The sequence below is a fragment of the Macaca nemestrina genome, chromosome 17 (genome assembly GCF_043159975.1).
Source record: "Macaca nemestrina isolate mMacNem1 chromosome 17, mMacNem.hap1, whole genome shotgun sequence".
Classification (NCBI taxonomy): Eukaryota; Metazoa; Chordata; class Mammalia; order Primates; family Cercopithecidae; genus Macaca; species Macaca nemestrina.
Genome location: NC_092141.1, coordinates 4,861,267 through 4,930,408, shown reverse-complemented (window position 1 = coordinate 4,930,408; position 69,142 = coordinate 4,861,267). Strand labels below are relative to the sequence as shown.

Below are 69,142 nucleotides of genomic sequence, written 5' to 3'. Positions count from 1 at the left end.
GCACTCCAGCCTGGGTGACAAAACGAGACACCATCTCAAAAAAAAAGGCCGGGCGCGGTGGCTCACGCCTGTAATTCCAGCACTTTGGAAGGCCGAGGTGGGTGAATCACGAGGTCAGGAGTTCAAGACCAGCCTGGCCAACATGGTGAAACCCCATCTCTACTAAAAATACAAAAATTAGCTGGGTGTGGTGGCGGGCGCCTGTAATCCTAGGTCCTGGGGAGACTGAGGCAGGAGAATTGCTTGAACCCAGGAGGCAGAGGTTGTAGTGAGCCAAGATCATGCCATTGCACTCCAGCCTGGGTGACAGAGCAAGACTTTGTCTCAAAAAAAAAAAAAAAAAAGGCCGGGCGCGGTGGCTCAAGCCTGTAATCCCAGCACTTTGGGAGGCCGAGGCGGGCGGATCACAAGGTCAGGAGATCGAGACCACAGTGAAACCCCGTCTCTACTAAAAAATACAAAAAATTAGCCGGGCGCGGTGGCGGGCGCCTGTAGTCCCAGCTACTCAGGAGGCTGAGGCAGGAGAATGGTGTGAACCTGGGAGGCGGGGCTTGCAGTGAGCCGAGATCGCGCCACTGCACTCCAGCCTGGGCAACAGCGTGAGACTCCATCTCAAAAAAAAAAAAAAAAAAAAAAAAAAAAAAAAGCCAGGCGCGGTGGCTCAAGCCTGTAATCCCAGCACTTTGGGAGGCCGAGGCGGGCGGATCACGAGGTCAGGAGATCAAGACCATCCTGGCTAACACGGTGAAAACCCGTCTCTACTAAAAAATACAAAAAAACTAGCCGGGTGAGGTGGCAGGCGCCTGTAGTCCCAGCTACTCGGGAGGCTGAGGCAGGAGAATGGCGTAAACCTGGGAGGCAGAGCTTGCAGTGAGCTGAGATCCGGCCACTGCACTCCAGCCTGGGCGACAGAGCGAGACTCCGTCTCAAAAAAAAAAAAAAAAAAAAAAAAAAATGGAGGTCCCTGGGCTTAGAGGTCAAGGAGCAGTTGCATGGGAACGGGAGGGATGCTGGAGATGGTTTTAGAGGGGATGGTTCTTCTGCATGAGAAAGTCCAGGGTCTGCAGGGGAGGCTGCTGCTGTGGCGGGGTAAGCAAGGTCACGGGCCTTTGGGCAGCACTTAAAGCTTGTGGGTAAATGGCGATTTAACTAGACGTCATAAGCCATAACATAGACTAAAGGCCTGTGCGAGCCGCCCCCATCTGGCTCAGCAGCCAGAAGGAACGACTTTGCCTCTGGCTGTCTCTGTCCCAGTCTCTCTGGCCTCTTCAGGTTCCAGATGTTCTGTTTCCTCCTGCCTTCACACGACACTGCCATTGCCCAGAACGCTCATCCCTGCACCGTCCCCGAACTCCCCTCATCTTTCACTTCTCTGCTTAAAGGTCACTTTCTCAGGGAAATCTTCCCCAAACCCAGCCTAGCTCAGAACTCCCTGTCACGCATTCTCCTAGCTCCGGTACTTCTCCTCTGAAGCATAGATATTGTAGTTACGTAACCAGGGAGGCCGGGCACGGTATCTCACACCTGTAATCCCAGCACTTTGGGAGGCCGAGGCGGGTGGATCACTTGAGGTGAGGAGTTTGAGAACAGCCTGACCAACATGGCGAAACACCGTATCTACTAAAAATACAAAAATTAGGCCGGGCGCGGTGGCTCAAGCCTGTAATCCTAGCACTTTGGGAGGCCGAGACGGGCGGATCACGAGGTCAGGAGATCGAGACCATCCTGGCTAACACGGTGAAACCCCGTCTCTACTAAAAATACAAGAAAAATTAGCCGGGCGAGGTGGCAGGCGCCTGTAGTCCCAGCTACTCGGGAGGCTGAGGCAGGAGAATGGCGTGAACCCGGGGGGGCGGAGCTTGCAGTGAGCCGAGATCGCGCCACTGCACTCCAGCCTGGGGCACAGAGCAAGACTCCGTCTCAAAAAAAAAAAAAAAAAAAAAAAAAAAAAAAAAAAAAAAAATACAAAAATTAGCTGGGAGTCGTGGCAGGCACCTGTAATCCCAGCTACTCGGGAGGAGAATCGCTTGAACCCGGGAGGTGGAGGTTACAGTGAGCCAAGATGGCATCATCGCACTCCAGCCTGGGCGACAGACCGAGACTCGGTCTCAAAAAAAAAAAAAAAAAAAAAGGGAATGAATTAAGGTTTTTTTTCCTTCTACTGCTATACTACGCCTCGTACCTTGTAGGGACTCAAATCAAGATTGTTTGTGGAATGAATGAAGGAGCTTTAGGAGGAAGGTTGGGCTACATGAGTGGAAGCAGATGATGGAGGTGAGAAATGTTCGTGGAGTGATGCTAACTCCCTCCAGGCGAGCCTGGGGCTTCGGTAAAGCCTCAGGGAGTCCCTGATGAATGTCCCAGGAGCAGCACTAGGATGTGATCCCTAGGACAGGGCCTCATGGCAGCACGACGTTCTTGCTGCCCAAGCCTCAGCTTCTGTGTTAGAATGTAGGTACTGGCCGGGCGCGGTGGCTCAAGCCTGCAATCCCAGCACTTTGGGAGGCCGAGACGGGCGGATCACGAGGTCAGGAGATCGAGACCATCCTGGCTAACACGGTGAAACCCCGTCTCTACTAAAAAATACAAAAAACTAGCCGGGCGCGGTGGCGGGCGCCTGTAGTCCCAACTACTCGGGAGGCTGAGGCAGGAGAATGGCGTGAACCCGGGAGGCGGAGCTTGCAGTGAGCTGAGATCCGGCCACTGCACTCCAGCCTGGGCGGCAGAGCAAGACTCCGTCTCAAAAAAAAAAAAAAAAAAAAAGAATGTAGGTACCAGACTCCAGAGACGTCCTGTGGCTTTTCTGGCGAGGCCCGCGGTTGTGGCCCCACCGAGCCACAGGAGCACACTGCTTGAGCAACCATAAGGAACAGTGGAAATGAACACGACTCGGTCACAACAGGTCACAGGTGGTCATGCATGTCAGCCGCAACAGGGAACAGCCTACCTGGCTAGCTCCTGTGAGCGTCTGTCTGCGGGCGGGTTAACTATTACGACCCCTATAAATGACTAAGTTTAGTTTGCGGTCTTATCAAGCCTCACCCCTGAGTTTGGACTAAGTCAAGTTTTGATGTTTACCTTGGAACACAGCCACAGCACAGTCATCCCATAAGCATTTACTGAGAGCCTCTGTGTCAGGTGCCTTTTGGGTGCAGAAGAGAGACTGGGTCCTCCCCCACAAGCTAACAGAATCATGGACAAGCACAGTATACACTCTCTAAACACTACAGAGAAAACACACTCATGCTTAGTAAAAGATTTATTTTTTTCTTTATGCTCAGAAACAAAGAAACAGCCTTGTCCACAAAGGGTCTCCTCGTGAAGGAATGGGGGCAGACGGAGTGATCATGGGAGGTGTTGGTGTGAGGTTGAGTGGGAGTTTTGTCTCCCTCTTTCCCTCCTGTCACTCCTCTTTTTACTGTCCCCTTCCAGAAAATTTAGGTATGAACACAGCTTGCCACCCACTGCGGGGCTGGAGAAGCAGAGCTGCAGTCAAAAAATTAATGCCCACATTCAGCAAGAGAGGGTCCAGTGCGTATCATGGTGGGGGGTGCGGGGGAGAGTGAAGGGGTTGGTTGAAGAAGCTTCCAGGTGGAGGGGAAGGGAAGAGAGGCTGGGACAATCCCCCAGTGACAGTGGGGATCTTGGTCCTGTCTTCACCTCTTCCAACCCCATCCCCTCCCTTCTTCCCGCCCTGCTTCCTAGCAGAGTTGGTCATCATAGTCGTCATCCTTCATCCCCTTCAGCCGAAGCCGGGCAAAGTCCTCAAACACAATGTCATCATCTGTGGCATAGCTTGGTGGTGGGAAAGAGGGGTGTGAGGTGAGGGCTTCTGACACTTTTCCTAGCCTCCCACTCCCTGCCCTCCCCCAGGCTGGGCCTCTGGGACAGAGGCGTTCGAACAGCAGTGGGACCAGAGGTATTCACAGGAAGGGACAAAGAAAAGGCAGCAAGAGGCAGCCTCACAAGGCTAAGCATCTTGATTTGACGCTGCAATCCCCTTCTCCCCCCAAAAAGCAAGGAAGAGGTGTGAGGGCAGATTTGAATGTGACAGGAATCTTTGTCCCAAGAGGGTGAAGTAGGGGAATGAGTTTCTTACTTGGTATCAAATTCAATGAGGTTGGTGTCCACAGGGACGTCTGTCTCCGGAGCGGCTGGGGGGACGGGAAGAGGGGGTGTGGGGGTGGGTGCTGGAAGGGCCAGTTTTCCTCCACTGGCCCTGCTTCAGGCCCTCCCTCTGAGGGCTTGGGGTGGGTGGTGTGCTCACCTGACTGGGGTCTGGGGAGGGGGGTGTGGTCGTGGGGCTTGGGGTGCATAAGAACAAAAGGCAGCTCCACAGATACATCCCTGGGGAAGGGGAGAGGGATCGTGAAGAGGATGACGACATAGGACTATCGAGAGCCAGTGTGACCCCCACCCAGGACCCCCCATGACACTCACCCGCCTCGAGACACCACCAGCTTCACCTTGACCCTGTAGGACACCAGGATTCCCAGCACCTCCTTGTTGGCACCCTCCTTCACGCTGCAATTGCGGTGGTGGAGTCAGACCAGGGCCCATCACCCTGTCACCTGGCCCACCGTGGGGTTCCCATGGGGCCTCTGGGCAGGACCACAAACTCGCACAGGCCCGCGGGGCCCCAGCAGCCCGGGCGTGCGGTTACGGTACAGTGCGCGCTGCACTCCCCGTGCAGAGCCTCCTGTGGTTTCTCTCCCGTAAAAGCTGACGTCCTTCTCCGCTAACAGCACTGCACCGTCTGGCTCTCCATTAGCCCCTGACCTCACCTCCTCCTCCTCTCCTGCTACTTAGTTCTTGATAAGTTGCCTTCCGGGCCTGTTGTATGTGGCTGTGCAGTGAGAACCCTGAACAGAGGCACCGGGGAAGGTGAAATCCAGCCATTTGTGAAGCTGAGGACCTCCAGGGCTGCTCCCGCCCGAGGGCACGATGGCGCCTCCCCATTCCTCCAACACTCCAGGCTGCCCCATCTCTGAGCCTTTGTTTTTTCTCTGCCCAGAACTCTCCTTTCCTGCTCACCCATGTTGCTTACTTCCGCTGGGTCCTTACTCCCAATTCACCTTTGCATCTCACTGCGCCCCATCCCTCCCTTCTCTGCCTGGCTTTTTCTCCTTCATACTTGTCACTAAACCTGCCGTACAGTGACACTGATCGGATTTGTCTAGCCTCCCTCTCCTAGAATGTAAGAGTTCTTTTTGTCTCTTCTGTTCACTGTACCTCCCTGGCACCTAGGATAGGGCCTGGCACATAGTTAGCACTCAACTGACGTCTGGCCCCTGGCCTGCGGGGGACCCGCCCCAGCCCCACCCTCACATGGTGCTGGAAGCCAGGTTGGTGTCCTCGTGTTTGAGTTTCCCATCCAGGGCGAGACCCCGCTTCTCCCGGTTGTCACTGAGCAGCGGGGTGATGGTGTACACCTTACAGAACGTGGAGCTGGGAGATACCTGGTCACTGGGGGTGGGAACAAGAGAACAAGACGCTTCAGGGGGCTGGACTGGGCGAGGGGCGGCCTATCACCCCCAAGCAGCATCTCCCCTTCACCAGTCCCTTCTCTCTTTGGGCACAGGTCACAAGGGAGTAGGTTGTGGCTCAACGTGCTCAAGAAAATTAGCAACCCAGAGGTGCCTGGTTGTAGAGGGAATACCCTTTTAAGTGAAGATGGTGGTTGGTCACAGTGGCTCACGCCTGTAATCCCAGCACTTTGAGAGGCCATGGCGGGTGGGTCACTTGAGGTCAGGGGTTCAAGACTAGCCTGGCTAACACGGTGAAACCCGTCTCTACTAAAAATACAAAAAAATTAGCCTGGCGTGGTGGCGGGCGCCTGTAGTCCCAGCTACTCGGGAGGCTGAGGCAGGAGAATGGCTTGAACCCGGGAGGCGGAGCTTGCAGTGAGCTGAGATCACACCACTGCACTCCAGCCTGGGTGACAGAGCGAGACTCCGTCTCAAAAATAAATAAATAAATAAAAAAAAATAAGCCAGGTATGGTGTTGCATGCCTGTAGTCCCAGCTACTTGGGAGGCTGAGGCAGGATAATCGCCTGAACCTGGGAGGTGGAGGTTGCAGTGAGCAGAGGTCGCCCCATCACACTTCAGGCTGGGCAACAAGAGCAATAATTCCATCTCAAAAAAAAAAAAAAAAAAAAAATAGTGGCGACGGCTCAGGAAGAATTCTTCCCCCACCTCACACTCTCCCGATCCTGCTCTTCTCCCCCAGACTGGGAACTGGGTCTCTCCCGATACTCACTCTTGTTCGAGTTGAGCCACAGGACACTTGTACTGGGCGGTGCTGAAGAGGCAGATGTCGGCGTACTGTCTCACTGTGGGGGGGGGACAGGGTCAGGCAGCTCTGGATGGAGCACAAGCCACCCCCACAACACAACTCCAGACCCCGTGGCGTGGCCCCGCCATGCTCCCCCCTGGAAGCAGTAAACACCGAGGCTCCCTGTATCATTCTGGAACAACCTAAATTCTTTGAGCCCTGGTGGGTCTCCCGCCCTGGGAAATGGCCTGGGCTGAGATCACACCAGGAGCCACCTGTGCAGTAACACCCTCCCCAAAGACCCCCTTCCAAACCCCACCTCCTACCAGAGACTTTGATCTTCTTGACGGTCTTGGTGGAGTTGTTGGTGACGTGGACATTTACATTGAGGGGCTCCCCATGGTAGTACAGCTTTTGGGGGGAGGGGTTCATATGAATTGGATCTGGTTTTTACTGGTCCCATCATCAGTGTGTCCCCAAACACAACACATTGTTCTGGCCCCCTCCCATCAAACCCAAGCATACGGCAACTCTCCACATCCAGCCAAGGCAACCTCCTTTACAAATGTCATCTTGACGTGTGGCTTCGCCCCCCCTCCCCTGGGTCTAAACTGCACCGTGGCATCCGCGTCACCCTCTCACACCCCACCTCCTTGTCCAGGGAAGCCTCGAGGTGCAGGGACCGGTCAGACATGAGGAAGTGGCGTGTGGTTTCTGCTGAAGGCTGGGGGCCGGGTTTCTCTGGGGCAAACTGCACCTTTCGGATCACCAGTCGCACAGAGTTCCTGGGATGGGGGTGGGGGCAGAAGGGGGTCAATCCTCAGACACCTAGACCCCTACTCCTCCCCCGCACGGGGCCTGGGCTCCTGGAAAGCCTCCTCTTACATCATAGAGGAGGTTGCGTCCCTCACCTTTTGTGGCTTTTCTCCTCTAGTGATTTAGCACAGAAGGCTCGAATCTCAAAGTCTACGCCGCAGGCCTCGGGAGGGGGAGAAAAGGCCACATCTTACCCAAGGCTCCCGCCACCATCACTCCCCTTCCTTCCTCCCCCTTCCCTCCTCTTGGGCAGGGATGCTTGCCCCATTGTGGTCTCACGACCCTGGCGACCAAGTCTTCCTCTCCAAAGCCCCGAACCTGGCAGAGGCTTGGTCATGGTAGTGCAAGGGGCAAGGGGAGCCCCCATCCCCAGATCCATGCAGGTCCAGAGAGCAGGAGGCAGGGTCACGCATGCATCACCATACACACCCCACTTCCACGGAGACACTGGCCTACCCTCGGCCCCACCCTGGCATCTCGACAGTTCACCCTCTGGCTCAGCTATGCCTCCAGGCTCCTGCTGGCCCCTGTCCTGCCCTGGGAGCCCTCAGAGCTGTTCCTCCCATACCTTCCCTGTGTCCTCTGGTCCTGGCTGCAGTGTGACAGAGCATGGAAGATTCTGGGGTATCTGTGGCAGAGGAAAGAGAAGACTTGAGTCCTTCCAGAAAGCCCCCAGATCTTCCTCCAAATCTCAACTTGCGAGGCTGGAGAGGTTGGGCGCGGTGGCTCACGCCTGTAATCCCAGCACTTGGGAAGGCCGAGGTGGGCGGATCACCTGAGGTCAGGGGTTCTAGACCAGCCTGACCAACATGGCGAAACCCTATCTCTACCAAAAATACAAAATGAGTCGTGTGTGGTGGCGCACGCCTGTAATTCCAGCTACTCAGGAGGCTGAGGCATAAGAATCGCTTGAACCCAGGAGGCAGAGCTTGCAATGAGCCAAGATTGTGCCACTGCACTCCAGCCTGGGCGACAGAGTGAGACTTTGTCTCAAAAAAAAAAAAGAAAAAGAGGCTGGAGAAAGGACTCCTGGGGATGAGAAAGGAGGAAGGAAGGGACCCAGAGAGAAGGCAGATAATCAAGGGCTTCCTGAATGCATGGGGACCCTGAAGGGAGGTGGATCTAGGGTCCCTGCCTCACTGTTTCTTCCAGATCTGTCCATAGCGGTGCCTTGCCCCCACCCCAGACACAGTCCCAGCCCAGCCCCCTGGCCCTCAGAGGGCAGGGGCATCCTCACGGTGAAGAAGAAGGGGTGTGCATGCTGGCCAAGCTTCCTCAGCAGCCGGTCCTGCAGGCGGGTGGCAGGCCGGGGCGGGTTGGGCACCGGGGGGAAGGCCTGGTAGGTGGCGATGAACAGGTCTTTACGGAAGGACAAGCCCAGCACATCCAGGTCTTCACGGCCATAGCGGAAGGCGCAGGTGAGGGTCACAAACACTGGCATGGGAGGGTAAGATGTGTGGTCAGGAGTCCCGCTTCCCCAGTCCCCCAGCACCTAGCAGCCGCTGCTCCTCCCTCAGCAGCATAAGACTTGCCTGAACCCTACTCCTGGCTTCCACCTCCAGCCTCCATCTCTCTGGGGTGCCCTTCCAAGCCAGCCCATTTCACTTCCCTAGCCCCCACTTCCCCTGAGCCCCCGGACTTGGGGCCAGTACCTTTGCGGTCCTTCAGGTAGTCAGGGTCCACAAGCACCACGCCATCTAGGAGGGGGACACACCAGCTCACTTCCGGAAAGAGCCGCCGCCCCCTTTCCTGGGCCCGGGAACTTCTTCCCCTCTTGGGGAACGAGCTGCTCCTTTCTGAGAACACTTACCTACAGGGTCCACCTTGTCCAGGTGATCTACGAAGTCCCGCTTGCCCAAGTACACGGTGAGCTGAGGATGTCAAGGGGTCACAGGGGAGATTGGGGAGGATGGTGACAGGGCATCGGAGCCCTCAAAACTGGCTGCCCTGCCCGGGGATCTCCAGGCTGGGCTATCAGGAAGGAGTTTCTCCAGCTTTCCTCCCAACAGTGTTGGAAAGTGAGGGTGGCGGCGTTTCTCAGACTAGTGGACCTTAACGCTTTTTAGCTGCTCCCTAATCTCTGCACACCTCTGCCCACCAGCCCCGTGTGTGTGTGTGTGTGTGTGTGTGTGTGTGTGTGTGTGTGTGTTTGTATGTGTGTGTGGCCTCAGCCCACCCAGTCAGGTGTGCATGTGAACATGTATGTGCATGTGTGTCTGTGTGTGTGTGTTTGCATCCTCAGGGAGGACTCAGCCCAACCAGCGAGGTGTGTTTGTGTGTGTCTGTGTGTGTGTGTGTGTTTGCATCCTCAACCAGCCAGAGGGGTGTGTGTGTGTGTGTATTTGTGTCTGTGTGTGTCCGTGTGTCTATGTGTGTGTGTCTTTGGATCCTCAGGGAGAACTCAGTCCTACTAGCCAGCTAGAGAGCAGCTGCCACCCTCACGAGGTCCCCTCAAGGGGCTCTAGGATCAATAAGCCATAGCCTGGGTGGGGGCTGTTAACTTTTCCCAGCCCCACGCACCTTGGGTTGGGCCCTAGGAGGGCTACAGGCACATGGCTTGCTTCTGGCCGCCTCCTCTGTGATCTGCTTGGGGACCCAGGCCTGCCCCACCCAGCCTGTGGCTGGCTCAGGCTGAGCAGCCTCTGCGGCAAGGGGCTTCAGGAGGAAAGGAAGTCGGCTCTTAGCTGTCACAGGAAGTGGGGAGCTAGGGGTTGGGGATCATCTTTGGGCAGGCTGGGGATCGTCTAGGGGAAGGCCGGGCTTTGTTGGGGCCCAGGGAGGGTCGAAAGGGTAAGTGCTGTGGAGACTCACCTTGCAGTTAGGGCTCGACTTCTTGAAGACCCTAACAAAACAGAAAGGGAAACCCCACTGCCTCCCTCAGACTCAGCAGGGACCCCACACCAGGACCCTCTCCCTCCCAGGCCTCCTGCCTGAGGCTGCAGGGCTTTGCCCAGCTCTGCCCCTTTCCCCTTCTTCCCGGAAGGTCCTTCCTATTTCTAACATGGCGGCAAGGGGAAATGCCCCTCTCTTGTCCACCCTCCTTCGTCCCCGTCCCTCCCTAGTAATGGCCACTGGTTGCCCTAGGAACCACCCAGGCTCTTCCCAGAGGACCAGAATGGGCAGGTTGCCACAGTGTCTGGGTAAGACCTAACCGTCTTTCCATCTGGTCTACAGCGCTGACCGCTGGAGCATAGAGGAGAGCAATGACCCTGGCCTTTGGCCCTAGATGGTTTCTACCATAGGCCCTACCCAAGTTTGATTCTACTCTACTCACCTCCAACTGTCCCCAACTCCGACCTCAACAGCTTAAAAGCCTATTTGAACGCCCAGCCTTTAGGAAGCTGACCCAGCCCAGACTCTGGTCACTCCTTGTTTTGGGTTCCTGTCACACCTTGTTGATGTTTTACTTGTGGTGTGGTAGCACACACGGACAGTTAGCTGCCTCCCTCCTCAGACTGTGAGCCTCGGAGGCCTTATTCATTTACGCATCTCCAGCACAGTGCCACCCAGATCATGAAGATGCTAATGCTGCTAACATTCAGAGTGACTTCTCCATGCCCAGCACCGTTCCACGTGTTTCAAATGTGTCATCTCTTGTAATACTCTGTTGTTTGAGACGGAGTCTCGCTCTGTTGCCCAGGCTGGAGTGCAGTGGCGCGATCTCAGCTCACTGCAACCTCCGCCTCCCAGATTTAAGTGATTCTCCTGCTTCAGTCTCCCAAGAAGCTGGGATTACAGGCGTGAGCCACCACGCCCAGGTATGTTTTGTATATATATATTTTTTGAGACGGAGTCTCGCTCTATCACCAAGGCTGGAGTGCAGTGGCACGCTGTCAGCTCACTGCAACCTCCACCTCCTGGGTTCAAGCGATTCTCATGCCTCAGCCTCCTGAGTAGGTGGGATTAGAGGTGCCTGCCATCATGTCTGGATAATTTTTTATTTTTTTGAGATGGAGTCTTGCTCTGTCGCCCAGGCTGGAGTGCAGTGGCGCAATTTTGGCTCACTGCAACCTCTGCCTCCCAGGTTCATGCCATTCTCCTGCCTCAGCCTCCCGAGTAGCTGGGACTACAGGTGCCCACCACCACGCCCGGCTAATTTTTTGTATTTTTAGTAGAGACGGGGTTTCACCGTGTTAGCCAGGATGGTCTTGATCTCCTGACCTCGTGATCCGCCAGTCTCGGCCTCCCAAAGTGCTGGGATTACAGGTGTGAGCCACTGCGCCTGGCTGCTAATTTTTATATTTTTAGTATAGATGGGGTTTCCCTATGTTGGCCAGGCTGATCTCGAACTCCTGACCTCAAGTGATCCGCCCGCCTCAGCCTCCCAAAGGGCTGGGATTACGGGCTTGAGCCACTGCGTCTGGCCTGTATTTTGTAGTTTTTTAGTAGAGACAAGGTTTCCCCAAGTTGGCCAGGCTGATCTCCAACTCCTGACCTCAGGTGATGCACCCGCCTCAGCCTCCCAAAGTGCTGGGATTACAGGTGTGAGCCACCACGCCCGGCCTTAGGTTGCAGTGAGCCAAGATTGCGTCACTGCACTCCAGCCTGGGTGACAGAGCAAGACTCCATTTCAAATAAATAAATAAATAAATAAAAAATAAAATAAAACAAAACTACCCAGTGATGGAGGTCCTAATGTCTCTATTTTCCAGGTGAGGAAACTGAGGCAGAGAGAGGTTAAGTGTTTTAAGGTCACAGAGAGAGTAAATGGTGGGAATTAATAGAAACCAAGGCGGTCTGGCTCCGAGTCCATCCTCTCAATCAATATTACACTATCCGTCTCTGTAGCTGGCATCAATAGTTTGTTCAATTGAAGGGTATTCGCTTTCCAGTTGCTGAAACAATTTAAGCCTGGACTCCACCCACTGCTGGGAGGGTAAGGAAGTGTTTGGCAATCCCAGTGATCTGGCCAATTGTGAGCCTATTCTTTGAAGCATCACCTTACTCCTTCCAATCCACTCTGCCTCAGCAGTGATCCCTGGAAAGGATCCTCAGATAGACAGCAGAACGTGAAATCCTGCCAACTAGCCCATCCCTCCTCCAACTCTACCACCCCATTCCCAGAGGACCCCAATGGGCAGGTTGCCGCAGTATCTGGGTAAGACTTAACCATCTTTCCATCTGGTCTACAGCTCTTACAGCTGGAGCATATAGGAGAGCAATGACTCTGGCCTTTGGCCCTAAATGGTTTCTACCATAGGCCCAGTTTCTGCTACAACTTCACTTGTCCCTTCTTCCCAGAAAGCCAAGCTGTCCAAAGATTATAAGGTAAAGGGTATGGAGGCCCCCAGGTATTCCTAACCAATAAAAGAGAATAAACATCGATACGGTGGCAGCTAGAATAAACATCCTATCTTTTGTCCCAACTTGGGGGCTGAGTGCTGTGGCATCATCCAGGCTCTCCCTCCCCTTTGCTTCTGGTTTTCCTCTTTGTCCCAGGGTGTCCTCCCATTAGGAGCCCTGGCACAGGGCTGTGACAGCCACAGTCAGTGGGCCAACTGCAGTGTGGCTCTGGGGCAACTGCCCTGGAGCAGCTGCAAGGCACCTGCCCTTTGGATCCTAACCCAGCCACCTCCTGCCAGGCTGAGGAGGAGCAGCGTGCAGATACTAGGCTGGCCAAGGAGGCAGAGTGTGGGGATGACCAGGGAGGTGCCCAATGGGGGCAGGGGTAGCTGAAGCAGATGTCCTTTCACACTTCCTGCTATTCTCTCCATTTCCTGTGGCCCAGAATTTGATGGAGGTGAGGGAAATTGGGTCAAGTCAGCAGTCCCCTTTGGTCCATCTGTCCCACTCCTTGAACCACATAACGGAAATCAGGGGCCTCCCACAAGGCAGCAACTTCCCCTTTCTCTGGGATGTTTAAACCCTAATCCAGGACACCGATCATCTCTCTGATGATCTCTTTCTGATACTCATCTACTTGACGCTCAGAAACCTGGGTTCTCCTACTCTATAGGTTGGAAGTGGGGTCGATATGATGCTTTGCAGAGCAAGCCAGAGCTCAGGACCAATTCCCTATTCCCGATCCCCTCTGGGTTGAGGCCTACAGCCCCAACCTTTCTGTCTTTTGCTCCTGCTCCCCTGGGACTCAGGCATTCACCCCTTACCCCTTGGGGGTGTTGAGTCACAACAGGAAGTGGATTTTGCTAGAGACCAAAAAAGAGAACTCGGGGTATCAGTGGAAGGAAAGAGCCTCGATTGCACAGAAAACATCCGGGGAGTGGACGCGCGCCCAGCGTGAATACTGCCTCCCCCACCCCCAGGGAGAGGGATCCGATCTAGTTTCAGGAAGGGTCAGGCTCTCCCAAGATGAAGCTGTTGCTCCTGGCAACCCAGGGGAAGGTAGAAGTTTGGATGAGGAGCCACCCGGCCCTCGGGACAGGTGTGGGCAGCGCGACTACCTGGGGGATATTGGACAGGAGGCTTTGCATTGGCTTGGCACGAGTCTGGAGGGGATCCCCCTCCCAGCATCCAGCCTCCCCGTACACGACCCCTCGGGGCCAGCCACCTGCTCCTCCCTCCGTCCCTGCATCGCAGCCTGCCCAGACTCCTGGGCACGGGAGAGCCCAGTAGTCTGGCCCCACATCCCTGAGAGAACCCCGACACCGGTTTTTCTGATCCCCCTCCGGCCTCGCTTTCTGCAGGGGCCCGGGCATTTCCCCCCAACCTCATTATCCTCGAGGACCTGCGCGTGCGGCCCCGGATGGCTGTCCCTAGGGACCCAGGCGTCCGGCCCCCAGATCCTCTCCGCGGCGTCCTCGTCTGGGACCGTCCCAGCCCCCGCCCCGAGCCGCCGCCCATGCCCCGCCGCGTGGCCCCACCTCCCTTACCTGGTCCCGGGTTTCTCCCCCATGGTGCGCGCGCCCGCCGCCCGCTCGGTTCGCGGCTCGCTCGCAGCCTCCTCGCCCGCTGCCAAGATCCCTGCTCCTCCCCGCGCCAATGCGCACGCGCGCCCTCCGCGCTCTCGCCTCTTCCCCCTCCCTCCCGGCCCGGCTCTGGTCTGGGGGAACCGGGGCCAGATGCGTCAGCCGGATCGCGCGCGCCGCGGCGCTGCCCGCCCTCTCCTAGCAGACACACGGGGCCATTGGCTCCGCCCCCAACCCTTCGCGTTCCGTCCCAGCCGGGGAGCCCTCCCCCGCGCGCGGGGCCCGCTCCCGCTCTTCCCGCCCATCTCCCCGCCCCGCCGCAACCCCTTGAAACCGATTGGGCCCCCCTAAACCAAGGCTCCCGCCTTCCAGGGGATCTAAGTCTTTCGATTGGCCCTCGGCATCCAGAACCTTTAGGGGTCTCCTCCCCTTTGTTTGCTTTCTCAGTGGCGGTGGGGGCGACCGGGCTGTTGGGGGCGGTGGAATGAGCTGAAGCGCCGTCTGGGAAGGAGGATGGTGGGGGGGAACACGTGGGTGAGCAGTTCAATTGCGTGATACTTGCTTCAGTGCGCGCAGCTCACCTGCTCCACGCGGAGCGTACCGCCTTCTGTGGCCAGCCCTCCCGCTTCTTCACCGCAGCGTGTCAGCTCCTCCTGGTGTCTACATTTGATCTTCGCAGGGTTCCCTTTTCCAATGTCTCTGACTCTCCATCTCCTTCACCCACCCATCCCAGCTAACATCCACTCACTCACTCGCTCGCACCCATCGGTCCATCTATCGACCCACCCATCCGTGCCTATTTTATGCTATTTACTATGCCAATCGATGGGGACACATATGAATTACCATGGCCCCTGACTTCCTAGAATAGTTGAGGAGACACATACACAGGTATTACCCAGGAATGCTATTACAGAGGTCTGAGTCAGAAGACACAGCCACTAACAGCGCTCGGCCCGGGCGGGGGTGGAGCGGAGAACATATGAGGACAGTCTTTCTGAAGGATGTGCAGAAGTTTTTTTTCGTTTTCTTTTTTTTGAGATAGAGTCTCGCTCTGTTGCCCCGGCTGGAGTGCAGTGGCGCGATCTCGGCTCACTGCAACCTCCGCCTCCCAGGTTCAAGCACTTCTCTGCTCAGCCTCCCGAGTAGCTGGGATTACAGGCGCCTGCCACAATGCCTAGCTACTTTTCATATTTTTAATAGAGACAAGGTTTCATCATGTTGGCCTTGCTGGTCTCAAATGCCTGACCTCGTGTTCCACCCGCCTCAGCCTCCCAAAGTGTTGGGATTACAGGCGTGAGCCACCGTGCCGGGCCGGGCAGAAGTTAAGACAGGGCATTCCAAAGAGAAAGACAAGGCACATCCTGTTGTGTGGTGTTGGTGGGGAAGCCTGGAACAGGTTGTGGAGGATTTTGTATAGCAGATGAAGGAGCGAGACTGAGGGCCCCGCAGAAGGACACGAGGAACCAGTAGTGGTTTTTAAAGCAGAGGGGGCCGCGTGCAGTGGCTCACACCTGTAGTCCCAGTACTTTGGGAGGCCGAGGTGGGCTGATCACCTGAGGTCAGGAGTTCGAGACCACTCTGGCCAACATGTTGAAATTTAGGCTATAATCCCAGCTACTCATGAGGCTGAGGCAGGAGAATCACTTGAACCTGGGAGGCAGAGGTTGCAGTGAGCTGAGATCGTGCCATTGCACTCCAGCCTGAGTGACAATAGCGAAACTTCATCTCAAAAACAAACAAAACAAACAAAAAACCTCCAAAAACCCAAAAATGAGCCAAGTATAGTGACTAGTGCCTAGAGTCCCAGGTACTAGGGAGGCTGAGGTGGGAGGATCGCTTGAGCTGGGAGGTCAAGGCTGCAGTGAGCTGTGATCGTGCCACTGCACTCCCGCCTGGGGAAATATCTTTTCAGCACCTTTTATGTACCAGGCACTCTTCTAGGTGATGGGAAGAGCATAGTGTAGGAGCCAACAGCCCTTTCATGGAGTTTGTATTTTAGACAAAAGAGATAGTTAATACATAAGAAAGCAAATAAAGTTCTGGTAATGACATGAATTATAAGCAGGGAAATGTGATGGAGGCTGATGGGGGTTGGAGTGGGAGCTACCTGAAAAGAAGCCCTCTCAGGATGGCAAGATAATGTCAGTTACATAGGATCAAAGGACAGTTTCTCCAGCAGAATCAGCAACATGTGCAAAGGTTCTGATGTGGGAATGGGTTTTGCTGGAGAATAGAAAGAAGCCTAGTTTGGCTCAAGAATAGAAAGAGAGAAGGAAAGTTGTACTTGTGGTATGTGTTGAGGTCAGGGAGGTGGGTATGAGTCAGATTGGGTGGATTCTTGTAGGCATCAGTGAGAAGATGGGATTTCATTCTCATCACATTTGGAAGCCACAGAGGGGTTTAAGCAAGGAGTGACAAGAACTGGTTTACATTTGAAAAGACCACTTTGGTTGCTGTGTGAAGGGACTACAAGGGTGCTAAGAGGGAAGCAGAGAGTAATGAAGGCTTTGTAAGAGGCTATTGTAAGAGACTAGGTGAGAGTGAATGGTGATTTGGACCCGAGTGGCAGTGGAGATGGAGAAAAATGAACGCTGTTGGGTTAATGTATTTTGGAGGCAGAATGCCAGGACTTGAAGGATTGGATAGAAGGCAATAAGAGGAAAAATGGGCGAGGTGGGGTGGCTCACACCTGTAATCCCAGGACTTTGGGAAGCTGAGGCTGGCGGATCACTTGAGGTCAGGAGTTTGAGACTAGACTGGCCAACATGGTGAAGCCCCGTCTCTACTAAAAATACAAAAATTAGCTGGGCATGGAGGCGGGTGCCTGTAATCTCAGCTACTTGGCAGGCTGAGGCAGGAGAATCACTTGAACTCAGGAGGCGGAGGTTGCAGTGAGCTGAGATCACACCATTGCACTCTAGCCTGGGTGACAGAGCAAGACTTCTCAAAAAAAAAAAAAAAAAAGAGGAAAAATGATGACTCTTAGATTTGAAGCTAATAATCACAAAAATACACAAAGATAGAGGTACTAGCATGTTCACTAGTGTTCACATTAGCAAAAAGTTGGAGCAGCCTCGAAATATTAGTTCAGCAATAGAATTATTAAATCATGGTGCACCCATTTCATTCATACCACGCAGTTTAAAAAACAGCATAAAGAAGGTCATGAGTGAAAAAAAGCCACACGCAGACCCCAATCTTGTAAAATATTCATTTATGTGCTTGTGCATAGACTAATATTAGGAAAGTATAGACGCTACTGGGGCAGGGCCTTGCGGCGAGGGGCAGTTTTTCTTTTTACTTTATGCCCTTCCATACTGTTTGAATTGGCTTTTGCAAGGCGCACATCTCGTATCATTTCTGAAGTTGCAAATGTAGTTAAAAAAGTCTGTGATTTCAAGTTACCTAGAGAGTTATTGATTCCTGCGCCGGGCGCGGTGGCTCACGCCTGTAATCCCAGCACTTTGGGAGGCCGAGGCGGGCGGAACACCCGAGGTCAGGAGTTTAAGACCAGCCTGACCAACATGGTGAAACCCCATCTCTACAAAAATACAAAAAAATTTGGCAGGCGAGGTGACGCGCGAATGTAACTGCAGCTACTCGGGAGGCTGAGGTAGGGGAATCGTTTGAACCCGGGAGGTTGAAGTTGTGGTGAGCCGAGAACGTGCCACTGCACTCCAGCCTGGGCCACAGAGCGAGACTCCATCTCAAAAAAAAAAAAAAAAGGCCGGGCGCGGTGGCTCACGCCTGTAATCCCAGCACTTTGGGAGGCCGAGACGGGCGGATCACGAGGTCAGGAGATCGAGACCATCCTGGGTAACACGGTGAAACCCCGTCTCTACTAAAAATACAAAAAATTAGCCGGGCGCGGTTGTGGGCGCCTGTAGTCCCAGCTACTCGGGAGGCTGAGGCAGGAGAATGGCGTGAACCCGGGAGGCGGAGCTTGCAGTGAGCCGAGATCGCGCCACTGCACTCCAGCCTGGGCGACAGAGCGAGACTCCGTCTCAAAAAAAAAAAAAAAAAAAAAAAAAAAAAGAGAGAGAGTTATTGATTCCTACAGCGAAGATGTCCCGAGACTCCGTTCGCTAAATGGAAATCGTTCGGACTTTGGCGCCTTTTGTCCGGACCACGTGTACCTTAAACATCACAGGACCGCCTCAGACACGCTCACCCGCCATCACTCCAGGAACCCAGCACCCCGGTGCCTCGGCGCCCAGACTGCTCTCGCCGCGCATGCTCCTTCCCAGCCTGAGCCCGCGAGTCCAGCCTGCCTTCATCCAGTGCGCAGGACCGCAGCCCCCTCCCCACGCCCACTCCCCAGTAGGCGGCCGTCGCGGTGTGTTTACGTCATCGCGCCACGCCACCACTGGAGCCCGGGGGAAGATGGCGGCAGCCGTTCTGAGTGGGTCCTCTGCGGGCTCCGCGGCTGGGGTTCCTGGCGGGACCGGGGGTCTCTCGGCAGTGAACTCGGGCCCGCGGCTCCGCCTGCTGCTGCTGGAGAGTGTTTCTGGTTTGCTGCAACCTCGAACGGGGTCTGCCGTTGCTCCGGTGCATCCCCCAAACCGCTCGGCTCCACATTTGCCCGGGCTCATGTGCCTATTGCGGCTGCATGGGTCGGTGGGCGGGGCCCAGGTGAGTCCGTGGCCCGTGTGCCCGCGGCCCTGTGGGGAGGCTGGCGCGGCACCTGTGCACCGGGATTGCGGTGCAGTGCAAGTGCGATAGGAAGGTTGAGGGAAGGAGAGCTGCGGGCAGAAAGGGGATCCAGGTATCATTCCGGACGGGACGCACGTATTTCTCCTTCATCGGCCCTGAGTTTCTCCAGGGGAAAAATGGGCCTTATTTTTCTGTTGTTAGTCTATTGGTCGGCACACAGGAATCGATTAGGTTCCAGGCCCAGTCACTCACTAGTTGTATAATCTAAAAACCTCTTTTTCCTCTGGCAATATCTGTTTCGGGGATTGTTTTGACGGACTTAATGACGCATTCAACAATAAACATTTTCCGAGCTCTTACTGAGGGTCAGATACTGTACTAGGCGCTCCGGTTACAGACGTGGTGGCGATATACAAAATGCTGCGAAACAAGATGAGAATTGAATATCAGGGATCTCTAACCTTATCTGAAGACTGACAGAGATTTTCCAAAGGAACCGGCGTTTAAGCTGAGACCCTAAGGATGAATAGGGGTTGGGTAGGGAAAAAAAGATGGGAGGGGCTGTTCAGTCAGAGGAGAGCTCATGTGGGAAGGCCCTGTGGTAGGAAGGAACTGGAAAGAAGGACATCGTTCCTGGGGCTCAGATGTGGAGGGGAAGAGAGTCGGTACAGATGAGACTGGTGAGGTCGGTAGGCAGTGGTCGGGTCATGCAGAGCGTTTTAGGCCGGATTAGGAGCCTTTGGACTTATATAAGAATGGAATCTAATATCCGTTCAGTTCTGCAAGCTAGACACTCAAGAAATTCTAAACTCTTCTTCATACACCTCCATATGCAATCTATCAAGTCCTGTTGATTTTATCCTTTGAGTAGTTTTCAGATCTGTCCACTCTTTTCCATCTCTTTCTCATTGCCCCCAGTCTAGCTCGAACCCGCCATCTTGTCCAGGTGAAAGCACTGATTCTAAGAAGGCATATTTCTAGCCCATAATAGCTGCTGCTTTAACAATCTCCTGTCCTCCTCCCTCTCCCACTAAACCTCCCCCAAATTCTACCTATCTTTCAAGACCCATGTACAGGAGATCTTCTGTGTCCACCCTTCTTTCCTGGGACCTTCCCAGCTCTGTGCTAGCTTCCAGGAAGACGGTTGTCACAGCCTGCTGGGTGGTTCAATAACCTTAGCCCCGGATTTATCACAGCTAACCCTATCTGTTTGTCTTTAACATTACTCTGCATAGTTGAGGGTGACAAGACTATATCTCTGCTATCTCAGCCCAGTATCAGAGGCTGGAGCTGATTATGTATTTTCTCTTCTCTCTAAATTCCCCTCTTCTAATTTATGTGGTTTTCATCAGTCAGTTATATTACAGCGGGTTTTTTTTTTTTTTTTTTTTCTGTTTTCTTTATCTCACTATAGTCCCAGAATTTTTTTCTTTTTTCTTTTTTTTTTTTTTGAGACAAGGTCTTACTCTGTCACCCAGGTTGGATTGCAGTGGCATGATCTTGGCTCACTGCAACCTCCATTTCCCAGGCTCAAGGGATCCTTCCACCTCAGCCTCCAGAGTAGCTGGGACCACAGGCACGCGCCACAGTGCCCGGCTAATTTTTGTATTTTTGGTAGAGACGGGGTTTTGCCATGTTGCCCAGGCTGGTCTCAAACTCCTGAGCTCAAGCGATTCACTTGCCTTTGCTTCTCAAAGTGCTGGGATTAGAGGCATGGGCCACCATGCCTAGCCCCCCAGAAATTTTTTAAATAAATATTTGTGAAATATTACCTATCCTGCCTATAAATGTGTGATTTCTGTCATCTCTTTCAGGACTTCCTCTCCTCCCTCAAAGTCAACTACATGAACTTAATGTCTTGCTTATTTTTCTTAAATGTCTGAAGTCTAGTAGAATTTTGAGTAAAGAAGCTAAGTGATGTGGGAAACTAGGGCCCCACTTTAATATTTCCTGTGCTACATTTTTAGATACATCCTGCCTTGAATTTTTTTTCTACTTGTGTTCTTTGAATTGGATCCTCAATACATGGGATGATGTGGAGGGTTTCCTTTCCTTCCCCAAAGGTTTCATTCAGCAAACATTTATTGAGTATCTGTTAGGTTTTAGGTACTGTTTCTCGTGTCTAGGTAGACAAATAAGACATGGTCCTTTCTCTCAGAGAATTCCTAGTCTAGCTAAGATGAGAAATGAAAGTCAGCAAATAGGCCGGGCGCGGTGGCTCACGCCTGTGATCCCAGCACTTTGGGAGGCCGAGGCGGGCGGATCACAAGGTCAGGAGATCGAGACCACGGTGAAACCCTGTCTCTACTAAAAATACAAAAAATTAGCCGGGCGCGGTTGTGGGCGCCTGTAGTCCCAGCTACTCGGGAGGCTGAGGCAGGAGAATGGCGTGAACCCGGGAGGCGGAGCTTGCAGTGAGCCGAGATCGTGCCACTGCACTCCAGCCTGGGCGACAGAGCGAGACTCCGCCTCAAAAAAAAAAAAAAGAAAGTCAGCAAATAGACCTGGAGCTTGCAAGCAAGGGGGATCCACTGTTTGATCATCTACCTGCCAACTTGTCTTTGCCACAGGTGCTGCAAGTTCAGTAGTTCCAAAATGGAACCATCCTAGCACAGTGCTCCGTATCTAGCTTGGAGTATATTATAGCAACAATCTTCTAACGGGTCTCCTTGACTTCAGTCTTACCCTCTTTAATCCTAGCTGGAGTGAGCTTTCTAAAGTAAAATTCTGATCCTGTTTGCAGCTTTTAAAAATCCTTCAGCCTGTGGGCGTTCTTTCCGCAGAGCCTTTGTACTTACTGTTCTCCTCTTGGAATCCCTCTCTGTGCAGCGCTCTCCCCCCAACACCCGTCCTCGTTCCCAGTCTTCTCAATTTGCTTATTTGTCACTGCCTTTGGGATAGATTTCTTGGCCACCTATGATTGACTGCTCTTTATCCTACTGTTTGTTTACTTATTTCACATATGCTTACAACCTGTCTCCCCTACACTCGACAAGTCTTTGATTTGTTTTTGTATGTAATTAATAAAACTTATGTAAAATTTCAGACATAAACAAGTAATATTTTCACCACCCCACCCTGTGCTGCCCCCATCACCCAAATTTAACAGTGAACACTTGCCAGTGTTGTTTCATTCCTCCCATACCTTGGCTTTTTTTTTTTTTTGGTGGAACTTTTCTTTTTCTTTTTTTTGAGATAGGGTCTTACTCTAACACAGGCTGGAGTGTAGTGGCCAGAATATGGCTCACTGCAGCCTTGGCCTCGACCTCCCAGGTTCAAGTGATCCTTCCACCTCAGCCTCCTGAGTAGCTGGAGGTGTGCTACCACCCCAGCTAATCAAAAAAAAAATTTTTGTAGAGATAGGGGCTCTCTATGTTGTCCAGGCTGGTCTTGAACTCCTGGACTCAAGTGATCCTCCTGCCTTGGCCCCCCAAAATCCTGGGATTACAGAGGTGAACCACTGTGCTCAGCCTGGTGGGCCATTTTAAAGCAAATTCCCGAATGTCATTTATCCTGTATATTCTTTTGAAGGACAGAGACAGTGTCTTGTTCTGTCTTCTACGCCTCAGCCTCCTGAGGGAGGAAGGGATTACAGGCCCCCGCCACCATACCCAGCCATTTTTGTATTTTTAGTAGAGACAGAGTTTCACCATGTTGGTCAGGCTGGTCTCGAACTCCTGACCTCAAGTGATCCTCCCCCCGCTCGACCTCCCAAAGTGCTGGGAATACAGGCATGAGCCACCACACCCGGCCACTTTTTGTCATATTTTAGAGTGTACTCCTACTTAAATAAAAAAATCTTCTGCCTCAGCTTCCCAAAATGTTGGGATTACAAGGATGAGCCACTGCACCTGGCCTCGCTTTCTGTTGGATCATTTTCATCAGCACACAGCTCAAAACTTCACCCTTGGCCAGGCGTGGTGGCTCACGCCTGTAATCCCAGCACTTTGGGAGGCCAAGGTGGGTAGATCACAAGGTCAGGAGTTCAAGACCAGCCTGGCCAAGGTGGTGAAACCCTGTCTCTACTAAAAATACAAAAATTAGCGGGGTGCAGTGGCAGGCATCTATAATCCTGTATTCCCAGTACTCAGGAGGCTGAGTCAGGAGAATGGCTTGAACTCAGGGGGCGGAGGTCGCAGTGAGCCGAGATGGTGCCTCTGCACTCCAGCCTGGGCAACAGAGTAAAACTCCGTCTCAAAAAGAAAAAAAAAAAAATCACCCTCTAGGGCCGGGTGCAGTGACTCATATCTGTAATCCCAGCACTTTGGGAGGCTGAGATGGGTAGATCATTTGAGGCCAGGAGTTCGAAACCAGCCTGACCAACATGGCGAAATCTCATCTCTACTAAAAATACAAAAATTAGCTGGGTGTGGTGGCACAAACCTGTAATCTCAGCTACTCAGGAGGCTGAGGCAGGATAATTGCTTGAGTCTGGGAGGCAGACATTGCAGTGAGCCGAGATTGCGCCTGTGAACTCTGGCCTGGGCAACAGAGGGAGACTTTGTCTCAAAAAACAAATCACCCTCTAGCTACTGCCCCATTTGCCATTTGTGTACTTCCTTTTATGGCAAAAACTCCTTAAAAGTGCTATCTGTACTTTTTGTCTCTCATTCTTTTAGCATTACTTTTTTTTTTTTTTTTTTTTGAGATGGAGTCTCTCTGTGTCGCCCAGGCTGGAGTGCAGTGGCCGGATCTCAGCTCACTGCAAGCTCTGCCTCCCGGGTTTTTACGCCATTCTCCTGCCTCAGCCTCCCGAGTAGCCGGGACTACAGGCGCCCGCCACCTCGCCCGGCTAGTTTTTTGTATTTTTTAGTATAGACGGGGTTTCACCGTGTTAGCCAGGATGGTCACGAACTCCTGACCTCGTGATCCGCCCGTCTCGGCCTCCCAAAGTGCTGGGATTACAGGCTTGAGCCACCGCGCCCGGCCCATTACTTTGAAATAACTGAAAATTTACAGAAAAGTTGGAACAATATTTGAAAGAATTTAAATATATACTCTTCTCTTAGATTCTCCATTTTTTTTTTTTTTTTGAGGAGTCTCAGCTCACTGCAACCTCCGCCTCCCGGGTTCAAACGATTCTCCTGCCTTAGCCTCCCAAGTAGTTGGGATTACAGGCCTGTGCCACACACCCTAGTAATTTTTGTATTTTTAGTAGAGACTGGATTTTGCTCTGTTGGCCAGGCTGGTCTTGAACTCTTGACCTCAAGTGATCCACCTGCGTTGGCCTCTCAAAGTGCTGGGATTACAGGCCTGAGCCACCATGCCTGGCCGGATTTCCTGGTTTTTAAATGCATATTTATGTTATCATTCTGATAATGACAGATCTCCTAAACTATCATTCTGAGAATAACATAAATGCACATTTAAAAATTGGAGAATTCTAGGTGAAGAGGATACAGGAATTCTGTCAAATATTTTTTCTGGGTCAATTTAGGAGTAAGTTGCAGATATGATGTCCTTTTACTTTGACATATTTTAGTGTGTATTTCCTTTAAAACAAGGACATTCTCTTACATAACCACACTCCATCATCATGATCGGAGAATTAATATTGGTACAATAAGTTATTTAACCTGCAGATCTTTTTTAAGTTTTGCCATCAGTTCTCCTAAAGGCACCCATTATAACAACAACAACAACAAAATTTCTAGTCCAGGATTTAATGCAGGGTCACACATTGCATTTAGTTTGTTGTTGTTGTTTTGCTTTTGTTTCTTTTGAGACAGTCTCACTCTGTCACATAGGTTGAGTGCAGTGGCATGATATTGGCTCACTGGAACCTCCGCCGCTTGGGTTTAAGCGATTCTCCTGCCTTAGCCTCCCAAGTAGCTGGGATTACAAGCGCCTGCTACCATGCCCGGCTAATTTTTTATTTTTATTTTTATTATTTTTTAGTAGAGATGGGGTTTCACCATGTTGGCCAGGCTGGTCTTGGAACTCCTGACCTCAGATGATGCACCCACGTTGTCCTCCCGAAGTGCTGGCATGAGCCACTGCGCCCAGCTTGCATCTAGTTATAATGTCTCTTTAGTCTTCTTTAATCTGAAATAGTTCTTCCGCCTTTGTCTTATGATCTTGGTATTTTTAAAGAGTACAGGATAGTTATTTTGTAGGATGCCCCTCAGGTTGGAATCTAATCATGAGGAAACAACAGACAAATTCAACCGGAGCTTTGTGTGTTTTCAGCAAGAAGACCACAGAAGTCGTCCAGGTGCAGTGGCTCATGCCTGTTATCCCAGCATGAGATTCAGAGGCTGAGTGGGGAGGCCGAAGTGGGAGGATCAGCGAGCGCAGGAGTTCAAGACTAGCTTGGGCAACATGGCAAGACCCCGTCTCTACAAAAAAGAAAAAAAACCCTGCAGAAATGATATGTCATTCTTGGTGCATCTTATCAGGAGCATGTGCTGTAGGTTAAGCGGGTCTCTGCCAGGTGTTTTCCCTGTTAGAACGGTATGATGTTTTTCATTTGTAATTAAGTGTCTTGGGGGAGATAATGTGAATATCTTAGATCTTGTCAACCTTTCACCCACTCATTTTAACATCTATTAAAGGTTCTTCCCTGCATGAATTATTACTATGATGGTTGTTCCGTTGAACTCATTACATTCAGGCTTTTAGCCTCAATGCTGCCGAAACAACCCTTTGCTGGGTAAAATGGTAACTCTTGAAGATCACTGGTGTCCATCGAGACATTAAGTTCAAAGGTCAATTTGGATCATCATATTTGACTTATCTGTACCATTTGATACAATTAATTATACTTTCCTGTTTAAAAAACTGTCTTCACTTGACTTCTGGGATGTCTCTCCCCTGTCTTTTTGTTTTTGTTTTTGTTTGTTTCATTGAGACGGTCTCGCTGTGTTGCCCAGGGTGGAGTGCAGTGGTGCGATCATAGCTCACTGCAACCTTGATCTCCCAGGCTGAGGCAGTCCTCCCTCCTCAGCCTTCTGGGTAGCTGGGACCACAGGTGTGTGCGCCCACACCCAACTAATTTGTTTGATTTTTAGTAGAGAAGAGGTCTCGCTATGTTGCTGAGGCTGGCCTTGAACTCTTGAGCTCAAGCAGTCTTCCCACTTTGGCCTCCTAAAGTACTGGGATGATAGGCATGAGTCACCTCTCCCAGCTCCTCTCCTCTCTTGATTCTCCTGTTACCACACTGGTTACTCCTTTCCAGTAAAGACTGATCCCTCCTTACCTCTGTGACCTCTGAAGGTTTGAGTGCCTACAACAGTGCTTGCACTGTTTCTCTTCTCTCTTTGTTCTCATTCCCTTGGTGAACTGATCCAGCCTCAAGGCCAACAACTCCTGAGTTTGCATCTCCAGCCAGGAGTTCTCTTCAGACTTGTCTACCCAGTGGCTATTTGGCATCTCCATTTTCGTGCTAAATACACATCACAGATTGAACAGCTCTGAAACTGAACTCCTGATTGTCATCCCCAAACCTGCTCCTCCTGCATTAGTTCCCTTCTTCGTGAATGGCAGCTTCATCTTTCTAGTTGCTCAGCAAAAAACCTTGGCGTTATCTTGGACCCTTCTTTTTATTTTCCACCCAAATCCAATTTGATGGCAAATCCTGTTGGCTCTGCCTTCAGAATACATCCTGATTTTGACTGCTCTGTATCTCCACAGTTACCACATTCTTCAAGCTGCATCATCATTTGTCTGGCATATTACAGTAACCTCCTACCTCATCTGTGTGCTTCTTCTCAACAAGACAACACAAATGCTGTTGGTTAAAAAAAAAAAAAAAGCAAACCAGAAGTCAGATATTATCACTCCTCTGCTCAATTTCTCTCTCCCCTTCACGGCTTTTATCTTATTCAGAGCGAAAGTCTGTAATCACCTATATGGCTCTGCACAGTCTGGCCCTACTACCTTCATCGTTGGTTACTCCTCTCCACCTTGCTCACTTTTCTCCAGCAACAATTTGTCTCCTTGCTGTTCTTCAGAAATACCAAGTATGCTGTCATCTCATAGTCTTCGCTCTTTTTATTTTTCTTTTTTGAGACAGAATCGGAGGCTGGGTGCAGTGGCTCACACCTGTAATCCCAGCACTTTGGGAGGCTGAGGCAGGTGGATCACCTAAAGTCGAGTTCAAGACCAGCTTGACCAACATGGAGAAACCCCATCTCTGCTAAATTTCAAAATTAGCTGGGCATGGTGGTGAATGCCTATAATCCCAGCTACCTGAGAGGCTGAGGCAGGAGAATTGCTTGAACCCGGGAGGCGGAGGTTGCGGTGAGCCGAGATTGTGCCATTGCACTCCAGCTTGGGCAAAAAGAGCGAAACTCTGTCTCAAAAAAAAAAAAAAAAAGGAGACAGGATCTTGCTTTGCCATTCAGGCTGGAGTGCAGTGGTGGCGATCGTGGCTCACTGCAGTCTTGGCTTCCTGGGGTCAAGCAAACCTCCCACCTTAGCTTCCCAAGTAGCTGTGGCCACAGGTGCCCTCCACCGCATCTGCCTAATTTTAAAAAATTATTTGTGCAGATGGGGTCTCCCTCAGTTGCACAGGCTGATCTTGACCTCCTGGGCTCAAGCGATCCTCCTGCCTTGGCCTCCCAGTGTTGGGATTACAGTCATAAGCCCCTTGCCCAGCCTCTGTTTTTTTCTTTTCCTGGAACACTCTTTTTTTTTATGGTTATCAGTATGCCTTTTTATAAAAACAGCTTCATTAGGCTGGTCACGGTGGCTCACTTCTGTAATCCCAGCACTTTCGGAGGCCAAGGCAGGCGGATCACTTGAGGTCCGGAGTTGAAGACCAGTCTGACCAATATGGCGAAACCACACCACCACGTCTGGGTAACTTCTGTGTTTTTAGTAGAATTTTAGATTAGTTTTGCCATGTTGACCAGGCTGGTCTCAAACTCCTAACCTCAAGTGATCCACCCGCCTTGGCCTTCCCAAATGCTGGGATTACAGGCGTGAGTCACTGCTCCCGGCCAGATTTTATTTTATTTTTTTTAAAGAGAGAGTCTCACTCTTTTGCCCAGGCTAGAGTGTAGTAATGTGTTCATAGCTCACTGCAGCCTTGAACGCCTGGATTCAAGCGATCCTTCTGCCTCAGTCTCCCTAGAGTAGCTGGGACTGCAGGTACATGCCACTGCACCTGCCTTATTTTTAAAAATTTCTGTAGAGATGGGGTCTTGCTGTGTTGCCCGGGCTAGAACTCCTGGCCTCAAGTGATTCGTCTGCCTTGGTTTCCCAGAATTTTGGGATTACAGGCCACCATGCCTGGCCAAAGCAGCTTTATTGAGATATAATTCACAAACCATACAATTTAACATTGTTTTTTTTTTTTTTTTTTTTTTTTTGAGACGGAGTCTCGCTTTGTCGCCCAGGCTGGAGTGCAGTGGCCGGATCTCAGCTCACTGCAAGCTCCGCCTCCCGGGTTTACGCCATTCTCCTGCCTCAGCCTCCCCAGTAGCTGGGACTACAGGCGCCCACCACCTCGCCCGGCTAGTTTTTTGTATTTTTTAGTAGAGACGGGGTTTCACCATATTAGCCAGGATGGTCTCGATCTCCTGACCTCGTGATCCGCCCGTCTCGGCCTCCCAAAGTGCTGGGATTACAGGCTTGAGCCACCGCGCCCTGCCAACATTGTATTTTTTTATTATTGATTGGTTGATTGATTGATTTTTTTTTTTTGAGACAGTCTCACTCTGTTGCCCAGGCTGGCCTAAATGGCCTTTTTGGAGATGCTTTTTGTACCTATTCTCCTACATTAAATCCTGTCCTCTTTACCTACTCTGGGCACTCCTTTCCTTCCTTACTCTGCTTTATTTTTCCTTGGAGTTCTTAGCACCCTCTGATATACTATGTATTTACTTTGTCAGTTGTTTATTTTCTGTTTCTTCTACCTAGAAAATAAGCATCTGGCACCTAAAACAAGGTCTCACATGAGGTATATGTCAAGTAAATTTTTTTTTTTTTTTTTGACAGTCTGGCTCTGTTGCCCAGGCTGGAGTGCGGTGGCGCCATCTTGGCTCACTGCAAGCTCCACCTCCTGGGTTCACGCCATTCTCCTGCCTCAGCCTCCCGAGTAGCTGGGACTACAGGCGCCCACTACCACGCCTGGCTAATTTTTTGTATTTTCAGTAGAGATGGGGTTTCACCGTGTTAGCCAGGAGGGTCACGCTCTCCTGACCTCGTGATCCGCCCGCCTTGGCCTCCCAAAGTGCTGGGATTACAGGCATGAGCCACTGCTCCCAGCCATGTGAAGTAAATATTTATTGAACAAATGAATAAACATTTCCCTCCACAAAAGGGAGACACCTTATTAATTTTGTTCAGCTCTGTATTCCTTCACCTAATCTCGTGCATAGTGTGTGTGTTGGAAGAAGGAGCGATGCATGCTGTTAGGGAGATGCGGGTGCCATGAGAGGAGGCTGGCCATTCGGGGCATGGAGAGGTTACCTGGGAGGCTGTTGAGGAAACATCTTTCGTGGGCTTCCAGAATGTGAGAGAAGGGGAGAACTGGAAGGAGGATTCTGGTTGACTCGGTCTATGTTGGCATTTTTACAGCTGTAAGGAAGCCAGGAACAGGAGGAGGAGGATTTGTTTGAGGGTGAAGGAAGGATAATGGATGAGTTCAGTGTCCATTCAGCAAAAGCATTTATGGATGTATCCTATGTTAGGTGCTGTCCAGACATACAGAGGTGAAGCAGACCCATCTTTGAAGTCTGGTAGTAGGATTAGTTGGGCTGTCCTGTTTGGGACTACTTGGGTGGGGCATGGGGGGAGGGATCAGGTGAAATATAACTCGAGGAAAGGCGGAGAAACAGCCTTTCCCACAGGAAAAAGGGAAAAGCCTAAGGCTTCTAATGGGATGGCCTTTTGGCCTCAGAGGAGGTGCGACTTCAGAAAGGCTTCCTGGGTGCTGGGACAGAGAAGGGCTTGGAGAATCTTCTGCATTTTTAACATCCCGTTTGTGACTCGCTTCCCCGTTTTCTTTCCCCCAGAACCTTTCAGCTCTTGGGGCATTGGTGAGTCTCAGTAATGCACGTCTCAGTTCCATCAAAACTCGGTAAGTCTTTGGCCCTGTTTCTTCTCCAGGGGCGTGTTCCCTTAGGAAGTGGGCATATGTACATCTTTCCTTTCATTGTCACTGCCCCCAGGATTCAAGACCTCTCTCTATTCCCAAGAATGTGGACAGTTACATTCCTTGTGTGAGCTCACTTGATTTGAACCCTACCTTTTCCAGCTCCCAGACGTCCTATTTCCCCTGGGATTACCTCTGCTGCCTTCTTTCTTTGCTTCTTCCTCCTCACTCCAAGTATTTCGGGAGTTGGAAACCACAGTGGACTGGGAGTGAAGTCTTTCTGTAGCCTAGTGAGAATAAAAGAGCAGTCAGTCGCTGTCTCGGAAGTCTAGCCTCTGCCCACTTATCATGACTCTCTTGTTTCTTCGAAGGTTCGAGGGCCTGTGTCTGCTGTCCCTGCTGGTAGGGGAGAGCCCCACAGAGCTATTCCAGCAGCACTGTGTGTCTTGGCTTCGGAGCATTCAGCAGGTGTTACAGGTGAGGATTCAGCTGCTGCCCTACTTCCTCCTCTTCCCCCACCTTATTCCCCATCTTGGATGTGGCATGTTCTTTTCAACTTGAACATGTAGTTCTGAGGACAGAATAATTGGAAAACAATTCCCTGATAGTGGAGAGGATAAGCTTCAAATAGAAACCTTTTTTTTTTTTTTTTTTTTTGAGATGGAGTCTCGCTTTGTCACTCAGGCTGGAGGGCAATGGCATGATCTGGGCTCACTGCAATCTCTGCCTCCTGGGTTCAAGTGATTCTCCTGCCTCAGCCTCCTGAGTAGCTGGGATTATAGGCCCCTGCCACCATGCCTGGCTAATTTTTGTATTTTTAGTAGAGACGAGGCTTTAACATGTTGGCCAGGCTGCTCTCAAATGCCTGACTTCAAGTGATCCGCCTGCCTCAGCCTCCCAAAGTGCTGGGATTACAGGTGTGAGCCACTGCACCCAGCCTATATGTATATTTTTATTTCAGTAGTTTTGGGGGAACAGGTGGTGTTTGATTACATGGATAATTTATTTAGTGGTGATTTCTGAGATTTTGGTGCACCCATCACCTGAGCAGTGTACATTGTACTCAATATGTAGTTTTTTATCCCTCACCCATCTCCCACCCTTCCTCCCGAGCCCTCAAGAGTTCATTATATCATTTTTATGCCTTTGCGTCCTCGTAGCTTAACTCTCAGTTGTAAGTGAGAACGTAATGATGTTTGGTTTTTCATTCTTGAGTTACTTCACTTAGATTAATGGTCACCAATGCCATCCAGGTTCCTGCTAATGCCATCATTTTGTTCCTTTTTATGGCTGAGTAGTATTCCATGGTATATATACACCACATTTTCTTTCTATCTATCTATCTATCTATCTATCTATCTATCTATCTATCTATCTATCTATCTATCTATCTCTGATACAGAGTTTCGCTCTGTCGCCCAGGCTGGAGTGCAGTGGTACGATCTCAGCTCACTGCAATGTCTGCCTCCTGGGTTCAAGCAATTCTCTTGCCTCAGGCTCCTGAGTAGCTAGGATTACAAGTGTGCACCACCATGCCTGGCTAATTTTTAAAATTTTAGTAGAGATGGGGTTTCACCATGTTTGCCAGGTAGGTCTCGAACTCCTGACCTCGTGATCCGCCTGCCTTGGCCTCCCAAAGTGCTGGGATTACAGGCATGAGCCGCCACTCCTGGCCTATACCACATTTTCTCTATCCACTTGTTGGCTGATGGGTATTTAGGCAGGTTCCATATTTTTGCAATTGTGAATTGTGCTGCTATAAAATATTGTGCGCAAGTGTCTTTTTCATATAGTGACTTCTTTTCCTCTGGGTAGATGTCCAGTAGTGGGATTGCTGGATCAAATGGTAGTGATGTTGAGCATTTTTTCATATGTTTGTTGGCCATTTGTGTATCTTCTTTTGAGAATTGCCTGTTTATGTCCTTTGCTCACTTTTTGATGTGATTATTTGTTTTTTTCTGGCTGATTTGTTTGAATTCTTTGCAAATTCTGGATGTTAGTCCTTTGTCAGATGCATAGTTTGTGAAGATTTTCTCCCGCTTTGTGGGCTGTTTACTGATTTTATTTGTTTTGCTGTGCAGAGACTTTTTAGTTAAGTCCCATCTATTTATCTTTGTTTTTGTTGCTTTTGGGTTCTTGGTCATGAACTCTTTGCCTAAGCTAATGTCTAGAAGGGTTTTTCTGATGTTATCTTCTAGAATGTTTATGGTTTCAGGTCTTAGATTTAAGTCTTTGATCCATCTCGAGCTGATTTTTGTGTAAGGTGAGAGATGAGGATCCCGTTTCATTCTTCTACATGTGGCTTGCCAATTATCCCAGAACCATTTGTTGAAAAAGGGTGTCCTTTGCCCACTTTATGTTTTTTGCTTTGTTGAAGATCAGTTGGCTGTAAGTATTTGGCTTTATGTCTGGGTTCTCCCTTCTGTTCGATTGGTCTAGGTGCCTATTTTTATATCAGTATCATGCTGTTTTGGTAACTGTAGCCTTGTTGTATATTTTCAAGTCAGGTAATGTGATGCCTCCAGATTTGTTCTTTTTGCTTCGCCTTGCTTTGACTTTGTGGGATCTTTTTTGGTTCCATGTGAATTTTTGGATTGTTTTTTCTAGTTCTGTGAAGAATGATGGTGGTATTTTGGTGGGAATTGCGTTGAATTTGTAGATTGCTTTTGTCAGTATGGCCATTTTCACAATATTGATTCTACCTATCCAAGAGCATGGGACATGTTTCCATTTGTTTGTGTCGTCTATGATTTCTTTCACCTGTGTTTTGTACTTTTCCTTGTAGAGATCTTTCACCTCCTTGGTTAGGTATAGTCCTAAGTATTTTAATTTTTTTGCAGCTGTTGTAAAAGTGGTTGAGTTCTTGATTTTATTCTCAGCTTGGTTGCTGATGGCGTACAGCAGTGCTGCTGATGTGTATACATTGATTTTGTATCCTGAACCTTCACTGGCTTCATTTATTAGCTCTAGGAGCTTTCTGGATGAGTCTTTAGGGTTTTCTAGGTATATGTTCATATCACTGGTGAATAGCGACAGTTTGACTTCCTCTGCCGATTTAGATGTCCTTTATTTCTTCTTCTTTTTTTTGTTTTGGTTTTTTTTTTTTAGATGGAGTCTCTCATTCTGTTGCCCAGGCTATAGTGCAGTGGCGCAGTCTTGTCTCACTGCAGCCTCTGCCTCCTGGGTTCAAGCATTTCTTCTGCCTCAGCCTCCCAGGTAGGCAGGATTCAGGCGCCTGCCACCCCGCCTGGCTAATTTTTGTATTTTTAGTAGAGATAGGGTTTCGCCATGTTGGCCAGTCTGGTCTCGAACTCCTGACCTCAGGTGATCTGACTGCCTTGGCCTCCCTAAGTGCTAGGATTACAGGTGTGAGCCACTGCGCCTGGCCTAGACGCCCTTTCTTTCTTTTTCTTGTCTAATTGCTCAGGCTAGGACTTCCAGTACTGTATTGAATAGAAGTGGTGAAAGTGGGCGTCCTTGTCTTGTTCCTATTGTCAAGGGGAATGCTTTCAACTGTTTCCTGTTCAGTATAAGGTTGGTTGTGGGTTGGTCATACTTGTTACTCTTTTAACGTCTTAATTTTTTCCCCTACTTTTACATCCTTTGGTAACATCTCCACTTAGTTATTTAACAAGCATTTCTAAGCACATACGGCAGGCCCGGGGTGTACCAAGCTCTGGGGAGACAGCGAGATGTACGTGGCCCTGCTTTCTTGGTGCTCAGAGTCTAGCACTTTTTCTGTGAAGTATATGTTTGCAAATAGGAAGTGTTTATGCTTTTTGAACCACATATAGTTTCTATTGTATATTGTTTGTTTTCCAATCCTTTAAAATGTAAAAGCCGGCCGGGCGCGGTGGCTCAAGCCTGTAATCCCAGCACTTTGGGAGGCCGAGACGGGCGGATCACGAGGTCAGGAGATCGAGACCATCCTGGCTAACACGGTGAAACCCCGTCTCTACTAAAAATACAAAAAACTAGCCGGGCGAGGTGGCGGGCGCCTGTAGTCCCAGCTACTGGGGAGGCTGAGGCAGGAGAATGGCGTAAACCCGGGAGGCGGAGCTTGCAGTGAGCTGAGATCTGGCCACTGCACTCCAGCCCGGGCTACAGAGCAAGACTCCGTCTCAAAAAAAAAAAAAAAAAAAAAAAAAATGTAAAAGCCATTCTTAGTTTGTGGGCTATGCAAAAACAGGCACCCAAAGACCATCATTTGCTGATTCCTGTTCTAGTTGAAGATACTTCTTTTTTTTTTTTTTTTTTTTGAGATGGAATCTTGCTGTGTCGCCCAGGCTGGAGTGCAGTGGCGTGATCTCGGCTCACTGCAACCTCTGCCTCCCAGGTTTAAGCGATTCTCCTGCCTCAGCCTCCCAAGTAGCTGGGACTACAGGTGCGTGCCACCTCGCCCGGCTAGTTTTTTGTATTTTTTAGTAGAGACGGGGTTTCACCGTGTTAGCCAGGATGGTCTCGATCTCCTGACCTCGTGATCTGCCCGTCTCGGCCCCCCAAAGTGCTGGGATTACAGGCTTGAGCCACCGCGCCCGGCCCTTTTTTTTTTTTTTTAAGATGGAGTCTAGCTGTGTGGCCCAGGCTGGAGAGCAGTGGCCCAGTCTTGGCTCACTGCAACCTCCGCCTCCCAGGTTCAGGCGATTTTCCTGTCTCAGTCTCCTGAATAGCTGGATTACAGGCGCCCATCACCATACCTGGCTAATTTTTGTATTTTTCGTAGAGACGGGGTTTCGCCATGTTGGCCAGGCTGGTCTTGAATTCCTGGCCTCAGGTGATCCACCCACCTCGGCCTTCCAAAGTGTGGGATTACAGGAGCCACCAATCCCAGCCCTTTTTTTGTTCTTTTTTTTTTCTTTAAGACATGGTTTCATTTTGTCACCCGGGCTGGAATATAGTGTTGTGATTATGGCTCACTGTAGCCTTGACATTTCGTGCTGACATCAGTACCCCCCACCGCCCCCACCAATAGCAGAGATTACAGGAGCCACCAATCCCAGCCCTTTTTTGTTCTTTTTTTTTCTTTAAGACATGGTTTCATTTTGTCACCCGGGCTGGAATATAGTGTTGTGATTATGGCTCACTGTAGCCTTGACATTTCGTGCTGACATCAGTACCCCCTACCGCCCCCACCAATAGCGGAGACTACAGGCGTACACCACCACCCACTAGTAATTAAAAAAATGTTTTTGTACAGATGGGTTCTTGCTATGTTGTCCAGGCTGGTCTCAAACTCCTGGGCTTAAGCAGTCCTCCCACCTTGGCCTCCCAAAGTGTGGGATTATAGGTGTGTGCCACCGTGCCTGGCCTGGCATCTTTTACTAGGGGGAAGAGTCTTCAGTGTTTAGATGGCAGTTGAAACTGAGGATGAGATTATCAAAATAAGTCCTTTTATGGACTGGATTTTAAAGCACATCACACTTAATGGTCAGGTAGAGGAAGATGAACTTACGAAGGAGACTGAGACAGGCCAACAGCAAGAAGAAGATAACCAGGATTGTGGGCTGGAGGGGGCCAAGTGAAGACCCCTTGAGGGATGAGGGAGGAGTTATTTCTGTATGTGCCTCCTGAGGTGGGACAAGATGCAGACTGAGAATCGTTGATCAGGTTAGCAGCATGGGTGGTAAGACCATAGTGAGAGTGGTTCTGCTGGAGCAGTGGATGCTGAAGCCAGACTGGCTCGGGATGAGAAGCAAATGGGAGAAGGGAAACGGAAGGAGGGAAGATGGGAAATCCTTTCAAGATGCTGGGCTCTAATGGATGATGAGAGAGAGAAATGGGGTGATTACTGGGATTTGGCAAGTGAAGTATGGGCTCGAGAAAAGACTTTTTCGGTGGCTCATGCCTGTGATCCCAGCACTTTGGGAGGCTGAGGCAGGCAGATAATGAGGTCAGGAGTTCAAGACCAGCCTGGCTAACATGGTGTAACCCCATCTCTACTAAAAATACAAAAATTAACCGGGCATGGTGGCGTGTGCCTGTAATCCCAGCTACTAGGGAGGCTGAGGCAGGAGAATTACTTGAACGAGGACCCAGGAGGCGGAGGTTGCAGTGAGCCAAGATCATGCCGCTGCACTCCAGCCTGGGCTACAGAGGGAAACTGCATCTCAAAATCAGTCAATCAATAAAATGAAAAAGACAAGCCTTTTTAAGATGGGAGAGACTTGAGCTGTATAAATGTCAGTGGGAAGGGTCCGTGTGATGGGGACTGGTTAGAAATTCAAGGGAGATAAAGCCAGTGAAAGTGTAAGGTTCTGAGAGGAAGGGAGGGGACAGTATTGAAAGCACAGTGGAGGGACTGTCTTTGGGTAGGAAGAGGGCAGGAGAGAGTGGATAGTGTGAAGATGAAATTTCGAGGTTTGGGAGTGGGAAGCGAAGGCTGTTTTATTAGGTTGGTGCAAAAGTAATTGCTGTTTTTATAGTTCCTTGTAATTATCTCTGGGCTTCAGTTTTTTCTGTGAAGTTATGAGCAAGGTTAAGCAGGTGACAGTGGTGGGAGAAGTAGCGAGTTGGGAGTTGGAGGAGAAAACTTAAGTAGCAGAGTTAACCAGAGAGAAATGCGGTAGGATTACTGGACAGTGATGAGGGCCTGTGTGTCGTTGGTAGGCCTGCCTGTTTTTGCTTCGTAAGTATTCTCTTTTTTTTGACACATAGCCTCCTCTCGTCTAGCAGGAGATATGTGCTGGATGCTTTTTCCTTAGATATATATTAATTTTCTAAGGAAGTCCTTTTAAATTCAAACTTTTTTTCTCCATGAGTTCCAGGGTGAGTTTGAGCCAGCTAGTAGCAACCTCAAAGAGGTGGGGCAGTTTTGTTATGACTGAGGCTTAGTTTTCAGTCTGAAAAGTGCTCTTCTCCCTTTCTAGCAGGGAACATTAGTATGAGATCATTGGAAAATTCTTCTAGGGCTGCGGTGAGCCGAGATTGCGCCTCTGCATTCTAGCCTGGGTGACAGAGTGAGACTTTGTCTCAAAGTGAAAAAAAAAAAGGGGGGGGGGGGGGCTGGGCACCGTGGCTCACGCCTATAATCCTAGCACTTTGGGAGTCTGAGGTGGGCGGATCACATGACTCCGAGAGTTCAAGACCAGCCTGGCCAATGTGGCAAAACCCTGTCTCTACTAAAAATACAAAAATATGCCAGGCATGATGGTCCATGCGTGTAATCCCAGCTACTCAGGAGGCTGAGGCATGAGAATCGCTTGAACCCGGGAGTCAGAGGTTGCAGTGAGCTGAGATTGCCTCAGTGCATTCCATCCTGGGGTACAGAGCAAGACCCTGTCTCAAAAAGAAAAGAAAACTCGGCCAGGCGCGGTGGCCCACACCTGTAATCCCAGCACTTTGGGAGGCCGAGACGGGCGGATCACGAGGTCAGGAGATTGAGACCATCCTGGCTAACACGAAGAAAACCCGTCTCTACTAAAAATATAAAAAATTAGCCTGGCGTGGTGGTGGGTGCCTGTAGTCCCAGCTACCCGGGAGGCTGAGGCAGGAAAATGGTGTGAACCCGGGAGGCAGAGCTTGCAGTGAGCCGAGATCGTGCCACTGCACTCCAGCCTGACTGAGTGAGACTCTGTCTCAAAAAAAAAAAGAAAAGAAAACTCTTCCAGTTAATCAGGTCTTTAAGGTATGGCTTTGTTACTCTTTTTTTCCCCACACAAATTCCTGGGACCCCAGATACCCCTAGAACCCTTAATAGTAAAACGTAAACACATGTCCTTTCTGTAGACAGAGATGTTACTCTTGGATACTCCATGCCTCCGTGCCCTCTTTTCCGCCAGGTAGTGGCTTGGATGGTCATGCTGACATTAACTGGTGTTTCTCAGAATGCTTGTATTGCAGTGCCTCCTGCTGCTCTTTGGTGACAGTCGAGGTGAGGCTGGAAGCACAAGACACTATTTTTTCTTTAGACCCAGGACCCGCCTGCCACAATGGAGCTGGCTGTGGCTGTCCTGAGGGACCTCCTCCGATATGCAGCCCAGCTGCCTGCACTGTTCCGGGATATCTCCATGAACCACCTCCCTGGCCTTCTCACCTCCCTGCTGGGCCTCAGGCCAGAGGTGAGATGTCTCCCCGGGCCCTTCCCTATGTCCCCCACACAGTCCTCACCTTCTCACACTGTTTAATTTGTTGATGGAAATGACTGGGGAATAGGATTGAAGAAGTGAGAAGAGGGAGGGGCTGAGAAAAAGTGATTTCTGGAGAAGGGCCCTTGCCGGGTGCTGGGGGAGATGGAATATGGTGATATGGTGCTCTCGGCCTCTCACTTTGTTTTTCCTATAGTGTGAGCAGTCAGCATTGGAAGGAATGAAGGCTTGTATGACCTATTTCCCTCGGGCTTGTGGTTCTCTCAAAGTAAGTATTTATGCACTCCTCTCCTCACCAGTGTAAGCCTTGAGAGCTCTTACCTCAGATTCCTGTCCTGAGATTCCTCAGCACCTATCTTCTGATTATCCTTTAAAGTGACCAATCTCCACAGCTACACTTCTACCACATTGTAGCACTCATCTCACTGAATCCTCATTCTTCCAGAGAAATTGGAATCAAGAACCTTGCCTAAGATCAGCAGGCATTGGAACCTGTATCTGCTTGATGCCTAAGCCAGACTCTAAACCATGGGCTCCTTCCTTTTTCTGCCTTGCCTTTTCTGTATCTCTTAAAATGCCCTGCCCACTTTTCTACCATCCTGTCTTTTTTTTGAGACAAGGTCTTACTCTGTTGCCCAGGCTGGGGTGCAGTGGCACACACTTGGCTCACTGTAGCCTTGACCTCCTGGGCTCAAGCAATTCTCCCACCTCGGCCTCCCAAGTAGCTGGGACTAAGGCGTGTGCCACCACACCCGGCTAATTATTAATTTTTTTGTAGGAAGTCTCGCTATGTTACCCAGGCTGGTCTTGAACTCCTGACCTCAAGTGATCCTCTTCCCTCAGCTTCCCAAAGTGCTGGGATTATAGGTGTGAGCCAGTGTGCCTGGCCCCCTTTCTATCTTACTTTATTCCTTTTTTAAAATCTTTTTTTAGTTTTTAATCTTCACATCATATCTTTATTATTTTTTTTTGAGACGGAGTCTCACTCTGTCGCCAGGCTGGAGTGCAGTGGTGTGATTTTGGCTCACTGCAACCTCCTCCTCCTGGGTTCAAGCAATTCTCCTTCCTTGGCCTCCCCAGTAGCTGGGACTACAGGTGCATACCACCACGCCCAGCTAATTTTTGTATTTTTAGTATAGACGGGGTTTCACCATGTTGGCCAGGATGGTCTCGATCTCTTGACCTTGTGATCCGCCTGCCTTGGCTTCCCAAAGTGCTGGGATTACAGGCATTAGCTACTGCACCCGGCCATTTTATTTTTATTTTGAGAGAGAGTCTCTGTCGCCCAGACTGGAGTGCAGTGGCGTGATCTCGGCTTACTGCAAGTTCCACCCCCCGGGTTCCAAGTGATTTTCGTGCCTTAGCCTCTGAGTAGCTGGGATTACAGACGTATGCGAGTAGCTGGGCTTACCGACGTATGCCACCACGCCCAGCTAATTTTTGTGTTTTTAGTAGAGACAAGGTATCACCATGTTGACCAGGCTGGTCTTGAACTCCTGGCCCCATGTGATCCTCCTGCCTCAGCCTCCCAAAGTGTTGGGATTATAGGCATGAGCCACCTGCGCACCCACCCAGCCTTTACTTTATTTTTGAAGATCTTGTAATTTTCTCTGGGAATGCTTCCTGACCCATCACTTCCCTAGGACAATTGCCCCAACACTTCTTTCTGCATATATTCCTGTTTAAACTCCCTCTGTCACTTCCTGACCCCTTCCTGCCAGTTGTCATGACGCATACAAGGTAACTGTACAAACAGGGTCTGTGTGGGTCAGATGATGGAGGAGGTCAGGAGAGGAATTACAGTTTTGTTTTTAAGGAGATGCAATAACATACATGAATGGATTACAGATTCTACTGAAGCAGTCACAGTTAAAGGGCCATTTGTAATTGGCACATTTGTTGTTTGTGGTATAATTGGATGCCAGCTGTACTTAAGAACAAGTAGGTGTTCCCTGTAGATTAAATGTTCTCTCTTATTTTGTTATATTCACCATTGGTTTGATAAACGATTGGACACCTGCTTACTAAGATGGAAGCACAAATCTCTAGAGAGCTGGAATTTGTGGCAAATTAGTAATTTTTTTGTTTAACTGGTGGAGTTAACTGTATTGGCTGTTAGTATTGTTAGTCAAGGGGGAGTTTGCTATTCAAGTTGTCTTGAAAGAGGTTATGAGGCTGGGCGTGGTGGCTCACGCCTGTAATCCCACCACTTTGGGAGGCCAAGGCAGGTGGATTGCATGAGCTCAGGAGTTCGAGACCAGCCTGGGCAACACAGTGAAACCTCGCCTCTACTAAAATACAAAATATTAGCCGGGCGTGGCGGTGTGTGCCTGTAGTCCCAGCTGCTCGGGAGGCTGAGGCAGGAGAATTGCTTGGACCCAGGAGGCGGAGGTTGCAGTGAGCCGAAATCGTGCCACTGTACTCCAGCCTGGGTGGCAGAGCGAGACTCTGTCTCCAAAAACTAAAAAAAAGAAAGTGAGATTAATGTGGTTCTGTGACCAAAGCAAGAAAGTAAGCTCTTGGAGGGAAAGGGAACTGGTCTAGTGGGTGCCCACTGCCATTCACTCTCCTGAGTGTGTAAGATGTGTTGTCCATTTTATCATTGTAATTATTCTGTGGAATTGGTATCATTGCATTTTACAGAGGAGAAAACCAGCGAGCGGAGAGGGACTTAAGTGACGTAAGCAAAGGTGGTATTATCTGGTCATTGTAAAACCGGGGCAGATAGCAGCTCTAACCAATTGTTAGTGGCTGTGTAGCTTGCTGGCCTGGGAAGGACTGTGAGTCAGAGTTCCACTGGCCTGAGCGCTGTGATCAGGGAGTGGTACCTGCTGTGGCTTTAGTAACTGGTTACTCGCAGTATCTGAAAAGTGCCTGAGCAGATGCTGGTTCTGGGTGAGCACGGGGTTGTGTCCTTGCTGGTTCCTTGTTTTCATGCGAACACCACTCATCACAGCTCATAGACTCTTTGGGTAGGCAGGGTGGGACTTTTTGTCAAGAAGGTATTTGGAGTGACTTATCGATTTTGTTAAAGTTTAGCAGAGGTTATTTACTGAGGTTTTACTAGGTTTAGTAAAAATTGGTTATCTTGTCAAATGTTCTGTAAGTTAACCTCTCAAATGACACAGGCCCACAGTTTGTCCCTGAACAAAGGTTTGGTTTTACTGCAAAAGTCTATTTTGATTCAGCTTTGTTCGGTATTACCTTTATCTACCTGCATCCCCCCATGAAAGGGGAAATTGAATGTTACTTACCGGGTAGAAGTGTGAATAGTAAGAGTTAAGGAGACTAGAATGCTAAGTGTTCTTTTGCTGTTGCTTTTTTAGTTTCAGTGTGAGTAGTCAGGAGAATTTATCTATAATTCACAACCTTTCGTCAGACCATCGAACTTAAGGCCTGCATTTTGAGTACCCTTTCCAAACAAACAAATGTTCCTGTGTCCTTGCAGGGAGTGTCTACCTTTATTTCCCTAAGAATCAAGTGTCATCTGCCAGGAGTTTGAGACCAGCCTGGCCTACATGGTGAAACCCTACCTCTACCAAAAATACAAAACAATTAGCTGGGTTTGGTGGTGCGCGCCTGTGGTTCCAGCTACTCAGAGCTTTGAGGCAGGAGATCCCCTGAAGCTGGGAGGCGGAGGTTGCAGTGAGCGGAGATCGTGGCACTGCACTGTAGCCTGGGTAACAGAGTGAGACCCTGTCTCAAAAAAAAAAAAACTAAAAACAGTGAGCCGTGGCACTGCACTCAAGCCTGGGTGACAGAGTGAGACCCTGTCTCAAAAAAAAAAAAAAAAAAAAAAAGGTCATCTGGAGAACTTCCCTCTGTTGAGGGTGTGGAGGATTTGGCTTTGTCGGTTGCCAGCACTTCAGATAAGAATCTGTTATGCAGAGGCTGCAGGGGCCATTTGCACTTGGACAGTCTAGCAGACTAGTACTTAGGGAAACTGGTAATTGCCGTTTTGAAGTGTGTTTTCTGTTACATTTCTGTGTGTTTTCTGTTACATTCCCCAGATACTCTCAGGGTAATTGCAGACTCCAAGCTCAGGGTTACTCCTCCCAAGTAATGTGAATCAAGCATTCTGAGTCCATGAGGTCAATTCCTGCAGAGACTTGAACTCATTTCCTTCGGCTTGCCACATTGATGAGCAGTTCCTCGGAATGGGTGGGAAGAGACTAAGCCACTCTTGAGAGAGCCCCAGGACGTGCTCTGGGTGTGCGCATTTTGGGTGAACTGTTCCAAGGGAGCCATCACTTTGGTTTGCTTTGTGAGTCAGCCAGGGCAGACCTGTGGTTAGAGCCATGTCACTTCACCGTACACTGCTTTATTGCAGTCACATAAGCAGACTTCTGTTGGCCTCAGCCCAGCTTTTTGAGCCTTTTTTGGAGATAGGGTCTCGCTCTGTGACCCAGGAGCACAGTGTTAAGATTGTAGCTCACTGTAACCTTGAACTCCTGGGCTCAAGTGATCCTCCCGTGTCAGTCTCCCAAGTAGCTAGGGTACAGGTGTGCGCCACCAGGATGTCTCGGGGAAAACGTGAGCCTGCTCTTTCCCCTTCTCTCTGTGTTGCCAGTGTTGGCTCCAGATTCTTGTTTTTCTGTATGCTTGTCTTATTGCCTTACTCTTTTTTTTTTTTCCCCCCCCCGAGAAGGAGTCTTGCTCTGTCACCCAGGCCGGAGTGCAGTGGCGTGATCTCGGCTCACTGCACCTTCTGCCTCCTGGGTTCAAGCAATTCTGCCTCCCAAGTAGCTGGGATTACAGGTGCCTGCCACCGTGCCCAACTAATTTTTGTATTTTTTTTTTTTTTTTTTTTTTGAGATGGAGTCTCGCTCTGTCACCCAGGCTGGAGTGCAGTGGCCGGATCTCAGCTCACTGCAAGCTCCGCCTCCCGGGTTCACGCCATTCTCCGGCCTCAGCCTCCCGAGTAGCTGGGACTACAGGCGCCCGCCACCTCGCCCGGCTAGTTTTTTTTTTGTATTTCTTAATAGAGACGGGGTTTCACCGTGTTAGCCAGGATGGTCTCGATCTCCTGACCTCGTGATCCGCCCGTCTCGGCCTCCCAAAGTGCTGGGATTACAGGCTTGAGCCACCGCGCCCTGCCAATTTTTGTATTTTTAGTAGAGACGGGGTTTCACCATGTTGTCCAGGCTGGTCTTGAACTCCTGACCTCGTGATCTGCCCACCTCAGTCTCCCAAAGTGCCAGGATTTCAGCTATGAGCCACCACGCCCGGCCTTTTTTTTTTCTTTTTGAGACAGGGTCTCACTCTCATCACCCAGGCTGGAGTACACTGACTGGCGTGATCTCGGTTCTGGGCTTGGGCGGTCCTCCCACCTCAGCCTCCCAAGTAACTGGGACTACAGGCATATGCCACCACACCCGACTAAGTTTTTGTATTTTTAGTAGAGATAGGGTTTCTTCATGTTGCCCAGACTGGTTTCAAACTCCTTGGCTCCAGTGATCCGCCTGCCTTGGTCTCCCAAAGTGCCTGGATTACAGGTGTGAGCTACTGCACCCAGCCTGTGCTTTTTTATTGACATGTTAAGTAATAAGATCTAGGAGCAGGTCTTACATCAACTGTAATTGCAAATTAGTGATTCATGTGAATGATATTTCAGGATGTGTTACAATTATAATGTGACATGAAAATGATTCTATTAGTGACAGTCACAGGTATTGCTGATACTGCTGTGGCTATTTGTCTGCATTTATAAGTAAAGAAAACACTACATTTCACAAATAGGTTAGTGGGAGTAATTTTTTTCCCCATCCATGTTCACAGGCCCCTTTGATTGTATACCCAACTAAATTGTGGTTCTCAGGTTAGACATTCCTGCCCTAGCACCTTCACACAGCATGCGGAGAAAGTGCTGAATGACAGATCGCTACCCCGAGACTTGCTGCCTTACTTCTGCTCTAGCGGCCAGCCTTCTTTTTTGACCTTGTCCTGCCCTCGTACCTCTGGTTAGTGTCTTAGCTTCCAGCTTGGACCCTCATTTTTGTGTGTGAGCTGGTAGAGTTGGAGTGTGGAGATTGTTTTTTAGTACTAGGTCCTTTTGACTTGAGGGAAAATTTTTGCAAAAACTGTCAAGGAGGAAGCCCAGCTGTCTGTGGGACAGGGCCAGACGCCTTTCCCTGCAGGCAGGAAGCCGAGGACCAGAGCTGGCGTTGAGGAGTCTTTCTACCATGAAAGCATGTCCGTGCCCGGTGTTGATGCCCCATAGAGGGCTTTGCTTCTTGTGTCTACAGGAAAAACAAGACCTGGGCTTAGAGTCTGCTGCTGGGAACAGATGGGGTGTACATCTCTGGCTCTCAGAGCTGGCTCACCGGCCTCTTCCTTTTTCCCTCCACATCCAGGGCAAGCTGGCCTCATTTTTTCTGTCTAGGGTGGATGCCTTGAGCCCTCAGCTCCAACAGGTAAAGGGCAGGGAGGGAGAGGGAGAGCCCGGGGATCTGAGTCTGGAGTGTCTTTTGCTGCTCCTCCTCAGCTTTTCTGTCCTGCCTTCATGTACCCATCTGGGTCCTTTGGCCTCATTGTCCCATCTCAGGTTTCCCTCAGAGCTCTCTGATCTCCATCTCTTTTGGGCGTTAGTGGGGCTGGGGGTTCTGTGGCTGGGCTGGATCCCCATCTGACCAGGTTTCTGTCCTTTGTCCCGCAGTTGGCCTGTGAGTGTTATTCCCGGCTGCCCTCGTTAGGGGCTGGCTTTTCCCAAGGCCTGAAGCACACTGAGAGCTGGGAGCAGGAGCTACACAGTCTGCTGGCCTCACTGCACACCCTGCTGGGGGCCCTGTATGAGGGAGCAGAGACCGGTAGGGACCAGGGCTGCTAGTCAGTGCAACAATGCTGAGGAAGTGTGGCAGGAAGGAACGGGAGGGAGCCCAGAGACAAGGGGCAGTTGGTTTTTGGGGATAATGGGTTAGAATACAGGCAGGTTGTCCACCAGAAATGACAGAGGAGGGGATGGAAGAAAGACAGGGTACAGGGTAGTTGTGCTTCTGCCCAGCTCCTGTGCAGAACGAAGGCCCTGGGGTGGAGATGCTGCTGTCCTCAGAAGATGGCGATGCCCATGTCCTTCTCCGGCTTCGGCAGAGGTTTTCGGGACTGGCCCGCTGCCTAGGGCTCATGCTCAGGTGTGTGGGGGTGTTGGAGGGAGCGGAGGCATGGAGCAGGAGGGGTTGATGAGAGAGTGTCCCCTTCATCATGAGAAAGGAGATGAAGGTGGGTGTGGGAGTTATACCAGGGAGCCTGCTCTGAGGGTCTCCCTGCTCTGATTCTCTTTAGCTCTGAGTTTGGAGCTCCCGTGTCCGTCCCTGTGCAGGAAATCCTGGATTTTATCTGCCGGACCCTCAGCGTCAGTAGCAAGAATATTGTAAGTGGGATTTGTCATCTCTTCACAGCCCTTGCTCAGGACACCAGGCAACCAGGAAAGTACTGGGGACCTGAGTCTCCCCGAACAGTGTCATCCTGGATCGTCCCAGACAGCTTCCTACTTTTGTCCAAATACTGTTACTCTGTGTGTCCCAACACAGGTGCACACTGTCAGAGTGTAGCAAATGCTTCCTTGGGGGAGGGTGGATTTGGGGATCAGCTGAGTCATTGCTGAGAGGCCCAGCTATCCTTCTTACCTTCCATCCAGGGTCTGTTTTAGAGGATAGGGGTTTGATTTTGTTGGGAGAGTTGAGATCGGGGGTAGGTTTCTTACCTATGTGTACATATGTAAATAGTCTGTCCCTGTTTCTGTCTCTGGCTCTCACTTTCTTCCCCTACTCTGTCTTTGCCACTTTTTTCTCCAGAGCTTGCATGGAGATGGTCCCCTGCGGCTGCTGCTGCTGCCCTCTATCCACCTTGAGGCCTTGGACCTGCTGTCTGCACTCATCCTCGCGTGAGTGGGATTGGGCTGGCTGTGGTGAAGGGATGGGGGCGTGCCAGAAACAAGGGTCACTGTTCCTTCTCTGCCCCAGATGTGGAAGCCGGCTCTTGCGCTTTGGGATCCTGATCAGCCGCCTGCTTCCCCAGGTCCTCAATTCCTGGAGCATCGGTAGAGATTCCCTCTCTCCCGGCCAGGAGAGGCCTTACAGGTGACCATCCAGGAAGGGAATAAAGATGAGAGGGGGTGAGGGGTGCAGGTGGGCTGCGGCTTCTGGCATGTTGACACTCCATTCATATCCGTCCTCTTTGCTCATGGCACAGCACGGTTCGGACCAAGGTGTACGCGGTGTTAGAGCTGTGGGTGCAGGTTTGTGGGGCCTCGGCGGGAATGCTTCAGGGAGGAGCCTCTGGAGAGGCCCTGCTCACCCACCTGCTCAGTGACATCTCACCGCCAGCTGATGCCCTTAAGGTGAGGAGGCCTCGGCTCCATCCCAGGACTCATCCTGTGCCCTTTGACCAAATGTGCCTGCTCAGCACTGTCTACTGCGGCTGTCCTGCCTTCTTGTTTGCCTGTGGATGTGATTTATGTTTCCTCTGCCACCAGCTGCGTAGCCCGCGGGGGAGCCCTGATGGGAGTTTGCAGACTGGGAAGCCCAGCGCCCCCAAGAAGCTAAAGCTGGATGTGGGGGAAGCTATGGCCCCGCCAAGCCACCGGAAAGGGGATAGCAATGCCAACAGTGATGTGTGTGCGGCTGCACTCAAAGGTGGGTGAGGTCTGTGCCCTGGACCACTGGGGCTCAAATGGGACCCCATCCTTGCCCCTAGTGGGACTCCCCCACCTACTATACCCCTAGATGAAACTTTCTGGGGGAGAGTGCCCAGACCAGCCTTTGTCCACCGTGATAAGTGATCGCCCAAACAGCGGGTGAAGGGGAAGGTGCCTGTAAAATGCAGAGCCCGGCAGAAGCCTGCAGAGAGGCCAGGAGGAGGCGCCCAAGCAGCCGCCCTGTTGCCAGGGCTGCAGGCGGCCTCAGGTCCTGCGGTTAGACCGGGGACTCTGGTAGCTGACACTGCCCCTCCAAGGCCTCTGCTTCCTCCTGCGTTCAGCACATTCTTGGTGCATCCACTTTCTATCAGGCAGAGTTCTAGCACGTGGGGAAGCCTCCTCCCTGTGAAGTCGACATTCTCCGTAGGGTAGGCTGCCTGGAGGAGCTCCCTGCTCTCACCGTAACCACTGACCTGTCTACAGAGGTTACTAGTCGGATACTGTGCAGTTAATGGATGACTTTCCTCTGAGTCCCATATATCTCACTGCCTGCCACCCTATCCCATGGGAAGGGGAGAACTGATTGTCCCCAAATATATAAATGCAAAATTATAAAATTTATAATTTTTTACTTACGTTGTCTCAATTAAATACTGTCAGTGGCCCTATACTGTACAGGTACTTTTATGATCCCCATTTTCTAGTTGAGAAGTTGAATGACTTGGCCAAGATAGGCAGTGGCAGAGTTGATGCCCACGTTGGGCTATGTGCTTCAGAAGCCCTTGCTGTCAGTCCTGTTGGGAGCCTTCTCTTTACACACCATTCTTCTTCCCCAGGCCTCAGCCGGACCATCCTCATGTGTGGACCTCTCATCAAGGAGGAGACTCACAGGGTTAGTGGAGCCTCGTCCACTAATGAGGAGATGCGGGAAGGAGGGGCCCCTGCTCTGTACACACTGGGGGGTGTGGCCCAGAGGTGGGTCCGTTCAGACCTGGGAGTAGGCTCTGGAGAAGGGTTGGGTGGTCTTGGGGATGTTTCCAGGTGTGCTCTGTGCTTTTCAGAGACTGCATGATCTGGTCCTCCCCCTGGTCATGGGTGTCCAGCAGGGTGAGGTCCTAGGCAGCTCCCCGTACACGAGCTCCCGCTGCCGTCGTGAACTCTACTGCCTGCTGCTGGCACTGCTGCTGGCCCCTTCTCCTCGCTGCCCACCTCCTCTTGCCTGTGCCCTGCAAGCCTTCTCCCTCGGCCAGCGAGAAGATAGCCTTGAGGTAACTGTGATGGGCCAAACCCTCTTTGGTTCCTGGAGTCTCTTGTTTCCTGGTGCTCACACTTGCCCTTTCTTCTTTCCTCAGGTCTCCTCTTTCTGCTCAGAAGCACTGGTGACCTGTGCTGCTCTGACCCACCCCCGGGTTCCTCCCCTGCAGCCCATGGGCCCCACCTGCCCCACACCTGCTCCAGTTCCCCCTCCTGAGGCCCCATCGCCCTTCAGGGCCCCACCCTTCCATCCTCCGGGCCCCATGCCCTCAGTGGGCCCTATGCCCTCAGCAGGGCCCATGCCCTCAGCAGGACCCATGCCTTCAGCAGGCCCTGTGCCCTCGGCACGCCCTGGACCTCCCACCACAGCCAACCACCTAGGCCTTTCTGTCTCAGGCCTAGTGTCTGTCCCTCCCCGGCTTCTTCCTGGCCCCGAGAACCACCGGGCAGGCTCAAATGAGGACCCCATCCTTGCCCCTAGTGGGACTCCCCCACCTACTATACCCCCAGATGAAACTTTTGGGGGGAGAGTGCCCAGACCAGCATTTGTCCACTATGATAAGGAGGAGGCATCTGATGTGGAGATCTCCTTGGAAAGTGACTCTGATGACAGCGTGGTGATCGTGCCCGAGGGGCTTCCCCCCCTGCCACCCCCACCACCCTCAGGTGCCACACCACCCCCTATAGCCCCCACTGGGCCACCAACAGCCTCCCCTCCTGTGCCAGCCAAGGAGGAGCCTGAAGAACTTCCTGCAGCCCCAGGGCCTCTCCCGCCACCCCCACCTCCGCCCCCGCCTGTTCCTGGTCCTGTGACGCTCCCTCCACCCCAGTTGGTCCCTGAAGGGACTCCTGGTGGGGGAGGACCCCCAGCCCTGGAAGAGGATTTGACGGTTATTAATATCAACAGCAGTGATGAAGAGGAGGAGGAAGAGGAAGAAGAGGAAGAAGAAGAAGAGGAAGAAGAGGAAGAGGAAGAAGACTTTGAGGAAGAGGAAGAGGATGAAGAGGAATATTTTGAAGAGGAAGAAGAGGAAGAAGAAGAGTTTGAAGAAGAGTTTGAGGAAGAAGAAGGTGAGTTAGAGGAAGAAGAAGAGGAGGAGGATGAGGAGGAGGAAGAAGAATTGGAAGAGGTGGAAGAGCTGGAGTTTGGCACAGCAGGAGGGGAGGTAGAAGAAGGTGGACCTCCACCCCCAACCCTGCCTCCAGCTCTGCCTCCCCCTGAGTCTCCCCCAAAGGTGCAGCCTGAGCCAGAACCAGAACCCGGGCTGCTGTTGGAAGTGGAGGAGCCAGGGGCAGAGGAGGAGCATGGGGCTGACACAGCTCCCACCCTGGCCCCTGAAGTGCTCCCCTCCCAGGGAGAGGTGGAGAGGGAAGAGGGGAGCCCCTCGGCAGGCCCCCCTCCCCAAGAGCTTGTTGAAGAAGAGCCCTCTGCTCCCCCAACCCTGCTGGAGGAGGGAACTGAGGATGGGGGTGACAGGGTACAGCCCCCACCAGAGACACCTGCAGAGGAAGAGATGGAGACAGAGACAGAGGCTGAAGCTCTCCAGGAAAAGGTGAGAGGGCCAGGCAGGGAAGGCACCTTGGGTGAGAAGGTGGGGCTGCCGGGAGAGTGGGTGGCAGCCACTTATCTTAGGAGACGTTTGCCCAGCCTGAATCATTCTTCTGTGTGTGTGTGTATGACTATTCTGAATCTTGTATCTTTGTGCCTAAAAGGAGCAGGATGACACAGCTGCCATGCTGGCCGACTTCATCGATTGTCCCCCTGATGATGAGAAGCCACCGCCTCCCACAGAGCCTGACTCCTAGCCATCTTCTGCACCCCACTCTTTGTTTCCAATAAAGTTTTATGTCCTTAGATAGCGACCACTGCTTCTGCCTTTTGCCACACCTGGGTCCCCAGCCAGAAGCTCAGGTGTCTGCTGGGCTTTTTAGGGTATCCATAGTATTCCCCAGATGTCTCCATAGCTGTCCTCTTGTCGATGATCCAGAGAGGAACCATTGACATACGGGGGTAATGGACTGTCCCGTCACTCAGCACAATGGTGTCAGAATTGTAGGTTTCTGGCTGGATGCTAAACGTGCAGAATTGTGTGTAGGGTTGAGAATGAGGAGTTATAGAGACAGCCCTGCTTTCGTGTTTGTATTCGGGGTGGGAAACGTGTGGAGAATGTATGGGATTAAGTCTCCTAGTGAGTGGACCTGTGTCAACACACACATACCCACATGTGTGCGTGCTCAAACACATACGGCCCCTTGGTCTGAAAGGGCAGGCTGAGTGATTGCTCAGCCTATGGAAGTTTAGAAAATTAGGAAAAGGTGTGGAGCAGTTCAGTCATTGAATTTTGGGAAATTTGGACCTTACTCCAAGATAAAAGGACGTCCGTAGTGAGTATGTTGGGAATGAGCTGTTTTGGGGCTGGTCCTCATGACGGTTTCCCCCACAACTGCCTGGCAGGAGTTTGATAAGCTCACCCCAGGCCTTCCTGCTCACTCTTGAGGTGTGGACATTCCCCACCCAGTGTGTTATCTTTTTTCTTTTTTTGAGATAGACTCTTGCTCTGGCGCCCAGGCTGGAGTGCGGTGGCGTGATATCGGCTCACTGCAACCTCCGCCCCCTGGGTCCAAGCAGTTCTCTGCTTCAGCCTTCTAATAAGTAGCTGGGATTACAGGCGCCCGCCACCACCCGGCTAATTTTTGTATTTTTAGTGGAGATGAGGTTTCACCATGTTGGTCAGGCTGGTCTTGAACTCCTGAGCTCATGATCCACCTGCCTCGGCCTCCCAAAGTGCTGGGATTACAGGTGTGAACCACTGCACCCGGCCATCCCAGTATCTGTTTTCTTTAAGCAGTAATCCTGTTCTAGGCCTTGCTGGGATGGATGTGTGAGGATGAACCGAGAGATGTGTCTGTGAGAGGGTACAACGGTGTGGGCTTGAACTAGGGGCCCCGTGATTTTTTTACTCAGTCAATTGAATCATGAACATAGGTAAAGTGCCTTTGTGATGCAGAAGAGGGAGTCATTTTTCCCAACATTTATCTTAAAGAGCCCTTTGAGGAGGTGGCATTTGAGCTAATTTTTGGAAACTTCAGTAGGATTTTAAAAAGTTACCCCTCAACTTGTTATTTCGAAAAATTTCAAGCAGAAAAGTGAGAACAGTACAACAGATAACCTTTGCCTAGATTTGCCAATTAACATTTAGTCATGTTAACTTTTATCCCTATAAACTGCATGTCTACATGTAGACGTATCTCTATTATACCATGTATCTGTCTAATCTATACATCTGTCTTTCTACACAGTTCTGTTTTCATGGGACCATGTGAAAGTCAGTTGTAGACATCGTGGCCCTTCCCATCCCAAATTCTTTAACATAAATTATCTTCTAAGATTAAGGACGTTTTTCTGCATAATCATGATACCGTTATCAAACCTAAGAAAAATAACAGTAATCCAGTGATAATTGTGATATTAAAATTTTCCTATTCCTAAAATGTCTTATAGCTTTTTTTTCCTCCTCTGAGTTCAAGAGGAATTTCTTGTAGGTGGAGAAGGCCCTGGAAGGTTGAAGGATCACTGCAAGGACAAGGGTGTAGAGTGTGAAAAGTGCAATAATGGTTTTTCAGAAAGGGAAATAACCTGATTTCTGGAAACTAGATTGGTAAAGTTGACATCGATTCTGGGGAAGAGGCTAACAGAATTTTTTCTGATTTGAATTGTATTCTGAATAGGTAAAACATCCACGTGGTTCACAATTCAAGAGGTGCAAAAGGTTTGTTGAAAAGTCTCTTTAGCCACTGAGATTTTCTGCCAGAGCAGCCAGTATGATCAGTTTTTACATATTCATCTGGAGATAGTGTATGCACATACAAATATATATAATTTTTAGATGCAAATGGTAGTAAATTATCACTTAATATAAATCAATTTCACTGTCATGGGGATTTATTCATTCCGCAGATGTTTCCTATGTACTGACTATATAGTAGACACAGGCTGGGCGCGGTGGCTCACGTCTGTAATCCCAGCACTTGGGGAGGCTGAGAGGGGTGGATCACCTGAGGTCAGGAGTTCGAGATCAGCCTGACCAAACTGGTGAAAACCCCGTCTCTACTTTAGAAAAAAAATACAAAAATTAGCTGGATGTGGTGGAAAGCACCTGTAATCCCAGCTACTCAGCAGGCTGAGACAGGAGAATTGCTTGAACCCAGGAGGTGGAAATTTCAGTGAGCTGAGATCGCGCCATTGCACTCCAGCCTGGGCAACAGAGCGAGACTTCGTCTCAAAAAAGTGTGTGTGTGTGTGTGTGTGTGTGTGTGTGTAACTCTAGCTCCACAGGAGGTTGCGGAGATGCTGCTGAGAGGGTGGGGATGGCAAGCTGTCCTTCAGCCAGTTTCCTCCAGTGGTTAGATCTTCCATTATTACAGTAAAACCAGGAATTTGATGTTGGCAGTGATTGACAGGCACTGTTTTACAAAGCTGGAGATAGAGCAGTAAACAAAATGCAGAAATCTCTGCCGTGCCCTTGTGGGGTTTGTATCCTAGAAATTTTGGGGGTAGGGGGTAGGGGGTAGTGTATATTTGATGGTGAGAACAGTGGGAAAATAAAGCAAGGAAAGGGATAGGTTTGTGTGGGTGTATGGTTTTCAGTATTTTGAATTTTAATTTTAATTAATTTATTTTTCAAGATGGAGTCTTGCCCCAGGCTGGAGTGCAGCGGCGCCATCTCAGCTCACTGCAACCTCCACCTCCCGGGTTCAAGCAGTTCTCCTGCCTCAGCCTCCCAAGTAGCTGAGTAGCCGGGCGTGCACCACTACGCCTGGCTAATTTTTGTATTTTTAGTAGAAACAAGGTTTCATCATGTTGGCCAGGCTGGTCTTGAACTCCTGACCTCGTGATCCACCTGCCTTGGCCTCCCAAAGTGCTGGGATTATAGGCATAAGCCACCGCGCCCGGCCTGTTTCAGTATTTTATAATGAAAATTTTTGAACAGTCAGAGAAGCTGAAAGAATTACACCTAGAACACCCGTGTCTACCATGTTACTACATTTGTGTGTGTGTGTGTTTGTGCAATTTTAATTACAGTGGTCAAAGAAGCTCTTGCTGAGAAGGTGACGTTGAATAGACTCTAAAGACCCTAAAGAGTTGAGAGAGAGCTATTGGAGTTCTGGGGACCAGTCACAGCAAGTACCAAGATCCTGAAGCAGGAGCATTCTCGGTGTGTTCGAGGAAAGCAAGGAGGCCAGTGAGGTTGGAAAGTGGAATGAGGTCAGAGTAATAATAGAGTGAAAGAGGATGGCTGGGGGATGCGGGGGCAGTGAGGTAGGGCCCATGGTTTCTACTCGGTGAGGTGGGAAGCCACTGGAGGGGTTTAAGCTGGTAATCGATGTCACATAATTGAGGGTTTTTTTTTTTTTTTCTTTTTTTTGAGACGGAGTCTGGCTCTGTCACCCAGGCTGGAGTGCAGTGGCCGGATCTCAGTTCACTGCAAGCTCCGCCTCCCGGGTTTACACCATTCTCCTGCCTCAGCCTCCCGAGTAGCTGGGACTACAGGCGCCTGCCACCTCGCCCGGCTAGTTTTTTTTTTTGTATTTTTTAGTGGAGATGGGGTTTCACCGGGTTAGCCAGGATGGTCTTGATCTCCTGACCTCGTGATCCGCCCATCTCGGCCTCCCAAAGTGCTGGGATTACAGGCTTGAGCCACCGCGCCCGGCCATAATTGATGTTTTAATAGTACCCATGTGACTGCTCCTGGGGAATAGACAAAGTGAGGGTAGTAGACACAGCAGCTAGGAAGCAGATTCAGCCAGACAAGATGATACCTTCCACTAAGGTGTTTTGGAGAAGTGGTTGGATTCTAGATAATTTTTGAAGGTGGAGTTGGCAGAATTTGAAGATCATTCCATTTCTGTTCATACAGAGCTTCCTCATTCTCTTTTGACAGCTGCCTAGAAGCTCATTATATCATAATGTTTTAAACTAGTCCCTGATGATGAATATTTAGGTTGATGCTCTATCTTTTGCTGCCATGAAACAGACATATATTTGTATAAAATGCCACGTGGACATGTCATTCTTCACGTCAGTGAGTATTCGTAGAATAAATTCCAAGAAGCAGAAATTCTGAGTTCTTTCATGGATGTTATATCCATTTTTGCTCCCACCAGGAGTATGGGTGTTTCCCCAAACCCTTGCCAGAGTGTGTTCCCAGTTAACTTTGTGATCTTTGCCAATATGTTAAATGGAAATTGGCACATCAGTGTGTTTTAATTTACATTTTTCTTGTGAGAGAGTTTGAGCCGCTTCTTATATGCTTAAGATCTCTTTGCCAGCCTGGCCAACATGGTTTCACATGGTGAAACCCTGTCTCTACAGAAGACTAAAGGCCTGGGCTGGGAATTCACAGGCTCTTCAAGAGTCTGCCAGAGTGTGCTTGAGGAGAGGGCTGGCTGAATGTTAGGACAGTTAACTACATTTTTCAAACAGTTAATAATCATACTCAAAGGATAATAGATCAGGGTTATCCTGGAGAAGCTTTCTTGGGTGCAGTGGTACACGCCTGTAGTCCCAGATCCTTGGGAGGCTGAGGCAGGAGGGTCACTTGAGCCCAGGAATTTGAGGCCAACATGGGCAACACAGGGAGACCCATTCTCAAAACCAAAAGCCACTGCAGCCACTCTAAGTAGCTTGGATGGAGATCTGTTTATTAAATCTGCGTGGGTGCAAGGGACACAATTGGATGGCTAGCGTCTGCTTGGAATTGTCTGACAAGGATTTTCAAAAAGTTGCATGGTGAAATTTCACAGGGTTTAGACTATGGCTCTGTCTTTGAGCCCCTCAGTTGTGTAAGTGCAGGAGAAAGATAATGGCTTAGCAGAAACGGGGGTTCAGAGATGGGTGGAGACCTTCCGGGCACCTTGCTGCTTTAGTTCACTGGAGCAGGTGATGCAGGAAAGGAGACATGAGGATGTGGCTGGACAGGTTTATAGGGATCAGGTGGTGAGGGCCACGAAAGCTGTGCTCAGGAACTTGGGCTGTGTTCTCTAAGTAGCAAGCATTCCTTTCCAGGTCATCCTTGAGGGAAGTGACTCCTATTTTTGATCAGCTTTGGCAGGCCGTGGAGGAGAGTTGGACCTGGGAGAGCAGAGGGGAGATGTACACGGGTCCACGTGGAGGCTGGTGAAGTCTGGCTTTGGTTAGGACCCAGGGGCAGGGATGGGCAGGTGGCACTGCCCTGTCAGAGCACCCTTTGGCGTGTCGTCCTGGACTTGACTGCCACATAGGAGGGCTTCAGTTTCTGGTACTCTTGCCAAAGGCTGGCAGGACTGAACAGTCTCTCTGTCTTCGTGCTTTTCCCCTGAAAGAACTGGCTGCCTAGCCCAGGCCTTTAGTCTTCTATTGTCACACTCAGTATCCTTATTGCTTCTACTTCCCTAGAGGTGGGGCTTTGGGAGAGTAGGTAGCTGGAAACTAAGGATCATCTTCCAAATGAAGGGTCTGTAGCCAAGATAGGAGTAGTTTGGGGTTGGGAAAGGGAAAGGAAGAAAGATTTAAACAAGCATTTATTGAATACTTGTGGTTTCCAAGCCAGGGCACCAGGCATTGGGGAAATGGTATATTATCCAAGATGCCGCTCCAAAGGAATTCACAATCTGACGGTAATGTAGACCATTTGAATGAGCAGTGTCTCTGGGGTAAGAAGCAGCTGGATATGTGAGGTGTGTAGTTGAGGAGAGGGTTCAGGGCTGCAGAAGATTTGTGGGGGGCAGGTCACCCAGGGAGGATGATTGGAGTGGGAAGAGACGTGGGCTTAAGTGGAACCACATCACACCACATTTCAGGGGCAAGAGGAGCCCCTTTAAGGAGCGTGAAGAGGACTTGGAGAGGGCCGTGTCCTAGAAAAGAACTTCAAACAGGAGGCAGAAAACACAGAAAACATCGTGCTGTTGAGAAATGTCCACTGGATCTGGGGAAGAGTAAGACTGTGTGAAGGAAGGAGAGAAGATGGTGCGGTGAGGTGCCAGCCCTGCTCTGCCACCACTCACACCTCAGCACAGGGACTGTGGTGACCCAGCCGCCTGCCTTCCTTGGTTCCTGAATGGTATGTCCTTTGGTTGCTGTTGGCCAGGGAGCAGCCGCTCCTCAGCCTCTCTCTGGTTCCTTTTCAGCCTGCAGGGACAGAGAGGCAGAGCTCCAAGATCTCAGGCTTCTGGCCCTGGCCACCCCAACAGAGGCAGAGGTTTGATGCTTTCTCTTCAGAAGCCTCAACTGGCCTTCTTGTCTAAAACACCCCTCTTGCGTCCATCTGCCCTCATTAGCTCCTGCTTCCCTCCCCCCACCTGATACATATGATACATATTTTTGAATGTTTAGTTTGTCTCCTCGCAGTAGAACGTAAGCGCCATTAGAGCAGAGACCTTCTTGGTTTGTCTGTTGCTGCCTCACGAGTTCCGAATTCCTGTTATGTAGTAGGGGCTCAGTAATGAATGAATGAATGAACCAATGAGCAAACAAACAAATTGTGGTTCCTCCTCAGTTCCTTGAGCTGAACGTGGGAGATAAGCAAACCATCCCCTGCAGGAGGATAAGCTCTGCAAGAGCCCAGGGAGGCTCCCTCTCCAGTGGGGTAGATGTACATTGCTGGAGTGGATGGAGAAGCTGAGGTCTGATGGGAGCTTAGCTGCTCAGGTTCCTCTCACACAGTCTGTTGCAGCCTGCTCCCTCTTGACTGCATGCAACGACACAAAAGAACGGGCTGGGGTGGTAGGGCACCCCTAGCACTGCACACCCCCCACTTCAGCCCTTGCAAACCAAGGAGACTTTGAGGGGCAGCTCTCAGGGCACAGATCCTAGGGAGCCCAGGGGATGCCATTCTTTGGCCTTTGTCGCTACAGGGTCTCGTGGATCCTCAGTCCCGGGGCCTGGGTCACCCTTCCACTTCCAGTCTTGACCCGTCTGGGTCCAGTGCAAATCTGTTTTCAAATACTGGATGAGTGACCTCCCGACACACTGCCCAGTGGATTTCCCTAAATAGCAACTCATCCATGGACCCTCTGGACAAGGGTTGTGTGTTGGGTCTTCTTTTCTCCGTGTGGTTCCTGGCAAAAGACTTGGTATAAAGAGATATTCGCGCACACAAAGTCAATGAGATGCTCCTGCGTGAGACGCAGAGCTGAAGAGGTTGCTTCCCGTTTTCAGTCCTTTGCGATGACCCTTGGTCTGCCTTATCTCATGCTGTTCTAATGTTTCCCAACACTTGAGCTCAGCGTTGCCCCAGATTTCTTCACCTTTCGGACCCTAGCTCCCCGAAGTCTCCCATGTCTTCTCTTTCTCAGCCTCCCCTGTGAAACATGGTGCTGAAGCCACACTTTTGGGTCTCGAACGCTGAGAACCTGCACTCATTTCCAATGACCATTTCAGTTCCTGCCAACCAGCCCTGCTTTCATTTGTCTTTTTATTCATTTTTAGACAGTTTCGCTCTTGTTGCCCAGGCTGGAGTACAGTGGCGCGATCTCTGCTCACCACAACCTCCACCTCCCGGGTTCAAGTGACTCTCCTGCGTCAGCCTCCTGAGTAGCTGGGACTACAGGCGCCCGCCACCACGCCCAGCTAGTTTTTTGTATTTTTACTAGAGATGGGGTTTCACCATGTTAGCCAGGATGGTCTCGATCTCCTGACCTCGTGATCCGCCCGCCTCAGCCTCCCAAAGTGCTGGGATTACAGGCGTGAGCCACCGCACCCGGCGATATCTGAATTTTCTTTCTTGAACCATTTGAGAGTAAGTTGCACCATCATGATACCTTATTCTTAAACACTTCTACACTCCTGAATATTTATACAGTATTTCCCAAGATTAAGGACATTCTCTTACACAATCACGATACAATTATAAGTCAAGAATTTTAACAAATGAGAGAATATTGTTATCTAATATGTTGTCCATATTCGAATTTTCCCATTCATGTCTTTTATAGCTGTTTGTGAATTTCAGCTTCTTATGTCACCAATTCACAGGTCCCATCCCTGACATGAACTCTGTTCCTTATCCCATCCCTAAGCTTATCCCTTCCCTGGTGACCCCCACATCTATCTAGTCATGGCCCTTAGTTGAATCTCTATAGCATGGACCACCTGTGCTAACTTCTACTTAGCTGTTAAAGCCTTTCTTTCTTTTTTTTTTTTTTTTTGAGATGGAGTCTTGTTCTGTCGCCCAGGCTGGAATGCAGTGGTGTGATCTCCACTCACTGCAACCTCCGCCTCCCTGGCTCAAGTGATTCTCCTGCCTCAGCCTCCCGAGTAGCTGGGACTACAGGTGCACATCACCAGGCCTGGCTAATTTTGTATTTTTTAGTAGAGACGGGGTTTCACCATCTTGGCCAGGCTGGTCTCGAATTCCTGATGTTTTTGAGATGGAGTTTTGCTCTTGTTGCCCAGGCTGGAGCATAATCTCGGCTCACTGCAACCTCCACCTCCTGGGTTCAAGTGATTCTCCTGCCTCAGCCTCCTGAGTAGCTGGGATTAATTACAGGCATGCACCACCATGCCCGGCTAATTTTGTATTTTTAGTAGAGGCGGGGTTTCTTCCATGTTGGTCAGGCTGGTCTCGAACTCCTGACCTCAGGTGATCTGCCCGCCTTGGCCTCCAAAAGTGCTGGGATTACAGGCGTGAGCCACTGCGCCTGGCCTCACATTTTTGTCTCTCCAGTCAAAAGCAAAAATAATCCCAACTAACAGGAAACTTACAACTTTTAACTAAAAGGATGCCTGTTGACCAAGAATGCTGTGTATGTCGGGAAAGATAAGGTCCAGGTTGTGGCAGAATTGACAGGTTGGCAGAAGGTTGGCCCCCACTAGCCCTCTCTCTGTTCGCATCTGACCACCACCACCAGAATGCAACAGCAACAACAGCAACAAAAACAAAACCCCGGGAAACAAAATTCCAGCTTAGTTTTATTGCTTGGATTATTTCTTCCTTTTCTGCAGAACACTGAATGTGGGCATTGAAAAAGACTTCTAAACTTACGGGTCACGCTGAACAGGGGATACAGTTGCTCTTGTAACAACACAGAAGGCCCTTATTTTTTTGAGATGGAGTCTCTGTCACCCAGGCTGGAGTGCAGTGGCGTGATCTCAGCTCACTGTAACCTCCACCTCCTGGGTTCAAGCAATTCCTGTGTCAGCCTCCTGAGTAGCTGGGACTACAGGCGTGCACCACCATGCCCAGCTAATTTCTGTACTTTTAGCAGAGGGGGTTTCACCATGTTGGCCAGGCTGGTTTCGAACTCCTGACCTCAAGTGATCCACCCGCCTCGGCCTCCCAAAGTGCTGGGATTACAGGCATGAGCTCCGTGCCTGGCCAAAAGACCCTTATATTTTTGTGGAATAAACGAAACAAAGGAATAGATGAGGAAGCCAGGAATGGACTACACAGCAAGTTGCAGAAAAAGACAGTTTGGGATTGGTTTTAGCTGTGTCATTATTACTTGGCATTGCAGGTGAGCATAGGAGAAAACAGTAAGTTAAACTCTAGAGCAGAGAGTATTTAAGGGGGAAATGTGTATACCCTGTACCTTTTGTTGTGACATCTCTACAATAGCTTTAAAAATATATCTGCGTCTTTATTTTATTTTATTTTATTATTTATTTTTTTTTGAGACGGAGTCTTGCTCTATCGCCCAGGCTGGAGTGCAGTGGTGTGATCTCAGCTCACTGCAACCTCCGCCTCCTGGGTTCATGCCATTCTCCTGCCTCCAGACTATAGGCGCCCGCCACCATGCCTGGCTAATTTTTTGTATTTTTACTAGAGACGGGGTTTCACCGTGTTAGCCAAGATGGTCTCGATCTGCTGACCTCGTGGTCCGCCCACCTTGGCCTCCCAAAATACGGGGATTACAGGCGTGAGCCACTGCGCCCGGCCTTGCATCTTATTATAATTTATGTTTAATCAAAGTAAGATTCATTCGTTCGTTCAGTCATTTGTTCTTGGAGATATACTTCCTGCTGCACTCTGGACTGACTGTTCCTTCTATTTTATTCTGAACTTCTCTGCCTCATTCTTGGGAATTCCCTTTTGCCTTTCTGTTTACTGGATCCCATACCTTCCTTTTTCTTGGCTTATTTCTTTATTTCAGTGGACCACATCCTCCAACAACTTCTTAAGAACGGGTGTGTAGGAGGTAAAATGGTTTACTTCTTGCATTTCTGAAAAGAACTTTATCATCACATTTGTTTGACAATTTGGCCAGGTACAGAGATCAGAAATTCTTTTCCCTCAAAATCCCGTAGACATTTTCTCATTTCTTCTGTTTTCCAATGTTGCCATTAAGAAGTTTGATGGGCCCAGTGGCTCACACCTATAATCCCAGCACCTTGGGAGGCAGAGGCCTGAGGACTGCCTGAGCACAGGAGTTCAAGACCAGTCTGGGCAACATGGCAAGATTCTTTCTCTACAAAAATTTAAAAAATTATCTGACCATGGTGGGGCATGCCTGTGTTCCCAGTTACTTGGGAGGCTGAGGCAGGAGGATTGCTGGAGCCTAGGAGGTTGAGGTTGCAGTGAGCCATGTTTGTGCCTGGGTGACAGAGTGAGACTTTCTCTCAAAAAAAAAAAAAAAAGAAAAGTTTAATATTGTTCTGGCTCATTTTGTCATTTTGTATGTAAGCTATGTTTTTTTTTCCTCTCTCTGGAAGCTTTTAGGATTTTGTTCTTTGTCTCCAGCTTTCTGAAATTGCACAGTGTATGCCTGGGTCTAGGTCTAGGTTGATGTTCATTTTGTTGGCACTTGGTGGGTTGCATCAACCTGGAACTAATAATGTGTCCTCAGGTCTAGCAAATTTTCTTGTTTACATTAAATGTTTTCCTCACATTTTTTTCTTATTCAGGAACTTCTATTATTTGGATGTTGAATTTTGGACTTATTTCCTAATCTTACTTACTTTTTCTTTCTTGTTTTGTATTTCTTTGTCTTTTTTTTTCTGGGATGTTTCATTAACTTTTCCTCCAATCCTTCCTTTGAAATTTTAATTTCTGCTATCAAAGTTTGATTTCCAAGTGTTTAGTGTTTAGATTCCTTATTCTCCGGATGTTCTTTTTGTTGTTGTAGTAAATAGGTTCCTGTTCTTGCTTCATGGCTGCAATATCTTCTCTTATCTCTCTTTGTATGTTACGATAATATTTTTTTTTTTTTTTTTTTTTTTTGAGACGGAGTCTCACGCTGTTGCCCAGGCTGGAGTGCAGTGGCGCGATCTCGGCTCACTGCAAGCTCCACCTCCCGGGTTCCCGCCATTCTCCTGCCTCAGCCTCCTGAGTAGCTGGGACTACAGGCGCCCGCCACCGCGCCCGGCTAATTTTTTGTATTTTTTTAGTAGAGACGGGGTTTCACTGTGGTCTCGATCTCCTGACCTTGTGATCCGCCCGCCTCGGCCTCCCAAAGTGCTGGGATTACAGGCTTGAGCCACCGCGCCCGGCCACGATAATATTTTTAAAACGTTTTCTTCTGCACCCTCTTATCTCTCTTTTCTCCAAGTTCCCTTTCTGTCTGGTCTCTTTATTTCACAGTGGGAGCTTTCCTTAAATATCTGGTGGTGCTTGGCTGTCGTAGTGAAGTAAGGCCCTGTGAGCTCATTGGAAACTGTATGCATTAGTGGAACTTTTCAACTAGAGGACTTTGCTGGGGGTGATGGGGATGTCAGATGCCAGCATCTCTAGGCCATGTCTCTCGGTCATGCTGAGTTTCCTCAGATCTCTTATCTCTGACTTAGAGGGTGTAAGCCAGGCTGCTGGTGTCCAGGAAGCTTGGGTATGTAGGGGCGGGGAATCCCCCTGTCCACTATGTTGTTTTCAGCATAGAATTGCAACCTGACACTCAGCTGTGCCTGGTTTCTGCAGAAAACAATATTTATTTTATTTATTTATTTTGAGACAGAGTCTCACTCTGTCGCCCAGGCTGGAGTGCAGTGTCACGACCTTGGCTCACTGCAACCTCTGCCTCCCAGGTTCAAGTGATTCTCCTGCCTGAGCCTCCTGAGTAGCTGGGACTACAGGTGCCCGCCACCACGCCTGGCTAATGTTTGTATTCTTAGTAGAGATGGGGTTTCACCATATTGGCCAGGCTGGTCTTGAACTCCTGACCTTGTGATCAGCCCGCCTCTGCCTCCCAAAGTGCTGGGATTACAGGCGTGAGCCACCACGCCCGGCCAAAAATAATCTTCTGTTTCCCCCAGGATTAGGCAGAGGTAATTTCCTGGCTGTGCAGACGGAGGAAAGAGATCTGGGGATCTAACTGCCGCCATTAGGGTTTTTCAGCTGATTTTCTGTGTCCAGTCTTCCTCTGTGCCTGTACCTTCAGAGGTAATTGGTGCCTTCAATTTTTGAGCTTTTTCAGGACTGTTGAAACTATGCCCCAAAGAAAAAGAAACCAATGACAGAAATTCTTAAGTTTGCAGGATGGCAGATAAGAAAAGAAACCTCTTGCTGAAATGCTGAAACTTCCTCTGCTTATGAGATTAAAAAAACTGGCTGAAATCAGTTGGAACCAATATGGCCAGGGGGGTCTATGCAGAACCAATATGGCCAGCTGGAGTCTATGCAGAATGAGCCCGCTGACCTCAGCCTTTCCACTGCACCGTTCACACTAGCGCCCCCCAAATTTGCACCTGTGACCCACGAGGAGGCTTGAGGATACCACGGTAGAGGCCTGAGGACTTTCCAGGCTTTCCCTCCCTTCCGCCAATCACCTACTCATCTCAGAATCCACCCGTTAAACATTTTCTAATCAAGACATTGCCTTAAAGCTGGCACAGGAAGACAGATTCGAGCTGGACTTCTGTCTCCATGTTGATCGACTTATGATAAAAGGGTTTCGTTTTCTCAAAAACCTGGTGCCACAGTATTGGCTTCTAGTGCATCGGTCAGCGAGCCCTTTCGCTCAGTAACACTGCGCCAGGAACTGGCTTGCATTTTGGTGGCCTCACAACCCCAGCTCTGCCCCCCAACACATCTTTTCCTAATCTGTTTTCATCATTTTCTAATCTGTTAAGTCAGTTATCACCTGGCTGCTTCCAGGTGGCAAAATCTGTTGAATCTCTCACTTATAGTCGTAATGTCTCCTGTTGTCTTTTTTCTAATGAGTTTATATATTTAATTTTTTTTTTTTTTTTTTTTTTTTGGACGGAGTCTCACTCTGTCGCCCAGGCTGGAGTGCAATGGCGCAATCTCGCTCACTGCAATCTCTGCCTCCTGGGTTCGAGCAATTCTCCTGCCTTGGCCTCCCGAGTAGCTGGGATTACAGGTGCCTGCCACTATGCCTGGCTAATTTTTGTATCTTTAGTAGAGACAGGGTTTCACTATGTTGACCAGGCTGGTCTTGAACTCCTGACCTCAGGTGATCCACCCACCTCGGCCTCCCAAAATGCTGGGATTATAGGCATGAGCCACTGCACCTGGCTTTTTTTTTTTTTTTTTTTGAGATGGAGTTTTGCTCTTGTTGCCCAGGCTGGAGTGCAGTGGTGCAGTCTTGGCTCACCACAACCTCCGCCTCCCGGGTTCAAGCGATTCTCCTGCCTCAACCTTCCTGAGTAGCTGGGATTACAGGCATGCACCACTATGCCTGGCTAATTTTGTATTTTTAGTAGATATGGGGTTTCTCCATGTTGGTCAGGCTGGTCTCGAACTCTCGACCTCAGGTGATCCGCCTGCCTCGGCCTCCCAAAGTGCTGGGATTACAGGAGTGAGCCACTGTGCCCGCTCCTCCACCCCCCCACCTTTTAAAATTTATTATTATTATTATTATTATTATTATTATTATTATTATTTTTAAATCAGGAGCATTGGCAGTATCTCTTTGGACTGAGAAGTAGTGCCCTCGCCCTGGTTACTGAGGCCAGCTTTCTCAGGCATAGTGTGGAATGGATGGATGTATCATCTTGGGAATAAAAAATGGCAGATGCCAGTCTTCCATGTGTTTATTGTAGGTATTGTGCGTTCTGTGCTTCAGGCAGCCTGTAGGGACCTCCACACAATCCTATTCCTTGACTCGTCTTGGAGCCACAGCCTACCGTTTGCCACAGGGAGAGAGTTGCAAAGGCTCTTCCCCATCTCTCTCCTCACAGGCATTTCAGGTAGCGACATTTGTCAGCTCTCCTGGTGACTGTTTGACCCGGCACACTCCTGCTCTTTCGTCTCCTCTTTCTGTTAACGTCCTCTGTCTTCAGTTAGAACATTTACAAGTATTTTGCTTTTCTTTTTTTTTTCTTTTTTCTTTTAATTTTTTGAGACGGAGTCTTGATCTGTTGCCCAGGCTGGAGTGCAGTGGCACGATCTCAGCTCACTGCAAGCTCCGCCTCCTGGGTTCATGCCATTCTCCTGTCTCAGCCTCCTGAGTAGCTGGGACTACAGGCACCTGCCACCTCACCTGGCTAATTTTTTGTATTTTTATAGAGACGGGGTTTCACCGTGTTAGCCAGGATGGTCTCGATCTCCTGACCTCATGATCCGCCCGCCTTGGCCTCCCAAAGTGCTGGGATTACAGGCTTGAGCCACCGTGCCCAGCCCTGCTTTTCTTAATCTTACCTCAGTATCTATGGCCCAGTTTACCTTATATTGAATCTGATGTGTTTCCAAAATTCCAGACACATTCGCAAGTCATGGGTGGGTTTGGGTGGTCAAACTTCTTAGCTTCTTCATCCCTCACTTTGTTTTTTCTTTTTTTTTTGAGACGGAGTCTCCCTCTGTCGCCCAGGCTGGACTGCAGTGGGGCGATCTCCACTCACTGCAAGCTCCGCCTCCCGGGTTCAAGCAATTCTGTCACCTCTGCCTCCTGAGTAGCTGGGACTACAGGCACCTGCCACCACGTCTGGTTAATTTTCATATTTTTAGTAGAGACGGGGTTTCACCATGCTGGATAGGCTGGTCTCAAACTCCTGACTTCAGGTGAGCCACCCGCCTCGGGTTCCCAAAGTGCTGGGATTACAGGCCTGAGCCACCGCACCCGGCCATCTTTCACTTTTAAGTTCAAAGTGAACTGACTGAACTGAAAACAACTAATTCCACGGAACTTGTTTGCAGGATTAAGTATCATTTTCAAATGACACCCTATCACTTGGAATTTCACTAGAAAATCTTCCAGTTGCCAACACTTTTCTCAGGTTCTTAAGTTTCCAAAAAATCTTATTTCTTTCCAAGTCTCTCAGCAACGTTGTTTTGAATATATTACAGCCAAGTATAACCTTATTACTTCTAAATGACCAAAATTCCAATAACTTCATTCTGAAAACAGGCACAGTTTGAGCCAATGTTGTAAATATTTATTGTTTTTAATAGCTTGAATTATGTCCAGAATAGAACTGAAAACACACCCACACCCACACACATTATACACACATTACACATACATAACACATGAATTTTATTCATTAGATAGAGTCAGACAGAAAAGAAATCTAATTCATTGAATTTTCTATGTTTAATCCCTTATTTCAAGACAAAGGAAGACAAAATTGAAATAAAATTTGTGCTATACTCCTCGGCTTTGTGGTATTTCATATTTTAGTCAATCTCTATTTCTGTAAACATAATTGTACTCATACTTACTGATTTACCTAGTCCGACCACTGTTCCTCTTAATTTAAAATTATTCGGAAGTTTTCTACAAGGCATTTTTCTCTCATAACCATTTCCTAGACTTTATTTCCACATCAAAGACTTGGGATCTAATAAGAATTCTGGAGTTCTTGAATTCACATCGCCTTCCTCAGCTTCACCCAGATGATGGACAGTGTATTTAGACCAAAGCTGGGGTCATCATCATCTTACAGCCAATGGTTAAGCCCAGTACTCCTCTCATTTCCGCCAAAAGGGTAAGTTGGACAGGATCCTTCCCTAAGGCCCTTTTTTCGGGGGTCTTTTCCTGATTTCTTCTGGCTGTTTAGCAACTGGTTAAACTTTCTCACTCTTTTCTTCGTGATGTCGCCTGTGCTCAACCCACGTGACTTCCATCATCAGTACCTATGGCTAATTGATGTTGGGTGGGGCTGGAAAATAATCAGTTGAAAGATGACCTGGAGAGCTATTGGTATATCCTGCCTGGTTTTTTTGTTTTTTGTTTTTTTCCACACTACATTCAGCTAGTGGGCTCCACACACCTTTTTTTTTTTCTCTCCCGCAATCTCTGCTCACTGCAAGCTCCGCCTCCTGGGTTCACGCCATTCTCCTGCCTCAGCCTCCCTAGTAGCTGGAACTACAGGCGCCCGCCACCACGCCCGGCTAACTTTTTTGTATTTTTAGTAGAGATGGGGTTTCACCGTGTTAGCCAGGATGGTCTCGATCTCCCGACCTCATAATCCGCCCGCCTTGGCCTCCCAAAGTGCTGGGATTACAGGCGTGAGCCACCGCGCCCGGCCACCACACATCTCTTGACAGCCACAAAGTGGAGTGCCACTGGGTGGATGTCTGCCCTGTTTGCAGCTGTGTGCCTTCTCCCCTAGGCTTCTGTCTCCTGTAAGGCAAGGGGGCCCGTGGTTTCCGCCAACACTTTGTTTTGTTTTGTCTTTTCAGATGGAGTCTCGCTCTGTCACCCGGGCCGGAGTGCAGTGGTATGATCTGGGCTCACTGCAACCTCCACCTCCCGGGTTCAAACAATTCTCCTGCCTCAGCCTCCCCAGTCGGTGGGACTAAGGAAGGAGACCTCTACTACTCCTGCTGCCCTCCTCCGCCCACCCTGCCTAGTTCACAAGACAGGAGGAAAGAGAGAAAGCAAAAAGTTAGAAAGAAACAAAAGTAAGATAAATAGCCAGACAACCTTGGCACCACAACCCTGCCCTAGGAGTTAAAAAAAATGATAACATCAACCCCTGACCTAAACTACTTGTGTTATCTGTACATTCCAGACACTGTATGAAAAAAGCATTGCAAAACTTTTTGTTCTGTTAGCTGATGCATGTAGCCCCCAGTCACGTTTCCCATGCTTGCTCGATTTATCATGACCCTTTCACGTAGACCCCTTTAAGTTGTAAGCCTTTAAAAAGGCCAAGAATTTCTTTTTCGGGGAGCTCAGCTCTTAAGGCGCGAATCTGCCAACGCTCCCGGCCAAATAAACCACTTCCTTATTTTTTAAATTTTTATTATTATTTTTTTTTGAGACAGAGTCTCGCTCTGTCACCCAGGCTGGAGTGCAGTGGCCGAATCTCAGCTCACTGCAAGCTCCGCCTCCCGGGTTCACGCCATTCTCCTGCCTCAGCCTCCCGAGTAGCTGGGACTACAGGCGCCCGCCACCGCGCCCGGCTAGTTTTTTGTATTTTTTCAGTAGAGACGGGGTTTCACCGGGTTAGCCAGGATGGTCTCGATCTCTTGACCTCATGATCCACCCGTCTCGGCCTCCCAAAGTGCTGGGATTACAGGCTTGAGCCACCGTGCCCGGCCCACTTCCTTCTTTAATCTGGTGTCTGAGGAGTTTTGTCTGCGGCTCGTCCTGCTACAGGTGGACTGTATCCGACTGTGTTTTTCAAATATGGCCACAATAGTATACAACCTCCTGCATTCTCTTCTGTGACACTGCTATTCCTCTCATTGAGGAGCAGGATCTATATCCCCCTCCTCGTGTACCTGTGGGGGATGCCTTCATGACTGGTTCAACCAGTAGAACACAGTGGAAGTGATGCTCTGTGGCTTTTTTTTTTCTTTTTTTTCTTTTTTTTTTTTTGAGATGGAGTCTCGCTCTGTCGCCCAGGCTGGAGTGCAGTGGCCGGATCTCAGCTCACTGCAAGCTCCGCCTCCCGGGTTCACGCCATTCTCCTGCCTCAGCCTCCCGAGTAGCTGGGACCACAGGCGCCGCCACCACGCCCGGCTAGTTTTTTGTATTTTTAGTAGAGACGGGGTTTCACCGGGTTAGCCAGGATGGTCTCGATCTCCTGACCTCGTGATCCGCCCGTCTCGGCCTCCCAAAGTGCTGGGATTACAGGCTTGAGCCACCGCACCCGGCCTTTTTTTCTTTTTTGAGATGGAGTTTTGCTCTTGTTGCCCAGGCTGGAGTGCAGTGATATGATCTCGGCTCACTGCAACCTCCACCTCCTGGGTTCAAGGGATTCTCCTGCCTCAGCCTCCCGAGTAGGTGGGACTACAGGCGCGTGCCACCACACCCAGCTAATTTTTGTATTTTTAGTAGAGACAAGGTTTCACCATGTTAGCCAGGATGGTCTCGGTCTCTTGACGCCAAGGTAGGAGAATTACTTGAAACTAGGAGAGTTCAAGACCAACCTGGGCAACAAATCAAGAGCCCCTCTCTATAAAAAAAGTTTTAAAAAAATTAGCCAGGTGTGGTGGTGTATGTTTGTAACCTTAACTACCTAGGAGGCTGAGATGGGAGAATCTCTTGAGGTCAGGTGTTTGAGGCTGCAGTGAGCTGTAGCCTGCATTCTAGCCTGAATGACAGAGCAAGGCTGTCTTTTTTTTTTTTTTTTTTTTTTTGAGACGGAGTCTCGCTCTGTCGCCCAGGCTGGAGTGCAGTGGCCAGATCTCAGCTCACTGCAAGCTCGGCCTCCCGGGTTTACGCCATTCGCCTGCCACCTCGCCCGGCTAGTTTTTTGTACTTTTTTTTTTTAGTAGAGACGGGATTTCACCGGGTTAGCCAGGATGGTCTCGATCTCCCGAGCTCATAATCCGCCCGTCTCGGCCTCCCAAAGTGCTGGGATTACAGGCTTGTGCCACCGCGCCCGGCCGGCTGGAGAATCGCTTGAACCTGGGAGATGGAGGTTGCAGTGAGCTGAGATTGCGCCATTGCACTCCACCCTGGGCAACAAGAGCAAAACTCCATCTCAAAAACAATATATATATACACACATATATACATATATATATATGATATATATATTCAATGCAATCTCAATTTTATAAAAAAGTAGGATTTTAATTTATTTTTAAATTTATTTGAGACAGAGTCTCACTCTGTTGCCCAGGCTGGAGTACAATGGCATGATCTTGGCTCACTGCAACCTCCGCCTTCTGGGTTCAAGCAATCCTCCTGCTTCAGCTCCCGAGTAGTTCAGATTACAGGTGCCCGCCACCACGCCTGGCTAATTTTTATACTTTTAATAGAGACGGAGTTTCACCATGTTGGCCAGGCTGGTCTCGAACTCCTGGGCTTAAGTCACCTTCCTGCCTCAGCCTCCCAAAGTGGTGGGATTACAGGTGTGAGCCACTGCACCCCACCAAAAAAACAGTAGGAATATTTGTTAATAATTTTTATCAATATCAATAAGCTGACTGCAAAATTTATAGCAAAAGGCTAAGGTAATGGAATAGCTAAAATTGTTTTGGAAATGAAGAACAAGGTTACTTGATTTCGATACTTATAAAGCTATAGTAATGAGTCAGTGTAGTATTGGTGGAATGATAAGCACATAGATCATGGAGCAAAATAGTCCGAACATAGGCATAGATATGGTGAACTGATTTTTGGCAAGGATGCAAAGGCAATTCAATGGAGGAATCAAGAAATGGTGCTGGAACAATATTTGCATATGAATA

The 69,142-nt window shown here is 49.8% G+C and overlaps 2 protein-coding genes across 6 annotated transcripts; one reads left to right on the top strand and one right to left on the bottom strand.

The window, feature by feature from the left end:
• Nucleotides 1-3,241: 3,241 nt before the first annotated feature.
• Nucleotides 3,242-14,060, bottom strand: LOC105472261 (arrestin beta 2). 3 transcript variants are annotated; one of them, XM_011725349.2, is made up of 15 exons: nucleotides 13,922-14,060; nucleotides 9,903-9,933; nucleotides 8,902-8,962; nucleotides 8,744-8,788; nucleotides 8,329-8,525; nucleotides 7,660-7,719; nucleotides 7,187-7,254; nucleotides 6,925-7,060; nucleotides 6,602-6,686; nucleotides 6,261-6,333; nucleotides 5,329-5,466; nucleotides 4,441-4,524; nucleotides 4,268-4,347; nucleotides 4,100-4,154; nucleotides 3,242-3,795 (listed from the first exon to the last, which is right to left on the bottom strand). In XM_011725349.2, exons 1-15 carry the CDS (start codon nucleotides 13,942-13,944, stop codon nucleotides 3,702-3,704), a joined length of 1,230 nt encoding a protein of 409 aa, XP_011723651.1. In that variant the 5' UTR covers nucleotides 13,945-14,060; the 3' UTR covers nucleotides 3,242-3,701. The 3 variants fall into 3 exon arrangements, with proteins under 3 accessions (XP_011723651.1, XP_011723673.3, XP_070938285.1); XM_011725371.3 differs by lacking the exon at nucleotides 13,922-14,060 and adding an exon at nucleotides 13,759-13,878; XM_071082184.1 differs by lacking the exon at nucleotides 4,268-4,347.
• Nucleotides 14,061-18,316: 4,256 nt separating this feature from the next.
• LOC105472246 (proline, glutamate and leucine rich protein 1) lies at nucleotides 18,317-49,487 on the top strand. Of its 3 annotated transcripts, none has more exons than XM_011725313.3 (17): nucleotides 18,317-18,592; nucleotides 29,575-29,639; nucleotides 30,026-30,131; nucleotides 37,562-37,711; nucleotides 37,935-38,006; nucleotides 44,092-44,151; nucleotides 44,394-44,544; nucleotides 44,739-44,865; nucleotides 45,017-45,104; nucleotides 45,529-45,617; nucleotides 45,697-45,813; nucleotides 45,926-46,073; nucleotides 46,209-46,368; nucleotides 47,207-47,262; nucleotides 47,474-47,638; nucleotides 47,723-49,177; nucleotides 49,338-49,487. In XM_011725313.3, exons 1-17 carry the CDS (start codon nucleotides 18,344-18,346, stop codon nucleotides 49,428-49,430), a joined length of 3,351 nt encoding a protein of 1,116 aa, XP_011723615.2. In that variant the 5' UTR covers nucleotides 18,317-18,343; the 3' UTR covers nucleotides 49,431-49,487. The 3 variants fall into 3 exon arrangements, with proteins under 3 accessions (XP_011723615.2, XP_011723639.2, XP_070938284.1); XM_011725337.2 differs by having other exon boundaries at nucleotides 47,432-47,638; XM_071082183.1 differs by lacking the exon at nucleotides 44,092-44,151 and having other exon boundaries at nucleotides 47,432-47,638.
• Nucleotides 49,488-69,142: the final 19,655 nt, after the last annotated feature.

Bases quoted from the DNA above. Each gene is read 5' to 3' on its own strand.
- LOC105472261 (XM_011725349.2), bottom strand. From the start codon at position 13,944: ATGGGGGAGAAACCCGGGACCAG. The intron at 8,963-9,902 runs GTGAGTCTCCAC...TGACATCCTCAG, and splicing joins AGTCGAGCCCTAACTGCAAG to CTCACCGTGTACTTGGGCAA. The intron at 4,155-4,267 runs GTGAGCACACCA...CCGTCCCCCCAG, and splicing joins CCTCCCCAGACCCCAGTCAG to CCGCTCCGGAGACAGACGTC.
- LOC105472246 (XM_011725337.2), top strand. From the start codon at position 18,344: ATGGCGGCAGCCGTTCTGAGTGGGTCCTCTGCGGGCTCCGCGGCTGGG. The intron at 29,640-30,025 runs GTAAGTCTTTGG...GTTTCTTCGAAG, and splicing joins CTCAGTTCCATCAAAACTCG to GTTCGAGGGCCTGTGTCTGC. The intron at 46,369-47,206 runs GTGGGTGAGGTC...CTTCTTCCCCAG, and splicing joins GTGTGCGGCTGCACTCAAAG to GCCTCAGCCGGACCATCCTC.